Below are 71,786 nucleotides of genomic sequence, written 5' to 3'. Positions count from 1 at the left end.
AGGCAATAGGGAGGTGGTTAGACTAATAACGCCAAAGAGCGTCTGAGAAAATGAACATCGTGCAACTCAACTCAAAGACAACAACTCAGCAAGGCTGAGTGAGAAAAAAAAAAAAAAAAAAAAAAAAAAAAAAAAAAAAGAACTTGCAATCATTTATATTAGTGCTAGAAAGCTCAGTAACAACTGAGGCAGACAGGAAGTTATGTTACTTGTGAAGAAATTTGATGCAATTAATGCCTGTGAAGCCTGGTGAGATGACTTTCCCGATTACAGTAACAAAACTGCTGATAAGGAAGGGCCCCCTGGGTGGTGGTTCTCTATATCGTCACTATCAGCTTGTGAGTTTCTGTGAAGTCAGATTTACAGAGATGCTGAGCAAAAGAGGAAGAGTATCTGGAGAATGATCTGCTACAGACATCAGGCATAGTGAGGAAATCCAAAAGAGTTATTCCTTCACCCCTTATTCACTAAATCCTTGTCCAATTTGTGGAAATAGAAGTTCTGTATTCATGGAGAGCTTCAGAGTGGGCAAAATATGTTAGTGATGCATGCAGGCGAAAGAAAAACAGCACTGAGGTGGTACAGCAAGTGCTATTGCCAAGGTGAGATCCTTCATTACAGCAAACCATGGTGAAGTATTCACTGAATGGAAAGTTTGTCACTCTCTAAATACCAGCCATCATGATTGTGACATGATTAATGGAAGCATGTAGGTGCCCTAACCACTCTGCATTAAAAAGTTCTCTAACTTGAGAAAAGTAACTATCCAGATTCACCAGTAGAAAAAAAAAAATGTGGATAGAAAAATCTGAATGCAAGTTGAATCCTCTGATGAAGAATTTATCAGATAGACAAAAAGTCAGACAAGTGTACAAGCATAACATGCTAAAAATCTCATCCTGGTTCAGCGATGAGGCGAAGGAATTGATAGGAAATAGAAAAGCAATCTACCACAAAGGTGAAAGGGGGAAATAGCTACCAATCAATATAAAATAGAAGTAACAAGATGTGAGAAATGAGTCAGTGAAATTAAAACTATCCAGAAACAGCTCAGAGCAAAGAAAGATTGTGTATCATCATCTATTAAGACCACAAGAATCTTAACAATAGTGCAGGAATGTCACAAGGGAGAGGTAGTAAAATTAATAGTGATATAATAAAGGAGAGAATTTAATAAAAAGTTGTTATCTGTATTCAGAAAGAAGACAGGTCATGTACATGTGTAACATGGGGCTGATGATGGACTTTTCTGCTTGGTAGTATCTCGAGAGGTTGATACACAAGGTACTGGGCAATAATATTTTCAATGAGTAGTCTGATTGATTAGTGCGCTTAAAAGATATGATGTGATATCTTACCTGGTTCAGTGTGAAGAAATGCTTACACTGTGTCCACACTACTAAAAGGTAGAGATGATGAACTGGACAAGTACAGGAGAATAGAAGTGTCAGATGCAAACACCTGTGAGATAAGGGTGGGACCAAGGCAAATGCTCCCAAGCATCTTTCAAAGAACAGCAAGATTTATTTCCAAACTGAGTTCCAGCCTTTATGATTCTGGCCTAGATGTGGTGGATTCAGGGTTTTTAAAAGGCATTGGATGCTGCTCCATGAAATAAACTGGAGAAGTAAGAGATTTCGAATAGAAACAAATGACCACTCCTAGAACAGCACTACAATATGAGAAATTGCACCTGTGAGCATGTATGCATTGACAAATTTAGGCAGGGTTGTAGAGAAATTATTTTATCTTTGCACTTTCATGCATAGCATTGGAAAGATCAGTGCTGACACAGACTCTGACCCGCAGACCTGTGGGGTCAGGCAGAGGCTTTGGGGAGAGGATGCTGCCTCCATGATACTGCTTTTCCTGTGAGAGTGCATTTAGCCACTGCTGGAGACTGGATCTTGAGCTAGACAGACCGCTGGGCCCCAGTAAAGCCCCATAAAACATTCTTACTGTTTTATGTTACCTGCATGCCTCCCATGTGTGCATTCTTCAGAGCGATCTGAAAGGGAAATCAGGGACTACCTGCACCAACCCAGAGACCAGAGCAAACACCCGCCCGTGTGAGGCTCAGGGCTCACTCTGCTCTTCAGCCCTTTATTTGCTTTAGTCTTTATTCATCCCTGTTAAATCACCTCTCAGCTTTCCGTGACTGCATGCAGGCTAATTGCACAAATATTTGCACAGCAAAGACTCCTTTCTCGAGTCCCAGCTATCGCCACAGCTCGGCCTTTGGCGTGACCTTTGGTGGGCAGCAGTTGTGCTTCAGGCACTGCTGTCAGGGCTGGATCTTCATTAGATCTGACACAGCTGTCTGCTGAAGGACAAAAATAGCCCAGGGACTGGGACTTCCTTCTGGGCGCCAAGTTCCCCACTCACCGGGTCTGTTCCCCAGTCGCTTTTCTTCTGAAATGTAAATGTATTTCCCTTGTAGTTGTCCTGCTTTTGGTGGGAGAGATGCAGACCTCACCCTCTTCCATCCCCCACCTTTTTATCACACCTTTTCTCCAGAGCAACCAAAAGCTTTGTAGGAATCAGCAGGCACAGACAGGCACTCCCCAACAGCTGGGAATGACAAGAACTAAAGAAAAAGATGACAATAAAAAATCAAAAGTAAATCTCAGCTGCAGCAGCATTTTCTGGAAGGACCCGTTGATGTGAGCAGGATGGGTCTCCATCTGAGAGGCACTTAGGAAAGGTGACCGTGGTTTCTCCACGCACACCTTTGAATCCAAAGGTGTTTTGCTGCTCAGCGCTGGGCATGTGGGGAGACTCGGCTGAAGCTTTCTGGGAATCTCAGATGCTGAAAAGCATGACTTCTAAGTAAGGAAACAGATTGTGGGTAAGATGTGGGCTAAGCAGAAGGTGTGTTCATATTAGGTTTCAGTGTTTATGCTAAAAATGGGTTCCCAGAGTTATGCCCTTTTTCGTACCTTGAATTCGCATGCGAAGAAAATACCAGGAACTAAAGACTTGTTTACTTTAGGTGAGAAGGCTGAAATAGTCTTGTATGAAACAGGTGTACTCCTTACATATAAATGATGCACTGGCTTTGGTGGACCCCAGACAACCTGGGACTGGAATAAAGGAGGCACATTTGAGAGATGACAACCGAGACAAAACATCATGGGAAGTGACCAAACACACCGGGGGGCTGGTGGAGTCTCCATTCTTTGCACCTCTGAAGTGAGGCCACGCATCTCTCTGCAAGAGATGCTTCAACCCAGCACGGTATCTTTGAACTCAGCACAGAGTATTGGGGTGAAACAGCTTGTGAGGCCCAGAGGCCAGCAGAAACCTCCCCAGACAAGGACCCGGCCCATTTTCATGCGTACTGGAGTTCTAGGGAAGGTCTGGGGAGAAGGAGGTTGTTTGGGCTGGTTTTTCTTTTGAACCCTGTAATAACACTACTCATGTGTAGTTGCACATGCTCTTTAAAGAGCTGGGATTCCCCCTGCTGATAGAAGATATGGAGCACTCTCACTTCCTTTCATCTCCATCAAACTATTATTTCAACATACCACCTACACAGCCAGATGAAAAAGCATCAGTAGAAGGGAACTGTTGTTTTGGTTTTTCCTTCTTATATATTAAAAAAAAAAAAAAAAAAAAAAAAAAAGGAGAGAGAGATTAGCAGAAAAGCTCAGAGTCCAGCTTTATAAGTGCTAACTCCTCCTCTCCACCTGGAAATTCCCCTTAGTTATACAATAAACATACTCCCCTCAAATATGCTAAAATAAAGTGAACTGAAATTCAGTACCAGACACGGAACAGCCTATTAGAACCAGAGACAATTTGTAATCTGGTGGTTACAAAAAAAAAAAGATTGAGAACAGATAGAATCTGATTTTTCATTTAAAGCTATTTTAAATTACTTATTCGGTGAAGTAATAATTCACCTTATAAAGTTGCAGTTGAATCCAGCCTTTCATGTGATTTTGTGATTGAGGTTCATAAGGTTGTTAACTACAAGAGGTTGCTTCTCTTCATTCCCAAATAAAGGATTAAACTTTGAAAAGTAAATACCACCGTGCTAGTATTTTGCAAAAGGATTTTGGCAACATAAGATGATAACTTATTGTTTTGCGGTCCAGTAACACCCTCCTCTAACAGGGAGATAACAGGCATTATTCTAAGAGAAAACATATTTTGCTAAGATTTTTTTTTGTGCAAAAATTTTTGATCACCATGACACACTTAAAATTTTTTACAATACACCAGAGGATGCCTTTAATAATAAATAATATTCCAGCTTTTATTCTCTTTCCCTGCTTTTAAGCCTTTGGGTTGCGAAGAAGCTTTCTAGAGACATCAGCCAGGTATCCAGTCTGTATTAACATTTCAGAGCAACAAAATGAGTAGAAACATCCCAGGCTACCATTCAATCAACCAACAGATCGAGACTGCTTTTTTTTTTTTTTTTTTCAAGCTGCTGCCACGTGCTAATAGGAACAGACACTGGAGATCCTGATTTTGTTCCAGCAGAGGTCTGCTTACTGAAGTGGCTCAGATCTAACTGCATAGATTAGGTCTACAAATAAGACCTCAAGTCACAAAGCCTTTGAAGCACATTCTTCAGCCTGACATAAGCTGCAGGCAGCTGAGCCAGCAAAACAATTTGCTGCCAACCACCTTTGTACCATCTCTGGCATTTGTCAGACCAAATCCTTTCCACTAAAATGGCAGAAAACTATTCTATCTTTTATCCTATCCTATCCTATCCTATCCTATCCTATCCTATCCTATCCTATCCTATCCTATCCTTTATCCTATCCTATCCTATCCTACCCTATCTTATCCCCCCCCTTTAAAAATAAAATAAAAATAAAAATAAAATAAAAAAGGGTAGATTTAGATTAGATTAGATTTAGATTCCTATTACAATGAAGAAATTATTTACTATGAGGGCAGCAAGGTACTGGAACAGGTTGTCAAGAGAAGCTGTGGATGCTCCATCCCTGGAGGTGCTCAAGGCCAGGCTGGATGGGGCTTTGGGCAACCCAGTCTGGTGGGAGGTGTCCCTGCCCATGGCAGGGGGTTGAACCTGGATGATCTGCAAGGTCCTTCCAACCCAAACCACTCTGTGATTGCGAGCATCTTGAAAACAAGTACAGCAAAGCAGCTGCATCCTTTCTGGATTTTCCTTCTTCTTTTGTCCTCACAACCCTTTCCCACTGCTCCCAAAAGTGCTGTGATGTCACCCAAGGTGATGGGACACGAAGGGGCTGTTGTAGCAAAAAGGAAGTCAGGCTTTGTGGGTATGCTTGTAGTGGTGCTTTCCTGGGTATCTAGCACTGGGAGCCTGATGCTAGACACCCAATAAAGCCTGTGCTTTATTTTGACCTGCTTATCTGCAGCTGGACTGCAACCTGCCTTTCTCCTGCAAGAGGTTCTCTTCGGCTGGGATCTGAGTGGTGACACTCCTGTGATACCTTCATCCAGTCCAGTCAGCAGGAATCTGGGCATTGATTTCTGCAGAATTCTCTGAATTTCTTGCCTTTACACTTAGATCTCTCTCTATATATATATTAATTTGTACTAATTTCTAGGTCTCATATGGTGGGGTTTTGCCACCTCATCTCAAAATATCTTCAAAAGAAGCAGTCATCACAGCTGTCTCTCTAAATAGAGAAAACAAAGGTGCAAAGATGTGATTAATGGAAAGAGCCCACAAGATCAGTCCAGCACTGAGTTGCATCTGTTTCCTTCACATTTTTTTGTCCACATACTCTACCAAAGCTGGTGGAGAATAACCAGATATTTGCATTTCTCTGCATGCTGAGTCTTGCAAATTTGCCTGCACGAAAGTTTAATGCAAAAGGGCTCCGCATCTGAGCAACCTGGAGTGCGCAGAGCTTTGCTTCCTCTTTGCAAACTCACGTTAAGAAAGCTAACTCAGGTGTCGCTCCCACGCACCACAGACTGCAGGGCAGGCAGACTTCCCGTCTCCAGCCCCGTGTGCTAAAATACCTCTGTACCACACTAGCACCAGGTGAGGTTACACCATTTGTCTTTCTGCGAAAAACTCTGTTTACGAGGTGACTGAAGCTGCTACAGTCTTAGGAGAAAAGGCGAGGGAAGGGATCCTTGCAACGCTGCAAAGAATCCTTCTGTGTAACACGGTTGCTTCACAAATACAATTTCAAGAAATACAATCCCAGCACCAAGTAAGGTATGGAAACCATGTTAGGAAGATAAAGCTGTAAATTCATTGTTTAAGGGAATGGAAACTGCTGAACGCGAGCCAAAATCCCGAGTGTCTTCAGGGAGACAAATTTATAGGAAGATCTATTTATACTGAAAAAAATTGTGCCAGACTCCAGAAGTCAGCATTTTCAAGGGTGATTTCCAGTGGATTTTTCTGTTGACTGTTGTATCTTTATGATGGAGTAAAAGGAACTGAAAAACTGGTGGGAAAGGAAGGGGATAAAGGTTGGATTTTTTCCTCTTAGCATGTGATAACCAGAAATCTCAATGAAATACATGCTTATTATTTCCGACTCTATCAGAGAAAAAAGCTGAAGAAAATACTTCAAGATATGTGCTCCACTAAATCCCTCACTTTAACTGCATGTCAGATCTTAATTGGGCACTTTCCTTTCCCCAAAACAGTAAGTCACTCGTGACAATACAGCAGCAGAAGCTGAAAGGGGCGTCTCACACCTACCAGCATCCCTCGAGGCCGAGAGAAGATGCCTCAAGAGGAGCGTCATAGGTAGCTGTGTGCAGCTACCTACAGGTAGCTGTGTGCAGGAGGTGGTTTCAGGGCCTGGCCACAGCAGAGTGCTGTCAGCACCCAGATCATCACCACGCGTGAAGCTCAGTTTCCCCAGTGGAAGCCAGCAACACACAGAAGGTAGAGCGAAATGAATAAACAAGCAGAGCTTGTGCAAGCTCTGTGGGCTCCCCACTGGGGGTGCAGATGGATATGTGCAAAATGCCTGGCAAAGGCTAAAAAAAAAAAAAAAAAAAAAAAAGGTTGTGCAGAGAAGAAGTGTTGTGGCAGCTTCTTCTTGCATATACTTAGTTTTTGGGATGGCTGGGGCCTCCTCGACCATATCCATATGCCTTGCAGGGAGGTCATGGAGACCTCTGAGGTCTTCTTGCAAAAGGAGCTTTTAAGAAAGTCCAGAAACAGAGCAGGGGAGGGCAACTCCACCTTCACATGCCAGTTCTGAAACCACTTCAACCACTTCGACACAGAGGTGTCGAAGTTCAGATTTGTGACTCAGGGGCTGGTTTGCTGTAGATAAGGGCTATCATGCCCAGGGTGTTTCCAACCATATACACGAGGGAGTTTCTGGTGCAGTAGAACCCCAAGATGACGCTAGTTGCCCATCTTGGTAAATAAATACAGACATTTCCTTTCAAGCACAGGACTTGCATCCTTGGCATTCATATGTGATCACAGAGGTGCACAGTGCATCATGCTCAGGAGAAAACCCAGAACATGAAGTCCCGTGCCCGATTAAATCTGCCGACCCATTTTGTTGTCCTCATGCCCTTTTCCTCCCACTCCTCCTCCGTCCCATTTCCTTTTCCTGTGATGCTTACATGGCAGCTCCTGCACATACCAATCAGTAAATCAAACTGTTTGCCGACTACTATTTTCAGCGTTATCTCTGCTCTGCAAAACATTTCCTGCTTTCCTGTCTGCGGCATTTCTCTAAGGTGCCCCTCAGCAGTGAAGTCCTAGCACAGATGTGATGAGGTAAACCGCGGGCACTGGTCGGCTCTGTGGCAATTTCCCCTGGCAGAACATGAGCTTCCTAAAGCCCCTCACCCCCAGAGCACTTACTGCAGCTCCCCAAGGGGGTTTGATGGGGTCTTTGCCACAGAGAGCTGGCAGCAAGGCTCCCTGAGGGTGCAAGGAGGAGGTGATGTAGCATCAACACCAAAGCCTGTTGAACCTCTTGTTGAAGCTGGTTGCAGAGGAACAACAGGAGGAAAAAGCCCTTTGGATACAAGGCTGAGGTCTTTGAGTGGGGTTTGGCTGTGATTCTGTCATCCCAGGTTTGTCCAAGGCACCTGCTCCATGTGCTGATTCTCTGTCCTTGGGCCATTTACCTCCCTGGGGTTTCCAAGCCAGAGGACAAATTTTATGACACTGTTTCCATGATTGACACTTTTTTTCCATTAACCCCAGATATAGTAATGAAAAATAAAAAGCACCATGCAGCAGCACCAGGCTTTGGGTTGCCAGAAGATAAAGTCCAACCTACTCCTAAATCCCTTGATGCGTACTGAAATACTGCAAGTTCACCAGCTTTTGGCTCTTCCGTGGAAGGCTTCCAAGGAAAAAGCAAAATGAAGTGAGATTTGAAATTACAGTGCTGTGCACAGGAGGTGCAAAGCCAGCTTGAATTTCTCCATATTTACACCACAAGATAAATGTGGTTGCTCAGGAGTTCAGACCGTGTCGTAGACGTGCAGTTGGCTCTTCCCTCAGTGGCTGCTAAGGTTGACCAGAGTTCAGGTGCTGCCTCTTTGCCTCAGTAATAAAATCACACATGCATATTCTCTGAGCCACACCCTTTTCCTGCACACACTGACAAGTGTAACTTTCTTCACCCTGAGGGTGTTATAATTTCCTAGTATGAGGAGGTGTTTTCTTTAAAAAAAAAAAAAAAAAAAGCCAGCCATGTCTGTCAATTGGCTGCAGCCAGCAGCAGTGCTGAGCCTACGCTGCAGCTCGGTGGTCCAGGCTGTAGTCTTCTCCTGCTATCTGGATCTATTCATAGTTTTTGGCTGCTTTTTGTTGTGGCGGTTTGAGCCATATGAAATAATAATGTGAATGGGTGGTAAGGCCTGAGGATGAGGAGCCAAATCCATTCTTGCTACAGCACTCACTAATTTCAGCCTGGGCTGTGGGTGAGCCACCAGCAGTAGTACCTGTTGGGGAGGTTGCTGTATTTAAGGTAGTGATGTACCCCGCCTTGTCACAAGGACCTCCACAGGCAGACTGATGCTCTGATGATGCTCTGATGACAGAAAAAACTGTTATTGCCCTGGATAAATAAGTTAAAGGTCTCTAAAATGCACCACGAGACAATCAACTGCACAGTGACGGGGAGCTCTTGCCAGGGTAGATGTTAATCCCAGTGCCTGAAGGCACAGGACTGTGCAACCAAACAGGGCTTTGCTCCTCAGGGTGAGAGACTTCTGCTTGAAGAGGGCATGATCAGTCACACCTTTGACTTACAGATTGCCACCCCCTAGGCACACGGTGCATCACTGCGCCAGTGAAAGCTGTGGAAGGGCAAATTTATACGTGTCATTCACAAAAGCAGGTGAACCAAAATCAGGAGAGCTTTAAAGCACAGAAGCAGGGTGCAGTCATTATGCAGCCTGATAAACCAGAAGTGATCTGACTGGCATCCTGCCCTACAACAGCGCAGTGAAATGCTTAGAAAAGGCAGTGTGCCAAAAATCTCAGCAGCTGACACTTCTGCACTTCACTTCCAGCAGCATTACAAGAAGGTTTCTGTACTCCCTGCAGGATGTGTGCTGTGAGCTGGATGTGCATGGGAAGGCAGAAAGCCACGTTAGTTCTTTTGCCACTTACCTGGCCTGTTTGCAAAGGTGGGACGGAGCTGTCCCACATGTGCAAGGGGAAGACTGCATGCAGACAGTTGCTGGGAGGAAACTGAGCTGTGGTTTCATCACACTGCTCATCCCACGGTATCTCGTTTGAGGGATCCAACCTGCGGTCGATCCTGTTATCAACTGAAAAAACAAAAAACAAAAACAAAAACAAAAAACAGCACTGCTTCATTAGGCACAGTTGTGTATCATTCCTGTGCAAGGGGACTTGTTCACAGGCATTTCCACCCTGTTCTTGGTGAGAGGGCTACAGAGCTCAGCAGTCCTTCGTGCTCCTTCGCCTCACTCTGGCCACTGCTGTCCTGGGGAGTTTTGTGGGGAGGTAGGACAGACAGGAAATTTGAGGTTTCCTCCATTCATAGGTTCTCATTATTCTTTGTTTTGGTCATGAGCAGGGGAAGATAACACTAACACTGAGTATTTTCATGTGCTGTGGAGCAGAGAAATGCCAAATATTCTGCCAGCTTCTCTCAATAGTTTCCAAATGAAAAAGGGGAGTGAATAACTCAGGCTGAAAGTCCTTCAGAGACATTGGACCCCACCAGACTTCCATGGTTATTTCTGTTTTCTGGTCAATGGTGTACAATCATTTTCTCTAACATAGTGCTGCAAAAATCCCAAGAAAGATCTGTGTTATGCAGCTGTGAGCTAACACAAAGCTGGACTCTTTTCTCTTTAATTTTTTTGAAAGTCTGTGTACCCCAGTATGAAGATGATAAAGAGTGAAGACAGCTTATATGCAGTTCAACATGCTTAGACATGGTACCTGCCTTAATAGCATCCAGCAACTAAAAGGTAGGAAGAAACATGCTCAAAATGCCCTATTTAAACTCCCTGAGGTGCAAAGAAATGTTTCCATTTACTTCAATCAGATTTAGACAGAGGCCAGAGGGTTTCTGCCTTCTGCTACAAATGGTTCTTTATCTGATCTTTTTTCTGCCTGGCTATGGCATCGGTACAGTATAACTCAGGCCAAAATTTATATCGCCGTACTGCTTGTATTATCTCTACTGAATACAGACTAAACTTACTTGAAATGTTTGATTTGTTTTTGCCACACATGGAAGTGCTAGCTGTGTTTTCATCTCCAGTCACTGAAGATCCTGTCAAAAGCTTTTGAAAGCATCTTCCAAGTGTGAAATCTTGACATCTGACCCTAACTTGCTAGGGCAATAATCGTGGGTGATGTTGATTCGGGCCATGCACTGACAGAGGCATGAACCAGCAGTGACTCTAAATAGCAATGTTTTCAGGTTCATGTGGAAGATTGAGGGGCGCAGAGAGCTGTTATCTTCCATTTCTCTACGGAGGACCACACAACCTTTAATGTGTCTAGTTGGCAAATGCATATGTGCCTCTATTTGGGTATTCTCACTCCTGTGTCAATGTGAGCACATATACATAACAGGTAGCATAATCAGGCAGGTATCTGAGTGCACGTTTGACTGCTCTCTAATGCGAGCTGTGACCTGGTGCTCACAAATACCACAGAAGAGCCTACCAGTCCTCATGAAATTTCCAGTTCTTCAGGTCAGAGAGCACTCTCCTCTCTCCTGTCCCACATCTCTGAATGAGGAGTGGTCAGCTACACAGAGAAATCAGCTTTGGCCATCTCAGAATCACTATGCCCAGCCTTCTCCATGGCTTCCTTTGAGTTTGGCATCTGCACAGAGAAGGACAAGGTGGAAATCATGGGTGTGGAGCAATGCACAGACTGGATCCAGTGCCAACCAGTCTGAGCTGGTGCAGATACAGATTTCAGTGGTCTCCTCCACAGACAGAGGCTCCCAGGCTGGTTTCAGCCTCTTCTACCCCAGTTCCTCCTGGGCACTGGGAGTGAAGTGTTTTTTACAAGAAGACCCTTCCCCAGAAATCTTCTCTGACAGAAGTGAACCAAAGTTACTTTTTCACCCCAGAATGAAAGTACATAGCAAGCATTTCTTTTATTTTCCAGAGGAAATATGTCACTTTCGATACAGCTATAAAAAGCAAATTCAGTAATCTGCTCGCCCTTGGTTGTAACCCAGTTCCTCCCTGGCTTACCTTAGCCCTCAGCACCCTACAAACACCGACAGACCTCCAAGGGAGAGCTGCAAGCATCTCACCACAGCTGGAATTGGGGGAATTTGATCAGGAAGTTGCCTGAAAATCTAATAAATCTGGTTATAACTGCTCAGGGTCACACGATATCTGGCATGACACATGTGACAGGTGTCAGAAATGAGGTCTAAGCTGGCATTGTAACACTGATCTCTCCTTCCTCTGTCACTTAAAGCCTGACATAAGGCTTTTGCCCCTACAGTCCTTCTTATCAATGTTCTTCACTGTCCTGCAAATCTGTTTCTTCTTTAAGTTGCTCAAACCACCATCTCATCTTCTGAGTACTCTGTCTTTTCTAGCACCACTGGCACCAGAAAGGTCTTTCCCTGATATCACCACCCCCTTCTATTGGGCTGTAATACTGCTCCTCATCCACCTAAATGCCTAACCTAATACATATACAAGTGATTGTATGTGTAATGCCCAGGGTGGGTTTATCTCCATTATACAGATAAGAAATAAGCACCTATTGCAGACATCCCCTTCCTCTGCCAAAGCCTGGAAGCTCAAGCTGCTCCAGAAGACTTTTTAAAACCTTTGAATTTGCAGCAATGATGCAGAAACTCTGATAACATTTTGGGGCAGTTCATTGCTCTCCTGTCCCTCCATAGCACATTGGCACAATGACTACTGAACTCCAAAAGGTGAAACTCCTGGTCACAGATGCAGCTTGCAAGTTACAAGATCTGAACTTATATCTTCTCACCCCTCAACAAGTGACTGAACTTGAAAACAATTACTTCCTTTGTTAATTTTATTTTTTTTTTAGCTGCTCTCCTGACTGCACTGGTCAGTCTCTGCTTCCTTCATCAGCCAGCCCATTGTGCCCCAAATTTACCTCCTGCATCTCACAGCCTCTCTGACAGGGCAAGAAGGATGGATTAAATAGAGGCTGGAGGCAAAGGGCAACAGCTCAAACACCCCTAAAATGTGATGGGCTGCCTGGCTGGGCACGGGGGGACAGAAAGCAGGGCGTTTCTCACAAGCCCCGTCCTAAAATGCAGCTGTGGTTCCTTAGCTGCTAACTTGTGAAAGGCAGCAGCCATGCACGGCTTGTGTGTGCAAGAGTCCATGGTGCAAAAGCAGCGCTGTGTGCAGGCACCATGTAGTGTCTGAAGGCAATGTGGGGGACATCCATGAGAACAGACTGCTTCACAGGACTTTTTGAGACCTTTGAATTTGCAGCAATGTTGTAGAAACCCTGATAGGCTGTGTGCTCTGATCAGTGGAAATGTCATAGCCCTCAGTCCGGGGGCTGTGCTTACTCACAGGCCCACGAGCATAATGCTATTTATTCCTCTGTCTTCCTACTAACGCCACATTTTCCTGTCCTGACCATTTGTTTTTTCCCCTTTCTGAATATCCTCTACTTACAGTAATTAGTACACAGTTTCTTCTGCCTCTTCTCACTCTTTCAGCGTACTTTCAGGAGCGGGTCTTCCCAACGTGGTTAATAGAGATGCCTTTTTACAACGTCCTTCTCAAGTCATGACAGGACTACGATTTTCAAGGCTGGGGGATTCCAGTCACCCTCTTATCTATAACTGTGCACCTAGCTACAAGTGACACTGGTACCCTGAGGAAGTCACCAGCAGTGTATTTTCTTTCGGCTCATGACACTTACGACTACGTGGTGTTGCAGGCAACTTCCTGAAGTGCCTACAGAGCAGCCTGCGAGCACAGCACGAGTTGGAGTGCCTCCTTCATCTCCTCTGCAGCAGCCAGGGAGAAAAAGAAGTAAGTCGTTTCTAGCTCCGAGATAAGGCATTCGTTCTGCTTAGCAGTGTTTGGCTTCATTCAGCTTCAGTTGCTGCTTTTCCATGCTGCATGTTCATGCTTCAGTATCGTAGACTCTAGTGATGTTTCACCATCTAAAATGCCTTGTGATTGATGTAACAGGCATAAAGTGCTGTTGGGTTTGTGTTAGTTAGAGCTCGTGGCAGTTGAAGGAATCTTTGATTCATCCTTGAGGGTCTCTTTCAACTCGGGACATTCTATGACTATGATTCTTTGCTATCTGCTTTCTTTGCAAATTCCCTTTCCTATACAAAATATATTCTTTCCTTACGAAAGGATTTCAGTTCCAGTCAGACATCAGTGATTACTAAGACTGAAAGATTTTGGGAGAACCAGGTTGCTGTAAGGTTAGATCTGATGATCACTGCAAGCACGAGGCATGAACACTAAACTACTCTAAAAATGCCAATGCCGTTGGCATTGCCAGACTTCATTTGGTAGACCATTAGAGAATTCACACCCAGCCTTTCCTCTCATCCTTTCTCTGCTGGAAAAACTAGACAGACATTTTATCATGTTTGCCTGATGGTCTATAGTGCCTGTTTGGATATACAAACTTTATTTTTTTTTTCTTCATCTTCTGCTCACACAGTACTATTGATCACTGGCACACAAAAATACCAAGACTAAGTTGAGATTTTTTTTTTTTCCCACCAAATATCTTGGGATTTGCCTTGTTTTTCTGAGACACCAAAAATTCTGTGACCGTGCTCGGTGTTGTCCTCTGCAAACACAAGACCTTGCTTTTAAATAAAAGCTGATACACGTTTGCATTCAGCATAGCCGTTGCTCAGTGTAGTAGCTACAGTTTTAAGGAGACCGCACGTCTTCTGAGACAGTCACAGACTGGTAACAGCAGTTGCATCACACTGGCAGATGGGCAGAATGAATCAGTATGAGACTTTAAAGGATCCTAGTTTTGAGAAATTCTGAGAAATTCTGAGGTCAGAAAGGTTCTTTCTTACATCAAATGAAATTTAGCAAAGGGTAAACATCCCACCAGAGCTAGGCTCCCCTAATCAAACTGAACTTTGTTTCCCATATTTAGTTTCTCATAGGGTCTTAGTTGATTTTTACCTACCTGGTACCTTCCCCCATACTTATTTATTTATTTATTTTCAATTTATGTTGCAATAGAAAACACTACAGATTATAGATACTAACTCCCGTGGAACTTTTAAAACAAAGTTTGCTCTTCTGCCAAAGACTGATGTGCACCTGAGCTGTTTTAACCTGCTTTTCCTGTGATACTATTAAACCCATCTCTGCATTCAGACAAGTGGCTCTTCAACTTCTAGTAACCTCATTGCTCTGCTCTTTAACAGCCAATGGGTAGGCTTATTTTCTCCTGAGGAGCTCTCCATAGGTCTGTACACAGGACACTACGTTTAAACAAATAGTCAGAGTATGAATTGAGCACCTCTTCTGTAGAGGTTTCTGCCTGAAACTGCAGGCGGCTTTTTCAGGTTAAGCATTGCCCATGCCTCTTGGATGGACACTGAGTTTACAGCCTCATCATGATCACATAGATAGCACTGATTCAAGGACAATGTTTTGACTATCTCTGGGTGCCCTGACAAATCTCTTCTGAGCTGAAATGGAAATTTCACAGTTTTATTCAGAATGATTTTACATTCCTAGCCAGGTTCCTTTATTTTTGCATACAAGAGGCTATGAAAGTGCAGATAGGTCACTGGTTCCCAAAACAGACAGAGCTGGGAGTGGGGAAGCAGACAGCAGTACTGCTGCAGTGAGGGTCACAACAGGGCTTACATTAATAGTTGTGGTCCCAATGCAGCGGGAACGTGGCTGGAGTGGCGGCTGCAGCAACATGAGGACAGGTTTCTGTGGTTGCTCTCTGTGACTTAGTACCTGTACATCTGGCCTGAGCTCAGCACAAGCTCAGGTTTTGCTTGCCTTTTCTTGACATGCACTGTGTTCTCAGTGTGACATGGGGTGTATTTAGCTAAAGCAGCAAGCAGTTCAGTGCTAAAACTAATCTGTGTTGTCATTGTCCCATTTCCACCTGAGGCTGTTTTTCTTTTAGCCTTTTTCCTTGGCCAAAAGCATCTGGATATCTCCTCACCACCCCAGGGTTGCTGTGAATGTCTCATGCAGGTCTGGCTGGGGTTACCTGACATCTCTCTGCCAGATGCTCTTGCATCCTCAGTAGGCTGTGCCTCACTGTGTGAAAATCATTGCTTTAAATCAACTCCGTGGGGGCAATGTATACAAGGGACACTGGTTTTGCTTAGTGCTGCCTCCTGTGCTGGGGATATATTGGAGCACTAGAGGAGGAGGTAGTCAAGGATCCATTCATACTGGCAGAAATCCCATCAACTTTACAGATGCTTTTTGTAAGGCATGTCAGGCTCAACAGAATCTGGCTCTTAATTATTGTTACTTTGATTTTATCTCTCTTCATGTATCAAGGCTATTTTAAAATCAGGTTATTTAGTGCAGATGCACACCATCAAACACATCTATAGTTCACACCTGGTTGATGCTGTTGGTGGAAGGGAACATGCAACAAAAATATTCTCCAAGAATATCATGCAGTGGACCTGAAGTCTGTAAAGACAAAGGGTTGAGTACTCAGTCTCACATCTGGAAAGCGATGTGAGTTGCATCATTGCATAGGCAAGCAGGGTCTTAATGGAGTGGAAAGGGCTGAGAAGTGGGAAATTCAGAACAGGGTCCACTGAAATTAATGCATGGTTCTGATATCCCTAAGGAAGGATACTCTGAGGAATAGCTGGTAGCTGGGATTTTTACATATCTTTCAGTGTAAAGTCTAAGAGTCCCAACCACGAATTAGATACTCAGTGGTAGATGTACAAAGGGAGAAAGAGATGTCTGCTGAGGATATGGACAAGACATAACAGGAGATTTAGCAGACAGAGGAGTGGGCTCACAGACACGTCAGAGACACGTGGTTACCAAGAGGAATCTTTGAGCGTCACAGTTTTTACTGGCATAACTAAAGTCTTAAGGGGAAAACCCTGCTGCTGGTACATGAGTTAGTGCTATAGGAGGTGACCCGGCTGGGAAAAAAAGGAAAACAGTAGTTCTCCAATTAGTTGAGAGTGAATCACAGAACAAGAAGGAACAAAGAAAATGAGTTTCAGGGTAAATGGAAGAGGAAGAAATACTGATGTCTGAGTTCAGAGCACTCAAAACTACCATCTTTAACTGTTCTGTTAAAAATAGGATTGCTTCAAGAATAGAAGGCAATGTGGTTTTCACAAGGCTTTGCAGATCCCACCTGCTGAGCCGCATTCACTTCAGCCAGAGTAAAACAATTTTCAATGAAAACTAACTAGAGTTATCAGCAACAAGCAATTTGTCAGTGAGCCTAAGTCTGGAAGGTTGCAAAATTATTTGGGACTTATTTTGCTTTGTTCTTTCTCTGCAGCCTCTTAGTAATGATGACGCTACCAGCAGCAGTGCAGCTCCCACATTGCAGTGGTTGCTGCACAAATCCACAAGGGCAGTGCCAAGACCAGTAAATTGCCCACAGCAGAGAGAAAATATAATGTCACGAGGACAAAGCTCAACAGCATCTTTGCGTTTTCCTATTGCTGGCAGAGAGTATTTCCTATTACTGACATCCTCTCTGCGCTGACTCTTTTCAGCACTGTTACACCACACTTAGTCTGTGGAATTTCAGTGGGATGAGAGGGACAGCTGTATTTTCAGGTTGCAGGGAACACCTGTGATTCCTGTGCCTGTCACTGTTGCAATAGAGGTGTCAGTGCAGGAAGGGGGGAAGCTTGTGAATTTCTGTTTGACCAGGAGATGTGTTTGGTTATGAATAAATATTCCCTGCAAGCGTCACTGCCTGATGGCAGTGGACATTGTTGTCCCCTGAGCAAGCATCTTCTAGCTTCCATGGGAACTTGAGCAGCAAAGGAGGTACAAGTTAACAGATGCAGTTCTCCTGGGTCAGCAGTGGATTGCAAACCACTGATTGTATTGGGATAGATGGGGGGAAAGCAACCACAGGATGGCAAAAGACAAGAGCAAACCATGGCAATGCACAGGCCACATATGGAGACAGACACAACCAGGTGATGACAAGCTGGCAGGATGTGACATGATCTGTAATAGAGAACAGAGTCTGGCCAGGGCTCAGTGGTGACGCCAAGAGCACACAAGACCAAGCTGTGGTCAGACAAAACCCTTGGCCATTAATAAAAAAAGAACAACTGATACAGGGAAACAAATTGAGCCATCAGTGAGCCGCAGTCCACAGCCATCTTACAAAAAAAGCAAAGAAGCTTGCCACAAGGTAGGATAAATACACGTCACTAAAACATGTACTATCTACCTGTCTGTTACAACAGCATCACTTTGTTTATGTGTGTCATCAGCAGAGCCCAAGGGGCCACATAGCTTCTGTGGGTCCAGGAGCATAGCTGGGTGCCTGCTGCAGGCTACCACAAGCCATAGGCATGGCTATGCCATTCCCACACTGATCGCCCTGCCTGAGAGTTGATGGGACTGAATGTTCACATCTCTGGACAGGATCCAACCCAGATGCTCCTAGCTGGGACAAGTGTCTCTCTTGGCTGCAGGGTCACTGTTGTTGTCCTTCGCCTTCTCTGCCACAGACTTAAAAGACTTTATATAGGCTTTGTGTTGGTCCAGGTGTCACATATGGCTACCTGCCTGCACTTACTGAACGGTGAAAATATACATGGCCTCATTCCAGAAATCTCCAGCAGCTTCAGAACAGTTGCTGCCTCAGAGATGATTTAGAGTCTTGGTGGTCTGAGGTGAAAATGGCTCTAGCACAGGCCTTTCTGTGTCTTGGTATGCTTCTTGATGACTGGAGTTGTTGGAGGTTTGGCAGGAGTCTGCTGTTTGAAGGCCTGGATGACTGAGGCCCGGAAGAAGGAGGAAGGTGTCTTTAAGGAGCTCCTTGGGAGAAACCTAAGGGCAAGAGGGTGGTGGCATAGCAAGCTGTTGGCATTATTCTTGTGGCATCTCTTGGGTACCCACCCAAGAAATGTGAAGGAGGCCCAGATCTGTCAGTAGACAAGGATGAACAAAGAAGAGATCACTGAAGAGCTATGAGGAAAGAGCCAAGATTTGTCTCCACCTTTGTGCCAAGGATTGGAAAGTGGGCCCCACGAGCCACCTGGGCCACAAGATAGAGCAGTGGGGTGATCCCAAATCCCCAGTGCCTGCAACTGTTAACGCAGCAGTAGGAAGGCTCAGGCCTGTGGGCTGAAGGCAGGCTGCAGCAGTCACAATCTGCCTCACATGGCCATCACACTACCAGGGAGGGCCAACTCCCTGATATCCCCCAGTTCTTTTGGGAACCCAGAGCTGCATTCATTTTCATGTTAACCCTCTGTGACAAATTTTCTGGTGATTGGTTGTTTTGAACATCTGGGAGCACCCCAGGGGGTTCCAGAGATGCTGTGCATGGGAATCCCCCTCTCAACTCTTTCTTCCAAGACTCGATGATTTCGGCATGAACTAAGCAGAAAGTCTGGCCAGTTAATTTTTTAGATAAGCCACTCGAGTAACAGAAGCCTTATTTAAATAGCCTTCACTCCTAAGGCTGTCAGTTATAGCTGTGCTAGCTTTATGGAGGCATCAAGCATGACTGCCTACTGGTTTTATGTCTGGGGAAAAAGTGGGTGTGAAACAGCAGCACAAAACTTGCCAGTCTCAGGGCTGTTCTCAGCTCTTCACTTTCACCACATCTGCTCCAAAATCTATGCTTCCCTCAACCTTTTGACATCGCTGGCTTTGTAGTTTGACCTCAAATTTATGACTGCATTTCTGAGGCTCCTGATGGCTCTCCTGATTATGAATCAATTCCTCTGACCATGGTACATTTTCTAGAAAATCTGATAGGTATAATAAAATAAATCTGGTTGGCAACATCATTTCTCTGATGTTTTCAAGGAGAACTTTTCTCAGTCACCAGCACCAAAAGTCCCAAAATCATGAATCATGGACTCAGAGTCATGAGACTGGGGAAAAATAGTCGACTGATATGGGGGACTTGGGAGTCTGTTTTTCAGCTGTGAATTTCCCCTATCTACTCTCTCATCCTTTACCATGTATGACATGTATATAGTTTTACCTACCACCTTGACTGAGGTAGTTTTAAACCCTGTAGCTGAAGCTTTCATTTTTACATTTCTCTCTTATCTGCCTGGCATTGTTTTTTCATCTACAGTCCCTCACCAGCCAGTGTAATAGGAACATAAGATGCCCGTTTTATGGAAGGATTGCAGTTTTGAGCCACGTCATTCATCAACCCTGAATTACGTGACAGTTCACCTCATTGTCCCCACAGCTGCTTATTTTAGCACAATAGTATGTTTAAGGAAGTGGATGTGCGGATCTAGGCAAATGACCACACACACGTATTTAAAACCTCTGGTTACTAAGAGTTCACATCTATGAACATTGTATCACGAAATAAATCAAACGCTTTCTTCTTATCAGAAATGGTTGCTCCTCCTGAATGCCAGATGATGAATATCTTCTCTCTTCTGACAAATATGTTCCTTTAATATATATATATATATTATTATTTTTTAATGACCACTTATATATGCAGTATAAAGTTATTTATTGAAACTGTATAACTGATCTCAAGGTTCAGCTGCTTCCTCACAGCAGCTATTTGTGGTTCCTGGCAGTGGTCTGCAAATGCTCCATAGCTGCTTTAACCAGCAATAGTGAACAGAGAGATTATCTGCTTTCACCACAATGCTCTCTGTCTGGTGTCTCACAGTTGGAGATTGTTGCAACCACTGATGTAGGAGTGCTTACTTCTCACAAAAAAACTACCTAAACTTCAGATGACTACATTTGATTATCAAAACAAAGCCTATGCCTTGCGTTGGTTCAGCAGAAGGATGCATAGAGATATTTCTTGTTTCATAAGAGTCTTCTCCGTGGCCACAACAGCCAGAGAATGCTCAAAAGAGGGCAAAACTCAAATAGAAATCTAACAAATGGACAAAAATTGCCAGTTTCATATTTCAGGAATCACATGGAAGGCTTTTGTATGGTTTTGGTTTTCATGAGTTGGTATTAAAAATGCCTCATACAGTTTTTATTTATCTCTGCATTCAAATCCCATGAATGCTTTCCCCTTCATTAAGCTAGGATGGAGGCAGCCGTTGTAAGATGGAGCTGCGCTCAGCCTGGATTCCTCATATAGTCCTCTAGCTTTGAAGTACCTTTTTTTTTTTTATTATTTTTTTTATTTTTTATTTTTTTTTTTTTCCTCTCTCTCTCTATACAGAATTTTGAAACAATATGGTGTCAAATCCCATTGCCTTGTGTATGTCATTAAAAATGGTCAGTCTGCTGGGTAAATAAGTGGAGCTGCTGCTGCCTTTCCTTTACATGCTGAGCCTGCCTGAAAGGAATGACTTTATGTATTAGTCTCTTTATTACTAATGAAGGGAATAATAAAAAAAAATAATAATAATAATAAAAAAATCACTGACTTGATGGGCTAATAGGTCATAATCTTTTTTTATCCACAGAAATAGCAAAAACATTGTTTACTTTCAAGAACAGCAGAGCAACTAATCCACAACAATTTCTTACTTTCTATTAAGGTTAACAGACACAAAAGCTAGTGGCTGGAAACTCAAGAGACAGGTAACATAGTTTCTGCGTGAGAAAGAGAAGCCTAGATTCAGAATGGGAGTGATGTGGCTGGTGATGAGTATTGTAGGTGGTACATCTGCCATATTTAGGAACTGATGACTCACGATACTAGATTTGAGCGGTCAGACCAACATTATCTTTGTAATACTGTGTCAAATATTTATGGTACCACATACTACTAAGAAAAGCACACAAAACAAAGAGAAACTCAGGTCCTGTTTCATTAAAGGCTGATTTACACTTTAAAATATGAGTGAGGGCTGATATCCTTCACAAATACTGGGGGCAGGAAGGGAGGTGTGAAGGGCTGGTTTGTTTTTATCTTAATCATTACAAGGATAGCTTTATTTTATTATTATTATCATTACTAATCTCCAAATAAGCCCCTCAAAATTCTCATCTCTACCAATAATTCTTGGCATAGAAGGATGATTGGAAAATGATTTGAAAATGAAAAATATATAAATAATGTGCTCTGCTGATATACTTGTATTCATGTATTCATGTTACGGCTTTCAGTGTGTCTTTTTTCTTTTCTGCCCTTCTGTATCTCAGGTGAATTAATCAAAAGGCTTTCAACCAGTGCTGTGTTCAACTATTGTGTTTTTTTCTACCTCCCCTGAATTGTATCTGAAAATTTCTTTTTATGCCTTTCCTAATGGTGGTTATTTTATTGCTCTAACTTCTTTGTTGGAAATCAAAAGTTTTACATGAGCAGCTAATAACAACAGACAACTGCAAAATAAAGCCTTTTGCTTTCCCCCTCATTTTCACTTCCCTCTTTACACCTAGCGTTAGCAAAAGCACTTCAGAATCTTCAGGGAAGATCACATATTAATGCAACTGGCCTGGATATGCAGCAGCAGCACTCAGTGAAGCTTGTCAAGTCTCCACACTTCTCAGGACCCTTCTCAGGACCCTGTTCTGCTTCATGCAGGACCAGACTCCAGTGAGGATCTTTAAATCTGAAACAATAAGCTCTAAGTTAACAGGCTCACAGAAGCTCACGTGTTCTTCAGGACTTAGCAGTTAAGTTTTCAAAGTAAAACCAAAAAAAAAAAAGTGATGTGGTTGGAGTGGCTGTCCATCTGCTATGTGGCTCAAATGACCACAAGCACTGCTTACCCAAGGTGTTTTACTTAGGACTTGCAGCATCCACACAGGTGCCTGGTGGAGTACTTTTGGTGCAAAGGCCCCTAAATAGTCAGGAGAGACCAGCAGCACCTCCGGAGGTTGGTGGAGGGTGCAGTTCACATTCAGGCTAAGCTGCTCTCAATACAGCCTCTCCCTCCATCTGCTTCTGGCTGCTCTGCTCCTGGCCACATGCTACTGCTAATCCCCTTGTGCCTGCCCAGCTGCTGCTGTGACCCTGGAAGGCCAATTCAAAAAGGCAAACTGATGGACAACTGACCCAGATAGAAAAGGAGACGCATTTTCTGCTAGCTTACCACTCTGCATGAGTTCACTGCAGGGTCAGGCAATGAACTGGTCAGGGAGAAGGCAGAGAAAAGATCGGTGACAGTCAGGCTGTTATTCTGATGTGGCTGTGATGTGAAACCACATTCTCACAGCATCCCAGGTTCATGGTCTCATGTCCCACGAGCTGTGTGGGACATCTCTGCAGGATAGTTCAATGCTCTCTCATGCCGGGCAAGCGAGAGGACAGAAGACCACCACACAGGCTCTCCTGTGCAATAGCACTGTGCTTTGGCCCCGAGCCACAATATGGGACATCTGATTCCTAGATCAAACATCAGTGCAGTGTTTGAATTCAGATCTGCCACTGTCTAGGAAAGCCCAAGAACTCTTCCTTTCCATTCCTCCCAGTAAAGCTGGGCTGCCAGCCATAAGAGATGCTAAGTGCAGTGGATCAAGGACAGAGGGAGAAAAGGGCAGGCAATTTCAAGAAGCTTTTATGGACCCATTTGGTAGGCCATCAGCAAGACAGAATCACAAAATCACAGAATCATCCAGGTTGGAAGAGACCTCCAAGATCACCTAGTCCAACCTCTGACCTAACACTAACAAGTCCTCCACTAAACTTCATCATTAAGCTCTAAATCTAAACGCCTTTTAAAGACTTCCAGGGCATTTCTGCTGCTTTTTTACCACACATCAAGAAAATTGGATTTCACATCCAACTTGCCTCTTCCATCCACACCCTTTTTACTTGAGCATCTCAACATGCCCTGACCTCTTCTAGGATTTTCTCTGTGTAAGATCTCAATACATTAGAGCAGGTAGGCACTCCATTTTAGGAGCAAGAAATGTAATTACCTATTTGTCTAACAAGTGGGAACATAACACAGTGAGATTAGAAGCCCTACCAGAGATCTACCTTCCCCAATATTGTGAGTATAACCCAGGCCAAGAGCAGATGTCCAAGGAAGAGGGTAAATATAGAGTAGGCTCACAGCAAATATTCTGCAGTAGATTATCCCATCTTACTGTGATTTGTGCTCAGGTGCTTACCAGAGGTGTTGTCTCTGTTCTGTCAACAAACCAGGAAGATGAGATATTTTATAGGTGATAAACATGCATGTGCTGACTGAGGTTTGAGTCTTACTCGGTGAGCCTCGGGGAACAAGAAGCTCCTGCATGCTGCTAAGTATGTGTTGAGCTGTTGAAGCAAAACACAACCAGCATCTGATGTTAACACCTAACAGTAGCTGGTAAGCCCTAGCAGAAACAGAACTGTCACAGAAAGGAGGGGACAGCTACTTTGGACAGGCTGTGCTCAACAGATTAGCCTGCTGCCTCCAGTGAGGTGTCCACGGGTTACCAGATGCTCCTTTAGACAAAGCAGTAGGATCGTGAATGCTGCATTAGGGAGATGTGGGGATTCAGCTATCGCAGCCCAGCCACCACAGAGGAAGACAGGACTTCGAGTCCTCTGGGATGAGCAGGGCATGAAAACAGCAGACTCTAAAGGCCTGCATAATAACATGCATTCAGTTCCAGTGAGTCAGTATTACAAGGAGAATTTTCATGAATTGCCTGTTCAGTGCTGCTTTCTGATCTGCAGTTTGAGGGCAAAAACCCTCTCCAGTCCTGGTGAGCTGAGCAGAAATTGTCAAGCTCAGGGCCAGAAGACTGCTCTGGATAGGGCCCAGAGCCAGGAGAAAGGCAGGGGGCGAGGGGAGCAAACGGATGCCCTCCCCTCCTCCTTCCTGGAACAGGGCTGCTAACGGGAGCATTATTGCTGGGAAGGATCCAGGCTCCTGAGCTGACAGGCCAGACCTTTGCAAAAGGCACCAGGCACGTGTTTTTTTCTTCCTGAGTGTAAATTCATGCCTGTGACTGCTCTTTGTTGGTTGAGACTTTGCGGCTGGCAGCTGGCAAGGGTCTCCTGAGCCCAGCATCGTCCCTGTGGTTGAGGCGCTGCACTGACAGACAAGAAAAAAAAAAAAAAAAAAAAAAAAAAAAGCCTGGTGCAGGCAGATTAAAAAGTCACATGCATCTCCTTCCTGAGGCTCTCACCGGTGCCAGACACACAGGAAGGAGACATGGCCTTGAGGCAGGGCCTTGCCTCTCCCTCATCACTTGGCTGATGCAGAGAGGAGGCACCGGGACAGGCTCCATGCCTCTCCCTGCCCCCCCAGCACCCGCAGACCTTCCTGAGGAAGAGCACGGTGCAGAGAGGAAGAAGCAGGCTGGGAGCAGTGGCAGTGCACAGCAGAGCCCTGCTGATGGGCCTGTGCTGCTCCGTCCCCTCCTTTCTTGTGCTGCACACATGCACAGACATCATGGGGGACACGGGAGGAGGCAAGAGGCCCAAAAGCCCTGAAGAGCTGGGCCTGGAGAAACTGAGGAGCAGAGCAGGAAGGGAGGAGGCAAAGGAAGGTGGCAAGCAAAAGAAACATTGGGAACTGTGTGTCTACAGAATAAGTCCTCTTTGGGAACATGTGTCTAAAGAATGGCTTCTACCACTTCCTTCCTGCTCTGCACCATTGCTGGCTGCTTGCTGGTGAGGCAGGTACCTCAGGGGGAAGCATGCCTTCGCACAACGAGTGGCGAGCAACAGGCGTAGGCAGTGCAAAAAGAAGAATTCGCAGACAAACAGGGCCAAGAAGCACATGAAGCCCTGGGGGAGGGGAGGAGAGTGCACCTTCAACCACTCGGAGAGGTTTTGTGTGCTACAGTGTTGTTGCTCATGGCTGAGACAGCATGCGACTGTGCCACGTCCCCACCTCGGCTGCCGCTGCCTCCATCACCTCCATCACCTGGTTCATTCACCTGCTGTGCTTCACAGCTCTGTTTTCAAGGCACCTTTGTGTTACACAGGTTCCTGGTGGTCTCACATCGCTCAGATGCAAGGAGAGGACGAGCTCTCCTATGCCATGCTCTGGGTGAGGTCTGGCACAGAATCTCTGCTGACCCAGAAATCAAACGCTGCCTTTATCTCCCCTCCACCACTGTTTGGTTGGTGGCCTGCAGAAGGCCTCATCTCATTGACCCAAGGTGGCAGGTGCCCAGAGGCAGAAAGAAATGAATGTCACTCCTTATCACAACTATCACATTTCTAAATAAATACCAGCTATGACTACACTTTCACTGCTAGGAAAAAAAAAAAAAAAAAAAAAAAAAAAAAAAAAGGAAGCAAATTCGAAAACGTTGCAACAGCCCTGCTGAGTCCTGTGCCGTCTTCCCCCCACACAGTAGTGAGGATCCTCTTCTTCAGTCATCCTGAAGCTGGGACATATGAAACTAAAGGAAGCTTCAGATCCTCCTAGAGAGGACCTGAACATATCCATTGGACACCAGATGGTCCAGCTCTCAGATGAGGAGACGTGTCCCTCTGGCACTTGTCTGGATCGAGGTATTGTGGTCTGACTAACACAGTGGCCACTGCCTGCTAACCTCTAAAGGTTTCAGCATGCAAGCGGAGCATGGTTTGCCGCAGAGGGAAGTAGAAGGTAGACACTGAGCAGGTCACACCCTACAGTGTACTTCTTCCACACCAGCAGCACTTTCTCAGTTCCTGTGTCTACAGAGTCCCCATTCCAAGTGTCACCCTGAGGAACAGCTTTCTGTGCCACCAGTGCTGGGGATGGCAGGTACTGCTGCCATTGCCCCACCTGCTTGCTTACCAAGACTGGAAATGCATCTTCAATCCGAAGCTGCTGTCACTGGGGCTCTGACTGTGTTTGTGTACTTGCTGCACATGAACACATTTTGGCATAGGCCAGGAGGACTTGGTCTTTATGGCTGTGGCTAGCACATCACTGCTGTGAGGATTTTGCAGCCTAAGGCAGCCTGCATCCATTTCCTCATACCATCCTTATCTGCATTAACTGAACTAGCTCAGGGGACTGAATGTCCCTCAGGCTATCTTGAATGATAGGTGCTCTGTTAGGCATTCAGGTGGAGCTGCTTATGCAGCCCCAGGGAGGGGCTACCTCCCTGAGGTAGCCTACCCTCCCAGAGATGTAGGAGACAATGCAGGTCCTCACTGTCCTGGGAGCAGACTGCTTCCCCCTATGTCTCCTTGAGATTGGCCCAAACCAACAAAAAATAAATGTTCATAGGCTGACACAAGCTACTTTCTCCTCTGCATGAACACAAGGTTAAAGAAATTGCTCGTTCACAGTGAGGACGAAGGCTCATACCCCACCTCTGTGTGAAGGGACTCAACACTACCAACACATCTCCCCTTGGCAGTTAGCTGACTGTACCCTGGAGCAGGTGTCCACCTGAGTGCCCAAAAATCAGGCCAGACTAGATCTCTTCTTATTAAGTGTCTTGCACCGCAGGCAACTTCAACTCATAAATACAGGAAAGTACAAGTTCTAAGAGAATACAACACCATTACAGCACATTCACCTCCATGTTCCTCTCTTCACTTGGTAGGAGATTTCCTTATGGAAGTCGTGTGACGTTGCAAGAAATGCTTCTCCTAGCACTACATAACACTAACCAAATGCCAAGTCTGCTCTTGTGTATGGTTGCCTTGGAAAGGTGTTTTTGTAACCACTCCTTTTCAAGGAGCATTAATTTTCTTCACCACCATTTCTTAAAAGCATACATATTCTTCTCTTCGATCTTGTTTACTTCCTTTCATTACACATTTCCTGTTGTTTCCCAGAGGTATCAAACAGATGTGGTAGGCAGTTTTGCTGACTTGCTATGGTGAATGTTACATAGCACTACAAGTTTTTGCTCCTCATCTACAGTTATTCATTGAGAGAGGTGTGAATTATCTAGATCTGAACCACTGTGCTTTATTACAGTGTGGAAGTGCATGCCAGTATCCAGATTCTAGTTCCTGTATGCTGGGTAGTCTCTGATACATTAAGTGCCCCCAACCAATTGAGATAATTGTCCCATTTGACCAGAAATGATAGCTTCTTCTACCAGCCTCCATCTGAAATCTCAGCAGTTTGCAATTTTTGTTACTGAGTTTGAAAAAAAAAAAAAAAAAAAAAAAAAAAAATGGAGATTTATGCCCTTAATGCTGTTAATTTCCTCTGCAAAGCGACTTTAGTATTTGGTCAGCAGCTCGATTCTTATGTCTTATTTATGAGGCAGCCTGGTTTAAGGTCAGTCCCCAGCCCCTGTTTTAGTGACTAGGCGTGCTATAGTCAAGAAATTCCTTGTGAGGAAAGGCACTTCTTCCTGGAACTAAATCAAACCTGGCTTCCAGGGGATACTACAGAAGAGTAGCAGGTCTTGGAAAGCTCACCTGTCCTAGATGGTTTCCCAAGACAAGCATCCCATTTGTTCCCCTGCGATGCCCTTACACTTATGGGACTTTAACCTTTACTGGCACATCTCTAAGTGATACAAATGTTAACTTTCTATTTTGCCTTTTCTGATTCTCAGGAAAAAAAAAAAAAAACAGCTGGAAAGAAATCATGGCAAATTCTACAGACTGTCTCACAACTGTAAAGGATAATGTCACCATTTGCAAAGGCATTTCCTACAAAGACAGCAAGACACTTCTCATTGCTGTTTACAGCTTTGTTTTTGCAGTCGGCCTTCCAGCAAATTGCATAACTTCCCTGCTTACATTTATGCAAATCCAAAGGAACAAAGTAGTTGCCATCTACATTTTCAGTTTATCTTTGTGTGAGCTGATGTATTTAAGTACCTTGCCTCTCTGGATTATCTATGTACAAAATGAGCACAAATGGTACATGGGTGAACAGATTTGCAAAATAACAGGATTCATTTTTTTCTGCAACATATACATCAGCATTCTGCTTTTGTGCTGTATTTCTGTGGATCGCTATGTGGCATTGGTGTACGCTCTGGAATCAAGGGGAAGAAGAGAACGGAAAAAGGCAATCATAATAGTATGCTTTCTCGTTGCTGTGGTTACAATAATCCACAGTCCAGTATTTCACATGAAGAGTATACATAACGATACCTGCTTTGAGACTTTACCCCTTGACAAAACACTGGCTTCTTTCGGCTTTGCCAGATTCCTATTTGGATTCGCCATACCTTTCATGATCCTCATTTTCACAAACTACAAAATTTTCCAAAGTACAAAAACAAGTACCAGCTTGACTTGTCGCCAGAAGACCAAAGTGAAGTATCTGGCAATTGCCATTATTGTAATTTTCCTGATCTGCTTTTCTCCCTACCATGTGGTACTCTTAATAAGGTCTGTATACTTTCTGCTTCATACAGATTGCTCATGTCCATTTGAAAAAGACATATACCCAGTTTTTACAGTGTTTCTGTGTTTATCCACTGCAAACAGTGTTGCCGATCCAATTATTTACGTGCTGGTTAGTGAAAACGTCAGAAAAGACATTTTAAGGACTCTGAGAAGATGGAGGTCGAACTCATCCAGGTTCAACTCATCTCTTAGTCATAAGAGTGAGAGCAACAGACAGAAAACATCAAAAGAATTGCAGGAAGGAGTACAAAGAGAAGAAAACAAAGAAATAGCAAATTCATCCCCCATTGAAAAGACCTGTCATACCAGCAAAGACCCAGAAGGTGGTAGCTAGCAGTTCGCTGCTGCACCTAGCTGCTGACAGCACGTAAGAAGTTCCAAACTTGAGCTGCAGGCTGCTTGCTGCAGCACACAAGTATTTACATGCTGACGTCTGAAGGAAGGTTTTTTTACATTACGTGGGCCAGCAACTCCTAGAGGACTCTACAGGAATGATGCTTCTTATTTATGTTTCTCTCCTACGATAAAGTTTGCCCACCGCTATCATCAATGCAAACCTTGCTTTGTGAAGGACATGTGGAATAAACTATGAAATTTACTGTGACTCAGACTGAAGTCTTAAAATCTCATTTTTTTTGGAACTACTCTTCTCCTTTCACAAACTGAGAGACGGTTTTATCTTCGGAGTTGGACAAAAAAGAAACACCATACCTAGGAAAACAATGTAAGGCCCATTCTTCTGGTTGAAATTACTAGTCCTCAAGAAGGTACATGTTAGATTCTCATACACATGCACCGTTGTTAACGTTTGCGGTTAACCAGTGGAAAATATTAAAAATGAGGAAGTCTTTCAATAAGAGCCTTGAAAATGTTCCTAATACAGAAGTATGCAGCTTAATCTACCTTGCACATTCTGAATATAATTGAGGGCAAAATAGTGTCCTGAAAACACATAGCAACAGTACTACAGTGTTACTTGAGAAACAGCACAGTCCTGATATTTTTAAAAATGTACATTTCTAATGCTTAATATTTTAGAATTAGTAGATTTTACGTGTTTTGCTGCAAATTCTGGAATGCACTGAAGTATATAGAAAATGTATAAATTTCCAAGTGGAATTGGGGACTGTTTTTATGCTATCTCTGAACATTTGTTGAAGTTGTGTTTCATTTCTGACTAAGATAACATTTCCCTCCCAGTATTGATCTGTTGTTTTTCTCAGTGTGTAGGAGTCTATACAAGAGGTAAGAGCCTTACAGAAAAATGAAGGGTGGCAGCATGGAGAATGTAGTCCCTTTTGCACGTAGAGAGAGACTGCCTTGGACATGCTGGTGGTGCATAATGAGACTATGCTGGACAGATTTCGTTGTTACTGCCACTGCTTTTGTTGTGAATAAATTACTGATGGCAGTATCCTGTGCCTTCAAACCAGAAATTACAACATAAGAATCGTATAAACCTGCCACCTGGCAAGATTTAACTGAACACTTTCTTCATATTTGTATGTGATCAAAATAAAACAGGAAAAGATCATGAACCAATTGCATGTTTATTTGAGTACAAGTTTCTAAAGTGTTCCATGGTGTCATTCTGCTTTATCTGCAATGTTGTATTTCAGTAATATTTTTTAAATGCCATTAATGTCCACATTGCTGAATTGAACTAATATTAGACAAGGTTAATGTAAATATTTGTTAATGTTTTTAAATTGTCATAGATATTTCTGTACTTTATGCTTGATACTTACACAGTTTTGGAAAGAAGCATTGTGCCAAAATGGCATTTCCTCAAGTTATTGTATTTATGATGTATTTAATTTTTGTATTATTTAACGACTCCTCTGGCATCTTTCTATGAAATGTTTGTGTCCTCAAAAATTGTTCACATGGTACTGAATGGACTAGAATATTGTTTCTAGGAAAAATGTGAAATTCTGTTGTGATGTTAATTAACAAATAGTGTTTTTCTATTTCCATATGCTTCCTAGAGATCAAACTCTCTAAGGTGTAAAGGAGAAATTTGTGAAGTGCTGAATACCCGCAACTTTGCTGCAAATCAGACTTTCCATTACTAAAAAAAATCAGTAGCAGGCGTTGCTCGTAACAGCCCCAGTGGTGTTGGTTTATCGCTGAAGATGTGTATGCAAACTGCACCAACCTCAGGATTTTCGTAGTCTGACCGTAAAACTTTGATGAATAACAGCAGTGAATTTGGAAGAAACCAAAGAGACAGACTTCTGAACTGGCTGAAATGGATGCAAATTAGATATTCACCCTGATGAATTTAGAAATCTCTCTTTGATGTTTTTTCTCTGATAAAAAGTGAGTGTATTTAGAGCAAACAATATTGGAGTCCAGGGGCACAGAAGCAGGGGACAGGAATTAGGGTCTGATGCAACAACAGTAATTCTTTTTCCTTGCCTAATTTACCTGCTTTTCCAAATTACTTTATCATTGTGCATCTTAATGAAAATCCTTGGAGCACCTGTGTCCAGCCAGGCTCTGAAATAAACCCCTCTGCAGCCTAATCTAACTTCAGAGATGACCTACACAATCTCCAGCGGTGCTTTCTAACCTAAATTATTCTGTGACAGAATGCTGAAGGGATTACAGAGGCCAGGTACCAAGCAACGTATCCATACGGGAAAACTGCAAAATCCTAACTTCTTTAGAAGTTATAAGTAGAACAACAGTTTTGTGGCTAAGTGAAGACACCAAGAAATGTTATTTCCATGTTGTTAAAATATCCCATCAGGTACTGACTGTTCCCATGTGATAAATTGAAGCTTGTGATGTCAGTGTTTTGTCACACAGCATCTGATTATGCTACAGGGCAAAGGAAGAATCTCAGTACTGGGACGCTGGCTGGAGACCCAGCAAAGGACACTATTAGGATCAGAACAGATCTGAAAGGTTGCCTGAATGTGTGGATCTTTCCATCATTCCTCCCTGGAAGGCAAACACCAGTGAGCCTGCAGGGATCACTTCACTCTGTGAAGAACAATTCACCTACTACATCTTACCTGCAGTTCTCAACCCAGCTGTCTGCATCTGCCCCTGGTAACCTGCCAGCTTTCTCAACTCATCTTAAGCTATAAGATGACTTGGAGAGAGTACAGAACCAAACCTAGGCTGTGCTTCCTAACTTGATCTTTAGACGGACAGGTTTCCACAGAGATGTAGGACCATAGAATCACAGAATCACAGAACATCCAGAGTTGGAAGAGACCCATGAGGATCGTCAAGTCCAACTCCTGGCTCCACACAGTACCACACAAAAAATAACCATGTCTGAGAGCGGTGTCCAAGTGCTTCTTGAGCTCAGTCAGGCTCGGTGCTGTGACCACCACCCTGGGGAGCCTGTCCCAGTTCGCAACCACCCTCTGGGTGCAGAACCTTTCCCTAACCCCCAGCCTGACCCTTCCCTGTCCCAGCTCCATGCCGTTCCTTCAGGTCCTGTCACTTTCACCAGAGATAATAAAAAAAAAAAAAAAGATTATTTTATTTTTACATGTGTCTCAGCCATTCTTAGAGTACCTAGGAGATAAGTGGATTGCTGATCATTTTAAGTATGACGGTGAAGCATAAAGTGAATAATTTCTGACTATCAACTAGAGCTGGCCAAACTAGTTTTTGCAGATGATAGTACATATTTTTGTTTATTCATCATTTTAAACTATTTGCAAATACTGCACTTTTAAGTCTTTGCTTGTGGTAACACTCAGAAATCTCCACTCCTGTCTAAGAAGCAATCAGAATGCTCAGTAGCAAATTTTGCCTCAAGAGGACAGTTAAACTTCCTCTACAAAACATGCAAACCCAGCTATGAATAAACCCAGACTCTCTGAGCGTGACAAAGTTTCATCTGCAGCTGGTGATCCTGTAGCTGCTCTGATTCAGTCCCTGCTACCATGTATAACTCAATGCTGAATTTCTGTTTGATGCTGAGTGTTGACACATAACTCAGAACCAAGCTTTCAAAGAATCTTAGTTTTCCTTTTTGAGCATATTGTCTTCCTACAGGTCATGCTGTGGCATAGGTCTTTTAGGAAACATCCTCTAGAGAGCAAAATGAAGGCAAGTTTTCCTCCTAAGTTAGAATATTTGTCTTGTTTTCAAGCCAGTCCAAAATCATGGAACATATAAGGGTGGGGGATTGCACCAGAGAGCTGTAATCATTTTTTGAACACCTTTGGTGTGCAGGGGAAGCATTCAGGTGTCAGCATCCCCAGAGCTGGATCTCCCAGCATGTTCTCGGAGACTAGTGTCTAGAGATGAGGATATCACACCTACCAGTCCTCTCCATCTCTTCTACTCTCTTTTGGGATCTTTGCATCCTGCTGCACTTCGCCTTGTTCCCTGCACAACAAAGCTTTGCACAGGAGAGGGCGCTCCTCGTGTTCCGTTTGCACTAGGAATGCAGCAGGGCCTCCTGATGTGTGGATTTCAAGTAAAAGGAGAATGAAGAATAAAGAGAAATCTGTTATCCCAAATTAGACTAATACTAATATCCTGAGAATAGTTGCTAGTTGCTGTTCTCATAAGCAATTAGTAAGAAAAAGTAGGACTCTAAACTCAGTGTAATTTGGATTACTGATAACTTCTAGGGTTTTACTCTTACTCCATCCTGTAAGAAATGCTCACAGATAATGAAGCAAAAACCAGCCGTTCAGGCAGATGAAAAGTCTGCTGAGGAGGGACGATAAGCTATGTGGTAAGAATTTCACAGAACATCATATTAATATCATCTACGCAAGCAACCGCAGGATAAGACTTCTTAGTACACCATGAAATGATCCATCCTGTTTGGCAGCTTCAGTCTGTAACAGGGCCCATACATGATCACAAAGCATCCCCTGCATGTTCAAAGGTCTGTCTTGAAATACTTTCTTGAGGGAGGTGAAGAATCAAAGAGAAGAGATACTGTGGGAGAAGAGTGTTGTATGATATACAAAGTCCTGAAAAGCTTCCTAACCCTAGAGTCACAGATGTTCTGAACGAGTATGCAAATACCTGGGTGTTCAGAAAGTTACTTATAAATTCTTCAGTCTGAATCACAGTTCCCCATCTGTAAAATGGAACACTTCTTCCCTTGAGCATTGTCTGTCTTCTCTGTTTAAAGCACGGCCCCTTGCAGGGGATGCTAGAAGGAGCGAGCAGGTGTGCGTGGTGTGTGTGTTCCGTGTGTACTGCAGCGGGGCAGTGAACTGCGTGGAGGCGAATTTCAGCTACTGAAACACAAATTGTACTGAGTCAGCACTTTCAGGGGCAGCTTCAAAGCACTTTATTTGTTTCTATTTATTCCGGTCTCTAGGGGGAAAAAAAAAAAAAAAAAAAAAAAAAAAAAGCAGAATTTCGTTTAACTTATTTAATTTTGGCCCTTCTGCTAGTGACAAGGTTATTAGATCCTTGGGGATTTCACTGGGATTGGTCCTCAATGAGATATTTTAGGGTTTGGAGGAGTTTTGTTGCCTCCAGAGTGTAAGATTAAGTTAACAAAACAGATCCAGAGAATTGACTTCTAGACTGGAAACACTTAAGGCCAAGTGCTTGCAAGGCTCATGGTTGCTGTGGTGTTACAAGACTGAAATCAGCCAGTAATGCTAAGAGCATTTGCGGTTGCAGCTTTTGCACATAGCAGGCTGCTGCTGATAATCTTTCAAATCCTCGGTGCTTAGAGACTGTCCGTGTGGACACTGCTTCTCAAGCTCTTCTTTTCCTGGCAAAGAATTTGCAGGTTGGGAAGCACTTCCTTGATGCCAGATTTCTGGAGTAGGTGAGCCTCTGACAGCCTGAAACACTTGAGGCAACAGCACGGTCATTTACCTATTTGATTAATTTAGGGTAGCTTTCTCCCTTTCTTAATTACTGTTGAGGACAAGACTGGGCTCACACTACCCACTACAGGTAGTTTTTATTATTGTATGTTTGACATTTATCAGTGACTTGACAATATGTTGGATAAAGGACATTGGATAGGGTATTAAAGAAAATGCTGTAATTTTCCATTTAGCTGCATTTATGGTTCCTGTATATCTCTAAATCTTTTTTTTTTTTTTTTTTTTTTCAAAATTTTCCTAGACAAAATAGGGTTTATAAAAATTGATTGTCCACAGCTCTTGATGGAGTGGTGTGCTTACCTGCACCACTTGCAGTAATAGCTCCACAAAAGCAGAATTCAGAGAAGTGTGATCCCAGAGCTCAGCAAGGGGCCTTCTCTAATGAGAGGCTGTGGGCCCTGTGTGCTTTATCCAAGGACCAGTCACTCCAGAAACATTAAATCTTTGTATTTTTGTTTTCTTATCATTCAGTTTCAGATACCAGAACCTCTTCTTAGTCAAATTCCATGACGGGAAATAACACTGTACAAGGAAAAATCCCAGAAAACCATCATTTTCTCTGGAGATACTGAAAACCATTAAAAATAACTCCACACAAAGTAAAACCAAAGCTCTGAAACCAGTCCTCTTGCCCTGAAGGTTGTGGATAACAGAATGTGCATCTGAAGTTTTTTTGACTTTAAACTTCCAGGATTTGAAGGAAACATTTTCTGATGTAGAAAAGTAGCTTGTGTGTATGCTTACATCATGTGAAACAATATTAACATATAATCCTGATTTGTCTGCGTTTCAGTATCGTATGTCTAATTGACTAATATGAAGAAAAGCTTTTACGAAAGCAATGTATCGCTCAAATTGTCAACCTATAGTCACATACAGATCGTGAGTGCACTGCCTCTATTATGAACCATGCAACAGAAGTTTCTGAGTTCAGAAATGGCACAGAGAGGTTAATTCTCCTTTTTTTTTCCTATACTTCCAGGCTCTGTTCTGGATAAATATAATGTGTTTTCCAGTGTAATTCAAGCCCTGATCCTTTTAAGGCACGGGATTCCCGGAGTTTAAAGTAGGCACAAGAGGGCACCAGACTCTAGCCTATCTGTCCTCCTGCCGTCCTGGACTTCACGGTGGGAGGAAAAAAACATTCTCTCAAGCTCGCAGCCTGTAATCATAAATTTTTAAGACTTCGTGCTGCTAGGTAAACCACTCCGTACACATGAGTGTCTGTGCCTGTGTGCTTTCAGGCTCGTCACGCAGATAGCTGTTGAAGCAGACGCAAGGTTGGGTTACGATGTTTACCCAGCTACGGCAGAAACACACAACCTTTTTCAAATGGTGCCTGTGAGAAGAAAGAAAACCAAGTAGCATAAAACAGAACTGAAAACAAATAAGAAAAGTCATGCAGAGGAAAGGACAGAGCCAGTTCCCTTGTGTCACGCAATAAAACGTTGAGGGTGCCGGAGCTCGCCAGGATCTGCCCGTGATTTCCTGGAGAGGATGTCAGTGACGGGGAAACCACCCCAGGCATTCAGTTGAGCCAGGCAGTGCAGCATCTAAACACCACACAAATACTACATAATTCTTCCAGGAGCCCCTCTCAGCCTCCCTACCCGGGCAAACCCCTCTCACACTGTCCTGCTTCTACTCGCTGCAGCTCCCGTGACTTTATCACAAGTCCATTGGCCCTCGGTGCTATTTGTTAGTCACATTAAGTAAGGCCAATTAAACAGTTATTCTTCTGCTAACATCAGGCATTTTGAAATGATTGCTGGGAAACCGCTGGCCACCGGTAGAGCAGCAGGCGACACGAGTTAACATTCCTTCATTGCCACAGAAGCCAAGGCTGTCATCCCATCAAGGCACAGGACCCAGAGCAGAGAATGAGGCTCGCTCACAGCCTGTTATCTATGTTCATGCTCACGCTCCTAATTGGGTTAACCCTTTAACCGGATAAGTCAGACAGGCATTAACAATCCTTCCCTTAAGGGGAAAAAATATATATTACTTTTTAATAGCACATTTCATGCCCTAGTTTATCTACTTTTTATGCTTATTTTCAGATACCCTCCCTGAACTATAATTGCTGTCTTTGGACACATATATTTACAACATATTTTTTCTTATGGACTGTAATTCGGATAAGTCACCATCAAATCAACATCAGCAATAGCTTGTGGATATGGCATCTTTTACAGTTTAACCTATCAATTCATCAGACTCTAAAACAAAATTTGGAAACAATCCAAGCACTCCAATGTGCTACCACTGCCTTCATTTACTCTTCCAGGGAGCACACAGGGCCAATTTCACTTGCAGATAAACTGTTATTTCCACACCAGCTTATCCACTGTTCTCTTACCTATGCCAAATTCTATTTTCCTTATCAGAAGTGGTGGGTCAGAGGAAAATCCCGTTTCTGTTTTGGAAAATGTAAAACAACTAATGCTGTCAACAGTTTGTTGCTGAAGTCTCAGTTGGCACAATTAAGTGACTGTGGAAGAAAGTCAGTGTTTTGATTTTTTTTTCTACTTCCCTCCCCTAGTTTTCATGGTCCAAATTATTCACAGCTATAAAGAAAAATTAGAAACAAACAACTGGCCTAGATATTCTAAAAGAAATGTGTTAGCTTTATCCATGCTTTCAAATTATAACTCCCCAGTTTGCCACTACTGCAGAAATTCGTTTCCAGTTGATATTGTAATTTTCAGGGACACAACTTCTTGAAATAGCACAATGCCTTCCAAAAGGCTGATTTCAGGACAAAAACACTGCGAAATCAAAAGATGCAGAACAGCAAAGGTATAAGCCTCACATACAGACCAAAAGATCTCAAAGCTATACTCTAACGTATGTTCAAGGATATACGAAAAAGGAATTATTCATTAACTTCTTCAGCTTGCAACCGCTTCAGGCTATTTTGTTCTTACAGTATCTGCAGTTTTCAAAGGGAGGTAGAGCTGGTGAAGAAGAAAAGATCTTCGTATGCACAGCACAAACACATCATCAGAAGCAGACTAACTCCCGAGAAGAAAATATGGTACTTAGCTTGCTGCAAAGACAGGAATACCTTGTGTAGTGACAGGCTGCACATGTTTTATGAGCTTGTGGGTGCTATTTAATAGTAGATGCTTAGTTGCTATAGCAACTGTCATACCCTATGGTATTTATGCTTAGGTATGGAACACATATTTAAGCGGCACCAGACAACATGGCATTCAGGTGTCCAAGCTGTGTGTTTAAAAGAAAATCCCCGTTATGAAGCAAATAGGTGTGTTCCTTCAGTTGTTGGAAAATCTTTCTAACGTAACACTTGTACAACAAGAAAACTAGATTGTCCCTTATAAACACAGCACAGAGCTCCCACGATGATTTAGAAGAGGGCTTAGACACTTAAAGTAAAACCCCAAACAATGTTCAGCACTTTAAAACCCATCTTTGCAGACTGCCCCTGCGTATCTCGGAGACTTCTGCCGTTTGGTACAGAGCACTGAGCTTTGCCACTAGAGTTTCCTATCGCAGTATTACTGATCCTGTAGGTATTGCTTTACAAGTCCGAACTAAATTTTGTATCGTCTGCACTTTGTTCCTACCACAGATGTCCTACCACCACCACGAAGCCTCATACTGGTTTCTGTCCCCCGCCTGCCAGTGCACATATGCATTATTTATGTTTTCATGGCTGGGGTTTCTCAAGCACAGTTTGTAGTCCCTTCAGCTTTTGTAGTTTTGCGTATCACCCACCACTGAGAACACTTCCTCTGAATCCGCTGACAGATGCAAATCTTGCTTGGAAACATTATTTATATTTTTATTTTGTCACATCCTGGTGGCTGAGGACCACTGGCGGATACTGTAATACGAAGGCACTTGTTCTTTCAGGCCTTTTTGACCATCAGAGGAAATTGATGGTCTGTAACTTCTACAGTTGTGTCTGAAGGGTCCTTGACTCCAACACAAGTTAGCAAGGCAGGCTAAAAGGGTCTGCAGACTAGTACAAGCCCATCTGCTTTCCTGTGTCCTGTATCTACTACACTTCCTGCAGTCTAAACATATTAATACCTCTTCTTACCAGTTTATTATCAGTTCCATAAAGCTACTACCTGATAAACTGTAGCGGTGGTTTTAGCACATGGGGTTTCTCAGCTAGAACATGTTCATTCTCTGCTCACTTCTTAGTGAGTAGTCACCCCTAATCCCTAGTGGCCTCCTAGCAGATAGATCTGATACCTACAGCCCTAAAACCAAAGGCCTGAAGCTGGTGACCTGAGGCAAACTTCTGCCTCGGGATGGCTTTCGCTAGCACTGCCAGCCGTGCACCCTCCCTCCTGTCACCTGCCTACTCCAGCTCTTCAGTTGCTCAACAGCTGAGCCAACGCTGTCAGAAAACTGCTGCCACATTCAGACGTTCACGAGCTGGTGTGTGCATCAGCGGGTGTGATGAGTGCTGACTGCTCTTCTCATTTGTGAGCCGCTAACACTTGAAGCCAGTGTCCCTGCCACCCAGCATGAAGCTACATTTAGCCCACAAATGCACAGCTCAGGAATATTCTCCTCCTCCTCCTCTTCCTCACTCCATATGAACGCGGTGGTTTGTTTTACAGGCACCAGATGCCTGCTGTCCTTTGTTCTACCCCCCCTTCAACTAGGGCTAACAGCCTTCCCAGGCTCAGAGCCCTGAAGAAGCTTGCCCTTGCTGAACTTTCAGCGACATTTTGTGGTCTGCACGTTAACACGTTGCATTAATACAAAAACACTTTCTCCTAAATTCCGTGTGCTGTGACTGCAGGCTGCGTGCGACGAGGTTGCATCCTGTCTCTGGCTTGCAGGGCCCAGCTGAGCTGCTACAACAGGCTTACTTCTTAGGGAGCAGCCACACTTAATTACCTCCTTTAGCCTTCCTTCCATCTGCTCCTGGATTTTTAGGCAGTGCTCTGCTGCAGGAATGTGCTCGTCTGCAGAAGCACTCAGGACTGTTTCATAACGCTGCTCATTTCAAAGGTGGACAGAATCTGCCAGGTTGGACTTAAAGGAAACGGCACATTACAGCTGGGCCTCCTGCCCTGCTCCCGAGCCAAATTAAAAAGACAAACATAACTTAGGTGCTTTAATCAAACGCTAATTACGAGAAAAACAATACAGGCTCGGGGCACGTCCACATCGTCTTCAGCAGGCAGAGGCAAGCAGGCGCCGTCCCTGCTCTGAAGCAGCCGGATCACAGCCAAAACTCTCCCCAAACACGCGGCCGTGCCGGTACAGCACGGAGCTTGAGCTCACACACCTTGCCTCCCCACAGCACTCGCTAGCCGGAGCACAGCGCTGCTCTGACGACAGCCACGCGGCTTCCAGGCCAGGGCTGACTCACGTCTGCTTGGCTCACAGCAGTGGCAGCGCAGCGCGAGCACACATTTTCCTGCTCTAAACTATTCGCCCAGCTTCAGAGCCCCCGGGGCCCTCGAAGAGAGACAGAAAACGCCGCAGACACGCAGCAGAGCGTAGTGGAAAATGCCTTGTTGTCAGCGCAGAATCGGTGCTGAGGCAGGGCTCAGTCCTATCTCTCTGAAACTATTTGTTTCAGAGCTTAAGCAACCTCCTGACTAATTTTCCTAACCTCTTTATCTGAGGGCTTGCAACCCGCTGGTTGAGAAACCCGGTGCTAAGCCTCGTACAAACACCTAGTGAGGGACAGTGCCTATCAGAGCAGATGAAACGCTCCCTCGGGGGGGCCTTTCCATGGGCTAGAAATAATGCTGGTGCGGTGACCCAACAGCCAGCGAGGACCTTCACCCTACATATATTTCTGTTTCTTAATCACCTACATAATTGTTAACTGCATCAGCCCTTTAAAACTCTTTTAAAACCACCTTTTTTATATGTGTTTGTGATGTGGAAATATCATGGACTGAGATCCTTTACACAGCTCAAAACTGCACAAATAAGCTGGAAATCAAGCCTTTTTTTTTTTTTTTTTTTTTTTTTTTTTTTTTTTTTGTCTTTGAAAAGCACAGTTTCAGCCCTGCTCTCAGCCATGGAGTTCCTATTAATTTCTGCGGTTTTATAAACACTGTCCAACCCTAAACCAGCCTTCCCGTCACCGCCGACGTGTGAAAGTCTGGCCAGCTCAGCAGGGGCTGGGCGGCTCTCAGAAAGGAGCAGCAGAGCTCAGAGGCATCAAGCGCAGCCCAGCACAGGCTTGCTCCAGGAGGGGAGGAAGGAAGGGGGCTGGGAGGGAGGCAGCGGGTAGCGGCTGCCTCCAGACGAGCGAGCGTGGCACGCAGGTCACGCCACCCGGTACCAGCCAGCGCCAGAGGAAGAGGCAGGCTGGCGGCTCCCGGGAGAGCCGGCTCTCCGACAGAGCTGGCAGGCTGGGGAGAGCCAGGGCCAGTTGCCAGCAGGGCTCTCTGGCAGCCGCAGCTGCTCGGCCACGGGGGCAGAGGCATGGCTGGAGCCTGTGCACGCACGCAGCTCACGCAGAGGGAAGCCGGGTCTGTCCTCCAGACATGCCGAGCACAACTACCCAGTGCCCAGCCAAGGGAAGGGGGTCAGGGTAGCAGCTCCTCTTCAGCCAGCCCTCCTGATCTCAGGCAGGCAATCCCAAAGTAAAAAACCCCAGCCACGCTAAGGCCAGATCTGCACCTAGGCCCTGCTGGGAGAGTCTGAGGCGATGCCTGCTCCTGTCAAACCTGCTGCTTTCACACAAAAAGAGCACCCTCCCCGTTCCATCATTTCCTCGGTGGTGGTTACACTTCCATTAGTCTGCCAGTGCTTTTACACCCCCCCACGATGACCACTCTGAAGTTTTTGCCGGCTGCCAATCCACCTTCCTAGGAGAGATCTGCTGAGCTGGTTTGCATCATTTTCCTCCCTGTCGTCTGTGTTAGTCATCACACCAGCAAGCAGGTCGCTCTGCAGCCTCTCACCAGGTGCAACGTCTCTCATTTCTCCAGCAGCTTCGAGCACATATGCTAAATACCTTTTGATTTTAAAGTCTCCTGCCATTCCAGACCAGTAAAATAACCCCCCCTCCTTTTTTTTTTTTTTTTTTTTTTAATGCAGTTGTTGTTCTAATTCCAGTTTCCCCTACCAGATTGCTCTGCAGACATTTCTCTTCTGGTTTTGCTCTGTGCTTTGTCTCCAGAACTCATAACTTAGGCATCAGTTCTGCTTTTGCTTGCAGATTACCTTATCTGCAAAGGTTTCATGTGCTGGGATAAATTTCTCAAGATATAAATGCCTGTTTAGGAAACTAACATCTTTTCACCTGTTCTTTTTCAGCCTGGTGTTAACATTTCATTTTCTGAAAACAGTAGGTGGATGAAAAACCTTAGCATGTAGTTAAAATTTGATCATTCCCTTTATCACATTGCGGTTACAATTCAATTATTTTCTTTATAACGTTATTTAAGCCCCATCAGAGATTGTTTGCTTTCTAGTAAATACTTTGGGCTGTGTTGTTTTACATCAGTTTGTCCAGATTTTTCAATTTTGACTTGTCAAGTTTTGTTTCTCACATACATGAAATGTGAGAGTTGTTTTTTTTTTTCTCCTGAGAATAATCAAGTCTTGTCATACCCCGACTAAGAACTCAGTTTTCTCATTTTTTCAAAGATTTTTTTTTTCAAAGACAGTGTTGAGAACCCTTAACAATTTTCTGATTAAACGGGTCAATCAGAAACTGTAATGATTGTAGCGTTTCTGAGCAATCTCATTTCATTTCACTGGTTCTTCATGTGTTTCACTGAGTAGTTTATGGGGGAAAAGAATGTCAAGACTGTAGCTAAGAGGGAAAAATAAAGTAAGGAGAGGGGACTTGTGGACCTTACTTATATAGATGATGCTATTGCCTCTGTACTTTCCTAGCACTGATCCTGCACAGGATTTGCTGTGAGATTACCTATTTGAATTCATTGCAGCTAATCTAGAAAAAGTCAGTGTCAAGCTGAAGAACGCAGAACATTGTTTTTGTGGTGTTGTTCTTTCAAAGCCTTTATTTGCAATTTATACTTTTGCACCGCGATGCCACGAGGAGCACCATGCAAGAAACCATAAAAAAGGGGGCAACACTGCGCTTCATAACCTACTTGTCTCACCCCAAAACCTGATCTCACTTCGCTATGCAGATGCTATTTGCTGTTGCTGTCTTATACGCGGCTCCAGCCCTCTGTTGTCTCCCAGCCTTGCCCTCCGGGCTCAGTTTGCGCTCCCCCCCCGCTCTCCTGCTTCCACCCCGGGGCCAGCAGGGGCTGTGTGTGTGCCGGAGGCAGCAGCTGGAGCCGGGACCAGCCGGCCTCCCCCCCGCCGGCCGCCCCGCAGCGCTGGGGACACGCTAAGTGCTTGCAGCTGTGCGGCAGCGCCGAGCTGAGGCGGCCAAGCCCGGCGGGCTCGGGGCGGAGGCCGCAGCTTTTGGGGGCAGCGGGGACTTTTTATCCCCCTCCTTAAACCCCAAAGGAAGCGGCCTCACAGCCCGGGCAGGAAATGCCACGAGCCTTGCTCACGGAGCCAGCGGGCTCGGGGCACCCCCGACGACCCTGAGGGGGGCTCCTCCGCCGCCGCCCCTCTGAGGGCCGGCCGCCATGGCAACGGGGGTGGAGGGGGGGGGGTAGGGGCAGTCCCGCCCCGGGCGCCTTTGTGGGCTCCGACACTAAGATGGCGGGCGGGAGGGGGGCGGGGCCGGGCGCCGCGCTGGGCTCCGCCCGCTCCCTCCAGCGCGGAGCCGTGGCTGAGGCGGGAGCCGGGCTTCCTGCGCTGGGAAGGCGGCGGTCACGGCACCGGCGGCGGGGTGGTGAGTGTGGGGAGGGAACCGAGCTGAACCGGGCTTGTGGGGCCGTAGGGCTGCCTGAGTTTCCCTCAGGGGGCTCCGCTGGGGGCCGAGCCCCGTGCGCGGAGCCGCTGTGGGCGGGAGGCGGCGGGGGACGGAGCCGCTTCAAAATGGCGGCTGCGCGGGGCGGGCGGGAACGGCCGTTGGCGGTGACGGGCGGGGAGCGAAGCGGGACCGGGACCGGGACCGGGCCCTGAGGAGCCGCGCGGTGCCCGCTTCCCCCCTCCTCCGCCCGGCCCCTGCCTCAGCCCGGGGCTCGCTCCCCGCCCCGCCGGTCCCGCCTCTCGCCGCCGGTGCCAGCCCCCTGCCTCCTCCTTCCCTCCCTCCTTCCCTCCCTCAGCCTCCTGGCTTCTCCTCGCCTCCCTTCCCGCAGCCCCCCCGGGGGCTGGCGAGCTGCCCCCCGAGCCCTCCGGGGGCTGCCGTGCTCGGGTCTTTGTCCCCGGTGCTGGCCCTGGCAGCCCCCGCGGTGCCCGCAGCCCTCCCTCAGAGCCAGGCGCCGCCATCTGCGCCCCGGGGAGGCCGGAGCTTGGCTTTTCTTCTGCTCCTCAGCTTTATGCGCGGTTTTGGTGCCTTGCCACGGTTGTTGGCGAAGGGCGGTTTTGAATTCGGGGGACTGAATCCTAAAATTTGGTGCCAAGGGGAAGGTACAATGCCTATCTTCATATTAGTAAAAAAAAAAGGAAAAAAAAAAAAAACCTGCCTTGCTTAATCAAACCTCCAGCACTTGGCTTAGCTAGTCCTAGTCTGCTTCCACCCACGGACAAGCAGCGCTAGGATCTCCTTCCTATCTTCTCTGTGAGCCCAACTGTTAGCAAACGCCTTTTTTTTTTAACCAAATGCCTTGTTTTTAACCACCTGAATATGTGTTTTGCAGCATTTGCTACCTGAATTTGAATAGAATGTGGATCTGGAGTATGTAAGCTGATGCTCTAGTAGGAGCTGGATCAAATTTCAGGCACCTTATTTGTAAAACAGACCAGGAATTTGTCATAATCTCCGAAGCAACATTTTTAGTGAATTGCATAATACCGTGCTACTATTCCAAAAAAGAAAAAGAATCCCATGCAAATCCCCTTGTTTTCGGACTGTTATTTTATGGATAGCTGTTGTCTCCTTGACAACTTCTTTCATACAGCTGTTTCAAACAACAGTTAAGGTTTGGACACGCTAGGTTTGGGCTCGTGGCACTCGGTTAGCAGCAGCAGAAGGGAGACGATACAGCTAGTCCAGGTACTGCCTCATGGACAGAGGCAAACGCTGCTTGAAATTACTGGGGGATTTTGAATGCTTTGCCTCAAAAGCAGCAGCAATCTTGCAGTCACGTACCAAGAAGTTTTACACAGCAGCTTGAACCTTTTGAGTACGTTAATAAATAAATTAACAGAGAGAAACATACTTAACATTTTTATTAATTAGGTTTTAAAGTTAGCGTACTCAAGAGATGAGTAGTTATTGGTGATTGCCCAGAGAAGTCTGGGAGAGGTCGTTTATTTGTAACGTTTTAATTGAATCTGATAATGGCTGTAAAAGTATTTTTTTATTTTATTGTTCTGAGACACACTGATATGACAAGTTAATAGAATCTGAAGAAACAGTTGCTATGATGGCCAAATTCGTTAATATTTTTATGCTAACAGAAGTTCCACGTGGTTTGTTTATTGCTCTAGGGAAGAACCTAGAATCACACACGGCACGTCTTACACACTCACGTTGCATGGGAAAACTCCTTCCTTCTTCAGTATGTTAATAGATTACAGACTGGACTGGTCTGCCAGCGTCTCCCGTGTCTTTTAGTTTGTGGATATGAAGATAATGTTTTTTTTACTTGTGTGCTCCCATCAGCAGTCTCCCCCTGTGTCAGTCTACTATTCTGAGAGGCAAACGGAGAAAGGTGCTTCCTTAAAAATTGTCACGTATCCAAAATAGCTCTGGAAAACCTCCTTTGTTTATTGTTCCCATGACTGCATCATCTTTACCTGCACATTTGTTGTTCTGTAAGAAAGTTTACAGCCATGTCACCTACCCTGAGCCAAAAGTGTGTCTGGCAGGGGTTTAGGGATTCAAATGCTCACAGGCTCTTAGTGTACTTCTTTTATAGAATGGGCTGAGAGTATACCCCGGGAGCAAAAACTTCAGAACTTTAATAGCATAATCAGGTGTTTGGTAGAAATAAGGAATACTTACTCAATCTCTGTCACTGGAGTGGTAGTTGAGATGCCTCATGACCCTGTCTTGGATGTTGGTGTGAGCTCAGTCTGTGAAAGAGAATTAGTTGGTTGAAATACAGTTCGTATGGCAGGACAGCATTTTAGTCTGAATATTTTGGGATTGAGTCAAAAGGTTTTGGCTCGAGAGTGTTTAAGGTGGCTTTTTTGATGTGGTGTTTTAATAAGTATGCTGTTTCTGGAGAAAAATGAATGCTTTTTTTCTGCGAGAAAAAAGGCCTTTGTCAACTATCTACCCCCTCCCCAATTTTCAGAGCAAGTGGTTTTCCAAAACCTTTAATTACCAACCACAACAGAAAACAAAGAAAGACGTGCATATGCGTCCAGTTAACTTATTTTTTTTCTAGGTATGTACTTCAGCTGCAGACACAGAAGTGTCTTGTGCAGTACAGACATGCCTAGAAGAGTATCTGAGTTGTATTCATATTTTGTCTTACAGGGTTTTTGTAGCCGATTAAAACAACATTCTTTTTGGCTTTAGTAATTAAAGGAATTATTGCACGTACTTGATAGTTGTATTTGATATATCGGAATCTGTTTTGCCTTGGATGTCTTTTGAAAACTCAGCCTTTATACCTCAAATAATTTCATTACTGTAATTGCTTTCATTATTGTCATCTTACAAAGTAAATCTGAGTCATAAAGTTTCTGTGTTACTGCTAAAGGAAAATCCTACCTGTCTTTGCTGTGTTTCAGTTTTATGTTTGTGCTCACATACTCTTTTTCTGTAGCTGCTAAAGGGATGTATGGTTTTCTACAACAAATGTGTAAACTGTATGCTTTTGTTATAAACTTTCTTCCAGTTTTTCTGAACGCTTAAGCTTTTAGATGATGGCTGAAGATATTGTTTGCTCTTTAAATGGCATCGGTACAGGGATAAGGGTGAGGCTGGTCCAAAGGTCAGGATGATAGCCTAGGACTTGGACTTAAATTGGCAGCTTCCTTCTCCTGTCGCAGATTTTGCATGTATTGTTCACAGATCACCTTTGTACTCTGGCTGTAAATTGCATTTAATCCAAATTTCTAGAAATACCGTGAGGATAGAGATACTGAAGCAATTGAAAGATAGGGGTGTATAAGTTTCTGACATGGGGAACTGTTTGGCTGTGCATCTCCTGTACTTGCCTGACGCCTTGCTTCCTGGTACTTGGTAGGTGCTGCCCTAACTGTTACTGTATGGACTCTTGCTCAGTAGCATGGGAGAAGAGGAAGGACTACATCAAGCACAATTACTGGTACGTAGCTTTTTGCTCCTTAACGTGAAACAGTAATCCTCTAGTATTCTGAGTGGACTCAAAAATAGGGTGACAAAGAACCTGGTTTTTATGGTGTAAGATACTGACTAGAAGTAAATACTTTATTTATTTATTTATTTATTTATTAAAAAAGGAACGTTACAGTGAAATCTGTGAAATATTTAAGAATCCATATAAGGTTTTTTTTCTTTTTGCTTTGTCTTCTCCACTTGAGTGTGTGTGTGATGTATCTATGTTTTCAAGTTTTGTGATATATTCAGTTATTCCATTGAATAGCCATAGAATTGCCTTAGAAGGTATCTAAATGCCAAACAGTAAATGGTTGAAAACCAGGTTAATATTCCATTGAAGTTCTAATTATTCTTTCCAAGAGAAGAAGTTCAAATAAAAAGAAGCTTTAAACTCTGCACAGAATGTGTAAAGCTTAATAACATAATTAACGCTGTATGAACATCGGTCCCAAAAGATGTCTCCTGGAGGTTGTTCCACATAGGGTGTGTATGTGTACATACAAATGTGTATGAAAAATTAAATGGTGTATCCCCAGCTGTGAAGTTTGAAGGAATATCTAAAAGTCTAAAGGTTTGAAGGAATATCTAAAAGTAGAAACTTGGGTTGTTTTTAATGGGAATAATGCAGCTATGTTAAGTTACAGGAAACATTTTTGCAAAGAACTTCAAAAACATTTAATGTATTGATAGTCCTCTAATAGCTTTTAAGAAATCAGTTAAACATGGCCTTAAGATGAAGTTCCTGTATTCTGTATTATAGTCTCTGTATTATGATTTCTCCAGAATTTTGTACCTTCAGTGGAAAGAAGTCTCTCAGAGTCAGCAAATCCAACACAAGGTTAATTCACAGATACAGACAGCAGTGTAAGAAGTGTGATACAGGGTCAGTGTTTATGTAGCTACAATGTTATTCCCAGGTTTTCAGGGCAGATAACTTTGTAATGTAGGATGAAAGGAATAATGTAGTTGCACTTCGGTGGATTTTTACTGACTCTGAAAGAGATCTCTCTGAAAATATGGGGATCATTCAGTAGCAACCAAAAAAAGTGAGGCAGAGGTTTGGGCTTACCAAGAGAAGTGGAATAAAAGACATTGCGATACTAATTGGGCTTTATCGGCTTTGAACTGAAAAACGTCATTTTGATCAGGTCACTACATTAAAAATCCCCAAAAAGAGGAACCATAAGGGCAGAAGACTTGGAAAGGACATAAAATGTGCATAAATGTAAAGATTAGGTATTAGCTTTCATTTGCATCCTAGCTTTTATAAGAATAAAAGAAACAACATCCATTGTATTTACAAAAAAAAAAAAGGTATTTCAAGAGATCAGCTGTAATACTTCACTCATGTGGGGCACTATTGTAAAAGTGAATGCAATTCAGATGAAAATCTGGAGGCTAGTGCTTGAGATTCATACCTTGGCTAATTCAGCAAGTGATTTTTTTGGGTGGAAATAATCTGAAGCCTTCATGCACCCCACTTACTTTTAGCTGGTGAACCTAAACTAGGAATACAGGAGTTTTGTTTCCTGTTAGTCAGCTGGGAAAGAAGTACATCCCATATGGAGGATGACTCTGCCTGTCCTTACTGGAATTGCACAATTCGTATTGGAATTGCACTGTTCAGTTACTCACTCAAGTAAGGGAACCTGAAAGACTGCTATAGACACCTCAGTTGAATGTCTGAAGTTATATGGAACAAATGGAGATGTTACACTCCAAGTAGCCAAAGTAATCTAACCTTTTCAAATATACTGTTGATGATATATGTTTTTTATTTTTTTTTAAATGTTGCTCTGTTAGGCATGTTGGTGTTCTCCAGGGGTCAAATCTTTCAAAGATGGTGTGCCAGGTTGTATTTTTATTTCCAAAATTAGAGGCTAATCATGCCAGTAGAAACTCATGAGGAGCGAGGAGAAACTGCCTCTCTGCTAGGTGAAAAACAGCCGTTGAGATGTTCGCTTCTGTGCGAAGCAGTGGCTCCTGACTTCCATCAAGTTTGGAACTTAATGGGAACCAGGAGCTGGGAGCCTCTGCCTCTCTCAGATGCCACTCTCCGAAGCCATGACTCGTGGACCTGCTCACCCCTGGTTCCCGAATATCGTCTTTGGGATCCAGTCCATATGTTCCTGACCCCTGTTGTACCACACTGGCCATTCTATAACCTGGTATGACAATTCTGATGTTTATATCTTCAAAGAACTTGCTGTTCAAATTTAAGTTTTCTGTTTTAAGTCTCTTTTTCCTCCTTTTGAGCTGTTTATGTTGTACAACAGGTTTTTTATTTATTTATTTTAACAGGACACAATGTTTGTGCGAGGATTAAAGAGAAAATGTTTCGATGGCGAAGAAGATATTGAAGGAACTCTGGCTGGTATTAAGGCTATTCCTTCATACAATCTTCAGCGACAGTCACTTTTAGATATGTCCTTGGTTAAACTTCAGCTGTGTCACATGCTGGTTGAACCTAACCTTTGTCGTTCGGTACTTATAGCCAACACGGTACGCCAGATCCAAGAGGAAATGACCCAAGATGGGACTTGGCAGATGATAAATACACAGAGCACAGGCCAGGCATCTGTGGATCGTCTTGTTTCAACAGATATCCTCTGTCGCTCATCTAGGGAACAAGCTGAGGGAAAGCATGTTCCAGGTTACAGTACTTTCAGTAAAGACTTTGAGGGCGACCAGGCACAAGATAGTTCAGAAACGATGTCAACAGCCTCTTCAGTGCAAGCTCCGAGAAACCTGCCAAGTAATGTGTGGGAAATGGAGAATCCACAGGAAAACAAAGGAAACTTTCAAAAATCATTAGATCAAATATTTGAGACACTGGAGAACAAAACTCCTAATTCAGTGGAAGACCTCTTTTCAGAAGTTGACAACTCTTACTACGATCTTGATACTATGTTAACAGGCATGATGAGCAACACGAAAATGGGACACTGTGATGGGCTAGAATCATTTTCTTCTCCAACAACTACAACTTCTAGCTCTAATTGTAAATCTGATCTTAACGAGCTTGATCATATTGTGGAAATCCTTGTTGAATCCTGAAACTCCTTGTGTAGGAGAGAAAAATGTGTTAATGGAAAAAAGACTCAAGGAAAGCTATTTCCACAGTTTGCTCTATCAAATCTGCACGTGTATTTTACAAATATCTATATATTATATAGATATATATATTAAAAAAAGCACTTCATATTGCAAAATAGAGTTAACTCTTAAAGTTAACCTGCAACTTGTAGTGTAATAATCCAATTTCTTGTCCACTGAACTGTAAGAACATACGGTAAATGGTTAAGTATGGGGTCCAAGGCTTTCAAAATTGGGTTCCTTTTACCAATTTGCTTTAGCCTTTGATGGAGGACATGCTCACTGAAAGGAGGGGTGAGAGAATCCCTCCTTCTTACCCTTCTCCCAGTGAAAATGGTAATAAATAGAGAGAGAAGTTGGTCAGCTGTTTTCCTATTCTCCTCTAGTTTCTACTTTGTTACAGGACATAACTCCTACTATATCTGCTGCTTCTGATCTAAGTTGCTACATGGCTCTTAAAGAGCAGTATGCAATGGTTCTTGTTACTCTAGCTAGCTTATTCTGGGTTTTGCTACAATTTTTACTTTAAAAATAGTTTTAAAGTGTTTATTGGTGTTTAGATTTTTCCAGGTATTTTCCTAAAATATATTTTTACTACAGATGTTATGTCAGCTGCTAACTTAGCAACTTTTGATCATAACTGCAGTTGATGTATTTTTTAAAAGGTTTTCAAAAAGGGATGCTTTTTTACTGTGAGCTACCCAATGTAGTTCAGTAAAGTGTATGTAAATGTAAATATACGATTTTATACTTTACATTAAAATGTAAGAGCTGTTTTCATGAATCTGTTTTATAGAGTAGTACTTTACTAAATTGAGAATTGTACAATTATGCTTTTTATACCCCATATACTTGAGTATCATTAGAGGAAGAGCTCTGATCCAACTAGATACAATTAAATTTAATTCATTTCAGACCGTATTTTTTGTTAACTGCAAACCTAAATTACCTAGGTTTTTATTTATGTGTATTTATATGTAAATGTCATCAAGTGAATTGTTTATCACTGAAGTCTACCATCAAATATTTGTTTATATGGGATAACTATCTTGCACTAATTACTACAAAAAGTGTTACTAGCGGCCTTCAAATCTCAACTGGTATGTCTTGATGTCTTGTCATAATTAGTATGCTCCACTCTTACCAAGGGTTTCCTCTTGCCTTTTTTTTTTAATAACAAAAGATAATACAACATGGGATGGTGTTCTTTTCTTCAAGTACTCACATTTATTCTGGAGTGTGTATAATTAAGTGTATTCCTATGAGACTTCTTTTTTTTGGGGGGGGGGAGGGGGAGGGGAGGGTAGAAGAAGTACAGTGTATGATGATGTTACGCCCCCCCCAAAAATGTACCTCCAAGCTCGTGCTGGGGAAGAGGCCTGAGCTAGCAGGGAGGTAGGCAGGGGGAAGATTGCTTGGTTTCTGGAATGTTTTAGTGTTGGCTGCGTGAGGGGAAGATAGCCTCCAGTAACTTAGTTGTTTTCCATAGACTTGAATCAAGCAAGTCACTGAACATGAAAAGAGTACATTTCTGTGTCCGACAGACCGTGCTTTCCTTCAAGTGACCTTAATTACTACACACCATCTCTTCCAGGTTCTCAAACCCTCCTCCCCTTCTGGGGAGATGTTAAGGATGTTCAAGCATCACCTCCACAAAAGGCAAACGCTGAGCTTATGATTTCAAAAGTGCTTCAGAAGCATCTGATCTGGGGAAAAGCAACATTATTTTGATAAATTACTCAAACTTGATAGTTGAATACATGTTAATCCATATTTGCTGTAGTAGTTAAGCATTGCTTCCTCTATAGTTGATTAATAACTGTATTAGAGTGTGAAACACTATATAGACATTTGCAATTTCAGTCCTTATAATATGGCTAGACCAAAGAAACACAAAGTATTACTGGAAAACAATAGGACATCACCGATTGCTGGAAGGTGTGCTAGTACTCTATCATAATTCAGGAGGATGCAAACTGTCATACCTCATGGTGAAATAATAGTCTGTTTTCTTTGGCAGTGTTAGTGTCAGAGATTCCTTCCGAAGTTATAAGTCAGCAGGAAAATTTGCCTGATGCTTCTTTGTGTGTGGATAGATGTATTGAAATGGACAGCAGCTGCCTTAGGGTAAAGTAGCCAGGCAGTTTCCAAGTCTTCTAAATGGAACATTAGTGGTGAGTGGAACAAATACCTTCTGTACCTCTGGGAAATTGCCCAAAAGCTGCTCTGAACTGTGATGGTTCAAAACCCCTAGGTTTGAACAACTGAGTGTTCCCCTTCCCCCTCACATTTTTGTTAAATGTGAAGCTTCAAGTGTAAATATTTAAAATGCTCACCCCTTCCTCCTCAGTGTGCTTCAGCCTTCCTGTTAAAGGTAGGAGTTACTATAATTCGTTCATAACTCTTGCACTGTTGCACTGTGTATGTGTGTCCATGATCACACCAAACATCTAGACAGGAACATTCCTTTACTGGGGAAGCCATGCCCAGCTCAGAATAATTTGTAGAGACTACTTGGCTTAACTGGAAGGGTATTAGGCAAGCATGCATTTATGTAGTTAAGTATTTAAACAGGAATATATATCCTGTTTTATTATGTTCTTAAAACTTGTGCCAAAATGTATGTGCTCTTACACGTCTGATGTCTTGGCTCAAGTGTTCAGCAGGTATAAGAATTTGTATTGCTGAAACTTGCACAGTCACTCTGCAGATGTGTACTCGGAGCTGCTCTGACTGCAAGTCAGCGTACAACCTGCATGTCTCCCTGCTGCTCTTTTGCAGTGCCTCACACAAATTCTGCTGCTCATTTGGGGTAGCTTCACTTCTATAAAAAATAACCTTCTAGCTTGTATTGTCGTTTCTTTGCTAGTTCAAAGAGGTCGTAGTTGAATATGCATCAGTTAAAGGTTAATACAATATTATTCCCTTCTGCGTTCCTCTGATACAGAGAGAGATTAGAAATGATAGTGCCTGTAAGGTGTTGATTTTTTTTGTGTGTGTGAATTGTGAAACGGGGATGTATGGTATTTGCTGATGGCGATTTTCTGAATTTCTGCATGTAAAGGGAAAAAAAATTAACCTCTGTTACAGCTTCTGTAAGGTTCTGCTACCATTTCTTGTGGCCTCTTTTATGTGTTCCTGGGGAAGAGAGTCACAGAACTTGTACAGCAGTCAGCACTGCGTCTGAAACTAAGCTGTTGGTCTGAATGACATAACTCATCTTTAGACTTGCACAAAAGAAAGTACCTTCAAACACAGCTAACCCCCAGTCTGCTTCCTTCTCAGGTAACCTTGAATATCTGTCCTTTCTGCCTCTGTGCCTGTGGTTTTGTTTCTCTTCTTTTGCAGTAAAGTCCAGAACACGTGGATGGGGTCTCTGGAGTTTGGGCATCCAGCAAAGGCAAAAGTGTGAATCCAGGCTGAGTTAAGGATGGCTTGTGTACTTGAAGGCATGTCTGCTTATTGCTTTCCTTTTAATATATTGATTTTTATTTGAACCCTTTTCTCATCCACAGTGCTATGTGAGTTTTTCTAGCGCAAGATGTTGCCTAGCGCTATGAATGTAGCCGTATTTGCATAAAGGATAAATCTGTTAAACAAGGAGGGAATCATTTATTTGGATGAAAAGCACCTTTCCAAACTGTCTCAAAGGTACCGCAATGAGAGGTTGTGACTAGCTTTCATCCTTTAGCAGGTTGGGGATTCTCACAGGAGTCTGCTTTTTACCTGTGCTTGAGGCTGTCCTTGGTCGATTTTTGAAGTCTCAGGTATGTCTGGACTGGCGTAGCAGACATTTTAAAAAACATTATTGTAAATTGACTGATGATACAGTTTCATACTGTAATTATCAGTCCATTACGGATGTCTCGTGTCTCAGGGTATTGATTGGAGTGTATGACTGCTTTACAGTTTTGCAGCTTAATTTATATTCCCATATAACCAAACAACCTTTGCAAAAGCCAGGGTGAAAAAAAAAAAAAATCCTTTTATTTGCTGACAACAGCATGAGACAGAAACACTTTCAAAAGTGAGTTTTGTTCAAAGTGAAAGTATGTTTATGGCTCAGGACTAGGATGTATAGTCCCATATGCAAAAAAAACATTACCGATGATGACAACTTTTGATTACTCATCAATTCCTAAATGAGTGTGATTTCGCACTATGTGAAACATGATTAATACTAAAAGTACAAAAACAAATTAGCTTTAAGACTCCATAGCAAAGAAATATATACATTTTATACAGCAGATAAAATGTATTTTTGTCATTTTCGTTCATTCAACAACAAGGTCTCGCAAGGATTATCCCAACTCCTTTTGGTGTCTCTTGCAAAACTGACAGTTAAAATAATTTTTTGTTATTTTGTCAAGAAAGTTCCATGAAGAGGTGAAATTCATTAATAATTCAAGTTGTCAAAGAAGATATACTTAAGTTGCATGCAGTGACTTGTCTCTTTTTTATGGATGGTGAAAAATACTAAAATTTCATTATTTGACATGATTTTCTTAAGTCCGTACGGTAGCTTTTTTTAAAAAAAAAATAAAAAAATACAGCTACTCCTTTACTTAACTAAGATTCTCCTAAAAATGAGTGTTTTACGATCTGAAGAATTATTGTGGTAAATGTTGATGCAAGACCAACTTGTCAACAAGAAAATATATAGCTAGGGGCAACTTTCCACTGCAGGGAAAACATTCAGTAATTTCAACTGTCATCTTTTTAGGGAAGAATAATTGAAGATACAGGTGATTACATGACTTCTTGCAAAAACAGAATTAAAAAGAAATTGTATCCACATGTCTGCTCTATTTGGAAGTCCCCTAGGAGCATGTGAGAAGTGGCAAGTAAGTACTGCAGTAGTAAAGTGTTACGAGAAGGGAACCGTGCATCGTAATTCTCATGTGCCCCTGACAGACAAGTCTTGGAGATCAAGAAAATGTAATTTTGGTCTCCGGTTGTGCAAATTTCCAAAACAAGACTCTAAGGAAGAGTAGGTTATCTTGTTTGAAGAAACACCAAAAGAGTTTAACACTCAGAGGAGAAAAGCAGTGCTTACAACAAATTCACTTCTGTGTGTTTGAGAGAAATGTGAGATGAGTACCAGGTGGATTTATTTATTTATTTATTTACTGTGGGTTGACTGAAGTTTAGGATTAAATTTTTGAATGGATATGTTTTTAATTGAAGCCCAGTAATGTGGTTTGCTTCTGTGCCTCTGCTTGCTTTGAAAGGTATGGAGAGAAAGCACCTTTTGTTGTTAATCAGGCTTCTTGTGGCAAAACAGAATAATGGTTAACTTAAAACTCAGACAAATTTTCAATAATGTGTTTTCAAACAAAAATTTCTATGTGGGATCATGGCTTTTTTTTTTTTTTTTTTAATTTTGAGTAAGTCTAGGATTAGTTACTAGTTCATAGAGGCTTCAAAGGAGGTGGTAAAACTAACAAGGCACTCTTCTTCCTCATTTCCCTGTGGGAGTGTGACATAGCATGATTGTTCTGCCGTTCAGCTTCAGAATAGCTAATTAAACTGGATTTTGCTGTATGTTTAGAAAACTATTTTTTACAAGTGCGCAGGTGAAAGAGCACAAGAAATCGTGTACTATACTGACATCCAGTAATCCAGATAAGGCAGAGAGACATTTTTTAAGTACCTTAGACACAGAGTCAATTAATCACAGACATAAATCCATAGGAAAACAGTCTTCATTAGTTCCTGTGTTCCTGGAACTGTTGTCTTGACTAGCTGCCTGGTGCTAAGGTAAGTAGAAGCAGCAGACCCCCCAGTAGTCCTTTCGGATGAGTTATATAGAGACCCTGGGTGTGGTTTTTCTGGTTCATGCGAAATTCGCTGCAAAAGCAAAAACGCTGTGTGTGAGGATGGTATCCTGGCGTGCGATGGTGACTGCGAGTCAGACTGAAAGACCGTGTTTTAATCATAAAAAATTCATATTGCTGGGTGTCCTGTTTGCCTTTAGGTTAGTTTAAAGCAAAATGGGAGAGCATTTAGGACTGTTAGAACATGTGGGAGAGCATTAAGGACTGGTAGAACATGGTATCTCTTGAGGAAGTAAGGGTTTTCTCAAGCAAGCTCTGCAATTTGAGGCAAAAGCTCTGGTTTCTGGGAGCCCGTGAGGCAGCACCGTGCTCTGGCTCGGGGCACAAATTGTGTGGGATGGAGCAGTCCCCGAGCTGGGTTCCAGTTCTCTTGCGTGAATCCTCCTGTTGACATTTCACACAAGCGGAAAAAGTGACAGAAACCTCTGCCAGCAACCGCTGTCGCTTCTGTGAAGGCTGGGGGCTGTAAACCCAGAGCGCGGCAGCGGGCACTGGACCGAGGCCATGTCAGCCTCCTCAGGGCGCCTACGAGACCGACCTTCCCCAAAAAACACAGCTGGAGCCGGCACGAGTGCCCTTTTCTGGTGAAAAAAAACCGAAATGGGTGACAAAACTGACCCCACAGGGCCGAGAGCTTCAGGGGGAGCGGGGGCAGCAGGGCACGAAGGGGGGGGGGTGAAGAAAAAGGGGTAAAAGTGCGCATTTCGGGGAGCGTTTCGCAATGTTTGCCCTCGTGTTATCGCTGGGCAGAGACGTGCGCGCCTCGCTTGCCAGCCGCGCGGGCAGCGGGAGGTGTGGGAGCGCTGCTTTGGGGTTAAATCGGGCGGGTTTGGGACAAGGCGCTGTGAGGCGTAGGGGGGGGGGAGGGGGGGGTCTGTCCTGTCCCGGGCCGCGCCGTGAGGGAGGGGCCGCGGCCCGGAGGGGAGGGGGGGGAGACGGGGTGGACTCAGTGGCGCCCGCCTTCTGATTGGGCGACGCCTCGCGCTGTCCCCGCCCACCCCCGCTCTCCTCCCTTTCCCATTGGGCGGCGGCGCGGGGCCAGCCGCAGCCCTTCCCCTCCTTCCTCGCGGACCAGTCAGAAAATGGTTGCCGGGCAGATTGCGAGGGCCGCCGGCCAATGGGAGCGCGGCCAGCTGGCGGCGTGCGCGGCCCCCTCACCCCCCCTTCATTCCCCACCCCGCCGCCGCTGTGGTGCCTTGGGCGGGCGGGCGGAGGGAGAGAGGGAGGGAGGGGACGGCAGGGGCGGAGGCTGCCGGGGCCCGGCGGGGGTGGCGCCCGCCTCCGCCTCCCGGAGCCCCAGCCCCGCCGCAGGGAGCCCGGCCGGCTGCCTTGGCACGGCGCGGAGCGGCTCGCAGGTGAGGCGGCGGCGCCCTGAGGGGGGCAACGGCTGAAAAAAAGGGGGGGGTGGGGGGGCGCTGAGGGGAGCCCCTGAGGGGAGCGGGACCGTTAGGGAGGGGGTGGGGGGAGGGGGTGGGGAGGGGGAAGAGGGGGTGAAGAGGGGGTGGGGGGGGGCTGGAAGTTGTTAGCGCGGTTATAATTAGCGCCGGGGGGCAGGGAGGGGGAGGAGCGCAACTTTTCGCCGCCCGGGATGGCCGCGGGGACCTGAGGGCGGGGGGGGTGCAGGAAGGGCCGGCCCCGAGCCTGGCGGCACGGCCGGGCCGGGCCCTGCATGGGGTGGGGTGGGGGGGGCACCGCCCGGCACGGCCCTGACCGGGGGGGGGGCGCCTAACTTTGAGGGGACCCCACCGGAATTATGAGGGGGGAGCTGAACTCTCGGTGCCCGCCGCCCGGAGCCCGTCCTGCCCGCTTTAGGCCCCGGGTGCCCCGTTGGGAAGTGCCCCGAAAATAAAGGCAGGGGGCTCGGCTCGCTGAAGGGACCCCAAGACAGGTAGCTGAGGAGCGCGAGGGAAGGCGGAGGACGAAAATGAAAGGGGAAAAAAAATTATCTGCTGCGTGTATTATTCATAGTGATTTACAGCTACCGTGTGTCTTGTATAAGTTTTTTTTTTTTTTTTTTTTATAACAGATTGTAAAGTCTAAATCTAATAACCTTACCTCTGTGCTCCTTGCTGTCACTTGTTCCCCTATGAAAAAAAAGTAGGGGAAAAATCACAACCCCCACAGTTAATTCTGAACAATTTCTGTGCATTATATAATGAAGGAGTCAAATTTAATAACTCTTTGGACTCCACCTTCTTCTATTAAAAGGTCAGACTTTTAAAATACAGGGGACGGCATTCATTTTTGTATCAAAGACTTTTGGACTTTTTCTTAACTAAGGTGCTGGAGTCAAAAACTTTTAAATGTTCTGATGCACTTGTCAGCCTTTTTTTTCTTTTTTTTTTTGAGAGTTCTTTAATGCTCAAAAGATTTCACACTTGAAAACGAAAGGACAAATGTTTTAAGTGCAGAGAAAATGCAGTCACTGAGTGTTCTCCTCCCCCCTGTGACTTAGCAAGTACACTTTAATAAACCTCAGTATTGACCTTTTAAGCTCTTGCTGTTTCAAGCCAAAAAAGATAATGAATTTTCATTTCTCTGTTTTTTTTTTTCCTTATTTTTTTAACCACATATAATATGGATCATCTTATGATAGGAAAGAAGCCAGTTTTTGAGAGGAGGAATGGGCTACTGCTGTATTTATTACCGTGGGTTAGATTTAGCACTGTTAGGTCAGGGGCATCTTGCTGCTGTTTTACTGCATCTTTTCAGCTCCAAGAATCTGTAAACGGAGGAGCCCTTTGGTAGCACCAGGCAATGAGTCGCTGTGTAAAATGAACTGTATTCATTTACTGCTCCATCTGCCTAAATACAAGACTAGCTTTCACTAAAGAGTTGTAAAATAACATGAATTCTTGTTTCTTAAATGCAGTCTTTCACAATCATCTGGCTAACTATTGATCTTTGCTCTTGTGGTAACTTTGTAAAGTGATTGGAGCACTGCAGCTGGGGGGTGGGTCTCTGTGTGTACCTGTCTTACGCTGCACGCACACAAACGTGTCAGATGCAATACAGACAGAGGGCTGCTAGCCTGCATAAGGGCTTTTATCCTTGGAACTGAGGAACGTAGATTCTCCAGGTAGAGGTGAGACCTCAAGGGCATGGATTGTACAGTTCCTTCTGTGTCTTCTAGCCTCCTTCGTAGTTTACTGTCACTTCACCCTTTTTATGTGTCCCACAGTTTCCAGTGCCTTGGTCTAATCCATGATTTAATCTGTGTACTCTGTTGGCAAATTGCAAATGCTGCTTTATCAGGGTTTTGATGAAAATGATGATATGCTGAATATAGCTTGCAATTAAAGAGTATCCTGCAGTTATCTTCTTGTAGGGGTTTTGTGGGTGATGAAAATGAGGAAATCTGGGGAATTTCATAACAACTGAACTCCTTTTACAGTCTGTAAACATTAGGGGCTAATTCTGAAATGTACTTATTTATAGTTCGTGGTATAGGCTCTCCTGATTCATGATTTCGTAAACTATTACAAATTCCAGTAGTGTTCAGGAACCTGAAGGGGTGTCAGTGCAAGTTTTCACTCCAAAGCCTAACATTTGGAGGATCAGCATTCTCTTCTGTAGTATTAATTTATGAACACATTTCATGTGCTCATAGGTGAAACTACGAGGTCCTCTTACTTCAGTTCATTAATGAACTTCAGTTTTTCGTATTTCAGTTTGACTGCTTTAGTGGGATTTAGCAGAAATAATTTTTAAAGTTGTACTGAATTGTTTGTTCAATAATTCTGATTTAAAAAAAAATCATAGTAATGAAATATTCCTTTTTTTTCTTTGTTTTTCTCCTTAAGTCACATCCTCCTACCTCTGTGGATGGCTTGGACTTGTGCATAGTTCAAGACTCTTGGATGACCACACTTTATGCAAAATCTGGAATCTTCCTGCCTGGACTCCTTTCAATTTTCTGAGGGTAACTACTTGTGTACTGTTATTGAATCATATCTTACGTGGATAGCCCATGTTCTGATAATCAGCTGTAGATGTTATTTTTGTGGGTTGGAATGATAAACTGAATAATAATGTTTAAAATTGCGGTATATAATCTGAAGTGAAGTGCTTTAGGCTTGTTGAATAGTATAAGCTCTTTGGTTTGAATATTCTGAATTTGAATTTTTAATTTGTTTTTTCCTTTATAATGAGACAGTGCTATAACGTAACAAAAATTAGTAAAAATGATCTTAATAAAGATCATTGCATTGGATCCTTGTTAACAAAGGCCCCAATCTTATAGTGAGGCCCACTGTGCAGCTGTTGAAGCTGATGCAGTTTTTCTACCACGTGCCCGTGGACTTTGCACAGTATTACAGGCTTCTTGTGAGAGAAGGCACTTTGGATACTGGAGAAAGGTTGCTGTAGGCAGCTCTGTTAGGGAAAATGGAAGTGATTTCTGAGCTGGCTATTCAAAGTTACGTGAATATCCCATACAGAGAGCTAAAGATTAATGTTTTTGTTTGTTTGTTTGTTTGTTTGTTTTTCTATCAGGAAAAGGTATTTTTTTTGGTTTCGTTTACTGTTAATGGTCTGATCTTGTATTTCTAAGTATGGGCATGCAGATTTGACATTGTTAATAAGCTATGACTTTTGTTCTTAATGGACCTTTATTTAGGTCACCGTAACCCTAAAATATATGCCAGTATTAATTAGGTGAATGCATTCAGTATCTCTCTATTTGAAGTAAATAGAGAATTGTTCAGTTGATTAGAACAAACTCTGAAGAGGTTTGTCATCACATTTATAGTTCTCTTCAGTAAGATATTGCTTAGGTGGAACCATGCTTGTTTGGATTCCTGTAGGTACTCATTTAATTATGATCTTGTTTTATTTGGGAAGTTTTCAAATTTGGTAACTCTTGATCAGGTGGTAGCTTTGCTACCTGTTATTGATCCTTGGATTAAATGATTCCAGACCATTCTTTCTGCTTAAAAAAAAAAAAAAAAAAAAGAATTAGAAAAAAAATATATCAGTTTCCTGAAAAATACCTGCTAAACACACACGTATTAAAAACATACATTTGTGAGCTTTGTTGGTGTGGAACTACAGTCACAAGTGGAGAGGAGTGACACTGTTTCTGTGTTTGTGTAAGTATGAAAGTTTTTCTCTGCCTAACACTGATACTGCCTCAGTACATTTATACATCAGCCTCTAGTGACAGATATCAGCTGCTAAGAATATGTTTCATTTACTGTTGTAAATGGCCCAGAGCCACTTGTTTTTAACTCGTGGAAAGTACACATCGTAACAGAGGAGCTTCTTGTCCAGAGTGAAATGTTGTGACCTGAAACTAAGATAGTCATGGTAGTTTATAAAGCAATTCTCTTACCAGTGCTGTATGAAAAAAATGAGAGTAAGGAACTTAGAAAGATGACCTTTAAATGCAGGAATTTTCAAAATTAATTAGACATGATACAAATAGCTGGGGGGGGCGGTTCCATCTAACTTCTAAATCAAGGTAAAACTCACTCAGAAGTGCTTGGTAAACAGTATTTCAGTCCCTGAAATATTGTTGTATGATACATATTTGTTCACTTCTTCCAAAAATAGTGAAGTGACAGTGGGAAGGTTATGAATTCCAGGCTGTAATGCTGGCCTTGGCTTACTCTTCCTCTCATTTCTTTCCTGTTCTAAATGAATACTCTTCCGCATATTTTTATTTGCAAAATGTGGGAAGGGATGTTAGGTGCATCCATAGGTATGTTTTCTATTTTTGTTGGTGGTAGTTTTCTTACTCTTTTTAAAGTCTGAACAGTAGCATGTCTTGGTTCTGTGTTCTAGCTGCTTTAGCAGTAACAGAAAGACCTAGGTGTGTTACAGGTTGGGATTTTGTGACCAGAAGTTGACATCAGCTCTCCCTTCTCTGAGCAGCTCTTTTCTGGTTGTTTCTAACTCCTGTGGAGACGTGGTTACATAGGAGCTTAGGTATGGGAGTAAGCTGGTAGGACTGCACTCCTCCCCATATGTACATTTTTAGCCACCTCCAGCAGTTACTCATCTTGGCTAAAATGGGGCAGGGCGGGGAGGGGGAGACTTAAATACATCTTTGTGGATTTAAAAATGTATTCTGGTCCAGGTTACTTTTTCCTTTCATGTCTTTTAAAGGTGTTTTCCTTCCCTTCCTTCCTCTTGATTTCTGCTCACAGCCAAGGAGTGGTGGTGTGGGGATCTCCAACGTTTGCTGAGGACACCAGATCAGATAGGCTGTTCTGTGTAGTCTGACGGCTTACAGGGTTACGTAAGTCATGTTTAAGCGATCAGTGTTAAGTCCGGATGGGAGGAAAGGATTTATGCTGTGTCTGCTAACTGTACCTTTAGCCTCACCTTTCTTCTGGGCAGCTTCTGATACAGGCAGTACTAGTCAAGACCCATCCCACCACTTAATTAAAGCTTAATGAAGTTGTCACCTATGCTAAAACCTATGGGGGATAGGGGAAGGATACCATTAAAACCAGTCTCCAGCATCTGTTGAATAATTCTGAGAAATATCCATTAGCTGTGGGGATGTTTGTCTTCCTTCACGTTCCCTGCAGATAGATGCGTGCTTGTGAAATGTGTCCATGGAAGAGAGGAGAGCAGCAAATCAGGTTATCAATCAGCTTCAGTCAGTCACTAACATGAGCCTCTGATCCGAGGAGACTTCTAGCAGGCTTTACTGTTAGTTATTTTCCGTGGTTATGAGCCAAAGGAGACTCTGAAAGAGAATTACCTAAATTACAATAGCAAGGAGTCTCTAATTTTGATGTGAATACAAGTTAGCAGTTACTGAAGTTACAAGTTACTGAAAACTGGACAGACAGTTTTCACTCCTGGGGTGCTTGTGCCTATTCAAATCTAACACTTGCATCTCGTGAGGAACAGTCGTTTATCACTCGAGACAATTTTAGGCTGAAAAATGCAATGCTGTCTGTATGACAAGAAATAGCAAATTTGAATTTAATAACTTTGGAAGAGAAGCCAGAAGGGACCGCTATTGATGAAATAATTTTGACCTCCCGCCTAGTGCAGGCCAAGTACTCTGTTGGTGATCTTGCCACTTAAACAGTCTTTAATGGAAAATGAGTAATTCTTGTGTAGTTAGCTGGAGTGCTTGTTTTATGCCTGAAAAGTATGTGTTTAGACAACTTTAACTGTGCCAGTCATGTTTTATATGCTCATGGTTTTTGAAGCTTTTCTGTGCTAAAAATGAAAAGCTCTGTGCAGTTCCAGATTCTAAATGTTGTTAAACTTGTTCTTAAAATGTTTTTGGACGGTGAGGAAGAAGAAATTTAGTAGTTTGCCCAAGTAGAAGTAATTAAGAGTTTTCACGTGCTGTGTTCTTCTTTGTGACTGTTTCCAGCTGCACTTCCTAACCATGTGTCAGTGGCAGCTGCACTGCACTATCAGACCCCGTGACAGATGGAGCTGTGTTTTTCCTCTGAAATGGTGGCACGAGTCCTGTATTGTCCACAACACGTCGCAATGTGAATTTTTCTTGGTAGGCTGGAATGTTTCTTCTGAGTAGCTGCAAGCTCTGACCAGGCCTGTTTGTTTGGTATTCCGTGCGGATCTGCCAGCCAGTGACGTGCCTCTTCCCTCCAAGTTTTTTCCAGCTCGGGTACAGTGTAGGATTACAGAGCATGGAGGCTTCTTCTCATCTTAGCAGGGAGGAGTTTCTATGAAATGGACTCCATGGAACTGGAAGTAAATGAGGAACGTGCTGTCAGGGGCAGAATTTTATGTATAGACTCCTTCATAGTTCATTGACATAAGTCGAGAGTTTGGCACTTCTAAATGTTGAATTCACTTTGCTTCATTTTCCACAGAATAACTTAAAATAAAAAAGCATTTTGCTATAAATGGCCCGTGGCTCAGTTTGCATTACTACAATGAGAGAAGATGAGAAAAATCAGAAAAAGTTTCTGAGATCTTACATTCCTTATTGTTTTTGTTTTTTAATTATTATTTTTTTCCATGACAAAAGATTCTAAAAATATGGTCGTTTAACTTTTTCTTAATGGTCAAGGAAAGAATTACAATTTGCCTCATTTATTGTTGAACAGCTACACATAGACTTCACATTAGAACTTGGCATAAAGTTTAATTTTTTTCAGTTTATTTTCTTACAAATTACAGAGTTATCAGATTGGCGTGTGCCAAAATCCTGTCACCAGATGCAATGTTCTGAGATCTCAGTAGGTTCCTAGAATTGGACAGGAGTAAGGAAAGTGATTTCTAGGTGCCCTCTTTGTACTTTACCGTGCCGAACTTGTGCTTCTTGAAGTAGGCTGTGTGGTTCTGGTAGGACTGACAGCTGCACCCAGCAAGCAGCAATATGCATCGACATGGAAACGTAGTTTTTGTTGTGTGGATTCAGTTGTTTTTACTAGTAATAAAAATTGAAACGAGGGGAACACTGCATAATTAATTAATGTGATTGATATGTCACAAAGTAGCACTGCCAAAAGAGAGTATTTGACTGACTTAGGAGTTCTGGTTTTGGGGTTTGTGTTTTAACACACAATGCTACAAAAGGGCAAATTGCTTATAAAGTATGAGGTAGTTTAAGAATATGACCCTGTCAGAAATTCTTATGCTAAAAAGTAAAGCAAAAGGCCTGATAAAATGTAGATTAGCTGGTAACAAAGGGGCTTTGTATCTTTTGTAGGTCAGCAGCTGAGTGTGTTTGACAAGAACTGAAATTTAATGTCTCCTGTAGCAACCATGACACTAGTCATTTTCAAGCCCACTGTACCAGTGGTACTCCAGTTTTATTAGCTCTTTTCAAATTTTTATGTAACCTCTGAAATCACCTCCCTCCTGGAGGGGAGACTTGAAGTTAGGGGAAAGTCATAGTAAACAGGCAGAATTTATGAAACGTAAAATAGGAGCATGTTTGTAAAACACCTTCTCAGACATCTGGGGAATCTGTTAACTAGAAACAGTTGAAGTTGGAGCAAATAAAGTTTCTTGAATTTAATTTTTATAGTTCAGGATACTGTGACACTCAAACTTTGTTATGTATTTCTAGAATGCTCAAGGACAATTTTTTATGAGGGAAATTTGAGGAAGGGAAAAGGTGTCTGTGTATATAAGCGTTAAATATTTAGTCTAATTAGACTACTGTATGACTTTAAAAGTTAAACATTTGATTTTAAGTTGTTCTTGTGAAATTATATATCCTCGCTTATGCAAGTTTGCTTGCTCTTAAGCTTGTGTACAGAAAGTAAAGACCACATTTTTGATATGTTAGAAATTAACTATTCATATAATTCAAACAGATAAGTCTAGTTTTCCCTGTGTGTACAATATAGTGTAAATATATACTTTACAATGTATTAAAAGCAGTAAAGTGGCAAAAACAAGTCTTCTGAATATATAAAATGACAGAATTAGTCTTCCGTGTCTGGTCTTCATTTACTTGCCTTATGAGCATGAACTTTGGTCTGTGTTAGTGGAGAGAAAAGGAAAACAGCTAATATGGGAAGGATGGTGCACAGAGAGCACGTAACTGTTTTGATGTGTGGTTTTATTCTCTATTCATACAGAGTCTGGGCATGCCTTAGGTAGCACGGCATTTAAGTGCTACTTAAAATGGAGAATTAATAATTTTCTGGATTTTTTTTCCAATTATTTGCAGACACTATTTATTTCCATGATACGTCACGAGTTAGTATATTTAGTAACAGTCTTATTGCAAAGGCCTGTATAACTTGTAGTTTTCCTTAGATTGTGTCTGACGTTACCAGTTGCTGGCAGCATTGTTGATAGCTTTGCCGGGGATACCTGGCGCACGCACACACACACGCAGCCCCCCCAGAGTCCTTCCAATTATTGTATTTGGTGCTGATCTTGTTCTGAGTCCTCAGCGCTGCCTGGCTCTGTTGGTTCTAGATGGGGTGGGAGGGAGGATCACCGACATGAAGAGGCAGCCACATTCAGAAAACTTTTTTTATTTTATTTATTTATATATATATTTTTTTTAAGAGATTCAGCTGCTGCTGTGGAGGTTCAGCAGAAAACTTTGGAGTAAAGCACACTTTCAAACTTACAAAATGTAAACTTACATTTTGAACTTCAAAAGTTTGCAACTTCGGCAGAATTGTTCCTCCAGAGGAGCTGAGTTCTCCACCAGCCTAGTCCAGGCAGATGAATGTAGCCATGGAGCCCTGCAGTGCTTCCTGCAAATCTGGAGAAATCCCAAAAGTAAAAGAAGCTTTATCCTGCTGCCATCTCCTTGTCCCCAAAAGTCTGGCAGCTGGCAGCTGCAGCAATCAGCTGAGCTGTTGCTGGCAGTGTGCAGTGCTCACATGAAAAGGAAGTTGGGAGGCCCTCTGCAGCATGCAGCGTCTGGATCGTTGTGTATGAAGGATCTGCCCTAAATCTGCCACGGGGTGTCTAATTTATGATTGCTTAATTTTTGTTAATTGTGTGGGAGTGAGGTCTCTGTGTTCCATGGGAACATGATGTGTATAATCAAGATTTTGCCAGTGTTCCCTGCTCATGGTATACTTCTTTTCCTTGTGTGCACAAGTGGTTGCTTAGTGTGCGTTGTCCCTACTAAATAAAACACTTTGTATTTCGATGCTGGGTAGTTGTCATTCAAGCATGTATTTTGCTTGGATCACCTGTATTTTAGGTGTGCATGCCCACAATTAGTTTTGGTGTCACTGTTACAGACCTGCCTGTATTTCAGTGCAGAAGCACATAGAGCAGGTGGGAACCAACAAAGTTCTACTTCTTTTCTGTATCTATTTAGCAGTATTGGTTGCTTCTAAAATTCTGTTTAATAACCTCCTGCTGGATGTTCTTAGAGTTAAGTCAGTAGCAGGTTGTGAACCAGTAGCCATGAGCAGTGATGATAATCCTTGGAGTTTGCAGCCCAGCCAGGTTTACTCTCAGCCATGAATTGGGCAGAAGGATCCCCTAAGAGGCCCTGTTACTGGTCTTGCTGTGTGGTTTTACTGTAGTAAAACAATTTTAGGTCACCCAAGAAGTGAATTCTATAAAAGAGACACTGAGCAAGACATTAAGAATACCTTAATGAGATTAAAAATGGGCATTAAAACTAGTTTTACATTCTAAGCTACTGTGCCTAGTAACAAATGAATGTTAAATTAAAAATGTTTAAATATAAGCATCTATTTCATTTCATATGGACATAAGACTTTCATCACTAATGAATTTTGTATTCCATATAATTTAAATGGGTAAGGTTAAAAAACACAGTTAACCTAGCATATTTTTAATTAAGTATGTTCATATCCTCATAGCAGAGTTAAAAGTAAACCTTCAAAAGCAGTCTAAGAACTTCTAAATACTGTTTTTCAGACAGCAGTTACTGTGTTTGTTATGTTTTCTCTTGAAGAAAATCCTGTGAAGCAATAGAGTTGGAAAGTGCACCTTCTCAATGAGAGTGTTACGTAGGATTTTACTGTCTTTCAGTGCTCTATGGCATTAGAATCTAAGTCAACCAATAAATTGTGGACTTTTGAAAGTGCCTGTTGAGATCTTGCAGAAGTCTTGCCCAAGGTTAATTCAGAGTGTTTCTCTTTCAGGTTCATGTTGGGGAGAGGTCTAAAACGCAAGCTGAGTGACTATGAGGAGAACATGGCTGGTCTCTCTAGTGCCTTCGATTCCAGTCGAAATCTGCCATATCCGCTTAAGAGGCAGCTGGTGCTTAACATGTGCCTCACCAAGTTACAGACGTACAAAATGCTGGTGGAACCGAACTTGCACCGCTCTGTCCTCATAGCCAACACCGTGCGGCAAATTCAAGAGGAAATGAGACAAGAGAGTAATCAGCAGCCAGTTAATGTCTGCGCTGGCATTACTCCTAGTACTCACAGCTACACAGGGATGGAGTCATCTGGGATTTCCCTACAGTTGCCTTCAGGTATTAGTCAGCAAGAGTCTAACTGTTGTGACTTGCGGTCTGCAGAAGACCAGATAGAAAATAGCCTGCTGATAGTTTCAGACGATGATATGTCGTCTGCTATTTCATCAATTCTGAAGGATTTAGACTTTGTAGAAGACATAAGCCCACCTACTTGTCTGGTTCCTACTGGAGATGACCAGCCAAAGTTTCCAGAAAATGCCGGTCTAAAGCTAGAAGATGATAGACAGGATTTGAAGGGAGCCGAATGCGTGTTTGGTTCCTTTGAGATTTCGAATTCAACTAGCTACTTGAAGGATTTGGCAATAGATGACATTTTTGAAGATATTGACACTTCAATGTATGATTCAGACTTCTGTTGCCCTCCGCTAACGCCACCCAGACCACCACCTCTTGCTACAGAAGAACCATTGAAAACCTTCCCATCATGTAATTCTTCTTCAGCAAACAACATTCAAATATGCAGAACAGATCTGAGTGAGCTGGACCACATCATGGAAATTCTCGTTGGATCCTGATACTTGTTTTACCCAAAGATACTTTTTGTCTGCCACTTTCATTTGGTTTCAGGATAAAAGCCACTGGAAAAGTTGTAAAGAATTATTTAAAACACAAAGTAAAAAATAATCTGTCCATAGTGGGGTTCTCTAAATAATTCCAAAACTTATAAACCAGAAAAGTGGCAGTCCTTTTCTTTTTCTTTTTTCTTTTTTTTTTTTTTTTTTTTTAAAGAAATATTTATTTATCAGAACTGTGCAATCATCTTTTTCCTTCCAGGGTGTATGTGGAACTATAGGCACATACCCTTATCACCCCTCATGCCTCTTTCAATAAACTTTTTTATGTGCAATTTTTAATTTGTCAGAAGAATTTACATGCAAAACAAATTTCATATGAAATGATCTTTTACAAAGCCTCCACTTTATTTTTAATATCAGAGTCTATGCCAGGTTGGCATATGTCAAGTTGCATAGTTGGATTGCCTGGATGCAGACACATTACTAGAGATGGGTATATTTTAAAAATGAGACACGCTTTGCTTTCTTTTCGTCGGAAAAGCAGATCAAGACACTTGTCAACAAAGTCTCTTGCATTTTCTAAAGCATTCAGAACTATTTATTTTTGTAAATTTTATAGTCTTTCTACATTTTACTACGTTATTTCATCATAGTTCAAATATAATGAACTTCTAGTTGGATGTGTTTAGCACTACCTCTGAGCTGAAATGCTTTAACTCTTTCCAGTGCTTCGTCTAAGACTGCAGATCTTTTTGTTTCTATTTTTTTCTGGGGGAAAGTACTTCTAACTCATTAAGCTGATCCTTTGACAGTGACCTAGCTGATTTGTGAAATCAAGGGTATTCAATGTTTAAAAACTTTTAAGTATTTACAAATGTAATTTATATGTAGATTGTGCAATTTAACAATTTTCCGTCAGTATTATGTGCTTAGATTTTGAATAATCTTGGCGTTCTTTAAATTAAAACTTTACTATGTACAGGTAGCTTTTTAATCTGTTTTGGAAAACACTGTCCTTCAGCCCTGCTTTCACTACAAAGTTTGAGATGATTTTTATGTGCAATATTATTTAAAAAGATACACATTTGTATACCTGGCATTGTAGAAAGAAACGCTTCAAACTTAAAACTTCTAGCACCTTGGGAGGATACTCGCAGAGTCACCGTTTCCGTATCCTTTAAGAGACGAAGTTGAGAAGGCTTCCTGCTGCACCCACCAGTGCTCGCTGTTCTGAATGCTCCTGAAATACTCGCTGGTAGGCGGTGAGTCAGTGCCGATGACTAAGAACCTTCCTGCAGCTGTGTCTGTGGGAGCTCAGGGGTCTGACTTCTCGGATGCAGCGTCAGGACTGGGGCCTGCCCGTGCTTCGGAAGTGTTCTGGTGGTGGCTGGTGGCTCTGCTGCAGGCTGTGCCGAAGGAGGGTTCGTGTGTGTGGCAGGTGTGTATATAAGTATATATAAGCGCACTCGTTAACTGAAGATGAGATTTGCAGTGAGAACTATTTTTTCTGTAAGACAGTTTGGATACTGTTTCAGCTTGAATTGAGGTCTGTATTGATCCTTGCTATTGTCTTCTGAAGTACACACTTGCACACTAGTTATTTTTTAGGGGTTTTTGATTGTTTTTTTTTTTAACTATAAAACTTTTACTTTGGTCTTGAAAGCTGCAGCATCTGTCTCATAAGAAAATCTGTAGTTGTAAAAGCTTTGCTTTGGTTTGTTTTCTGTTTTTGTTCTGCTGGGACTTTACAAGAATGGGGCATCTGCAGAGAAAGAAAACATTTACTGTGTGTTGCATCTCACAGACATTGGAGTCCTGGCCCTATTGATGGTGCCAGGGTATCACCTACTATTTCTAGTCTTAACTGATGCTGTAGCACACTTACCTTGTGCAAAGATCTTTTTATTTTTATTATCTTTTTTTTTTTTTTTTACTGTGACTCTTTTGGTTAACAGTTAGCTGCCAATACAGTTTGGTTTCCCAGACCAGTGGAGAACCAGTTCAGGTCACATCCTTGCAGCCATCTGGGTTGTTTAGCAACCGAAGGGTATAAATGTATTTATATGCATATAATGTATTGATTCTAATATAAAACTTCTGATCTAAAGTATTTTGAATTGCTGGATAAAGGGATTTGTTTGAAGAGTGTATAAGTAGTTCTTGAAGAGGTACAGCTTCAGAATGTACACAGATTGTGCATTGTGTATAGACTACTCTGGCTTTTCCTCGGCCTCTACTTTTGTATTAAAGATATGCCTGAATAAATCCTTGAAATATTAAGGGCCTTCTGCACTGTGATGAAGCAGAGTTGTGGTTAAAAATGTCTTTAAATTCTGTGATGAGGAATAAAGTAAAAAAAAGACTGCATTTAATTTCTTCTTGCATTTGAAAATATGGAATGTTACTATGCAGTAAAGATATTTTGGTATTAAAATTATATCGTGTAGCAAATAGTGAACAGTTAATTAATCCACTTACCTTGCAGCCCCAACTGGGAGAAGACTTCCTTTTCAGCATTTACATGCTGAACTCTTTTGTACACTTCAGAAATAGATGAAATTGTTGGTACATTTTATCAACAATACAAAATGTGATTTTGCTTGCCACAAAGCTCTGTTTCTAATTGCTTGCTTGCATCACAGTGCCAAGACCATAAAGCTGGTATGTAATGCAGTTCGGTAATGTATGGAATTATGTGCAAAGGGAAGATTAATTTTTAAATATGCACAAACTAATTTTAAAATCCTTCCATGTAAAATGAAGTTAGAGGCTAGTTGTGGTGGACCTATTTATTGTATGTTTGGAAATAAAAGCCACAGTTTTGCAGTTTAACCATTTATATTTGAAGCCTCTAGTATTTGTTTTAAAAACAAACAATTACCTTGCCACCTTTCTTTCATCCTTTCATTTACGAAGATGAAACATTTTCCCCCAGGTGGTTGCTTTTATACATTTTTTTGGAAATACAAAACACCGGTGTTTCATCCCGTTTGCACGTGAGTCTCGTCCCCACAGAACAAGGGATGTTGCACAGTTTTTCCAGCTGGTGGGTGCGGTGGGGGGGATTCCTGCTGTGAACAGCTGATGTTTGTTAGCCTTCAGCTGCCCTCAGACTTCTGTCTTGGCTACCCTGTGGAGTCTTACTGGCCCACACAGTTGTTAGCGCTGCTTCTGGAGCTGCCATGCTCGAAAGTAAGTGGGAAACCCAAGTTTTCTTGATGCACACACTTTGGTCACAGCAGGCCTGTGTACTGCCAGGCTGGGTGCCGGTGAAAAACTGTTGGTTATGCCATGAATAGACTGATTTGCTAATGCAAATTACACCGGTGACTTCATGTTTAAAGTTTTCCATTCTCTTCCTGTTGTGGATCTTCAAAATGAGAGATCCTGACTCTTCTGCAATTAACTTCATTTTATTGGTTAGACTGTACTGACTGCTGCGTCTAGATGAGGCATTCTTCCTGCCTTTTGCCCTGGAGCCTGCTGACCACAGCTGGAAGAACACGGATCGAGAAACAACTCCA

At 43.0% G+C, this 71,786-nt stretch overlaps 2 protein-coding genes across 11 annotated transcripts; both read left to right on the top strand.

Annotated features, from left to right (window-relative positions):
* The first annotated feature begins 27,988 nt into the window (after nt 1-27,988).
* GPR132 (G protein-coupled receptor 132) lies at nt 27,989-32,296 on the top strand. The gene is made up of 2 exons (XM_084520140.1): nt 27,989-29,510; nt 30,775-32,296. Exon 1 carries the CDS (start codon nt 28,014-28,016, stop codon nt 29,118-29,120), a length of 1,107 nt encoding a protein of 368 aa, XP_084376266.1. The 5' UTR covers nt 27,989-28,013; the 3' UTR covers nt 29,121-29,510; nt 30,775-32,296.
* Nucleotides 32,297-43,299: 11,003 nt separating this feature from the next.
* CDCA4 (cell division cycle associated 4) lies at nt 43,300-71,099 on the top strand. 10 transcript variants are annotated; one of them, XR_014693350.1, is made up of 8 exons: nt 43,300-43,405; nt 46,821-46,901; nt 48,811-49,101; nt 49,235-52,156; nt 53,378-53,796; nt 54,753-54,873; nt 59,670-59,788; nt 67,407-71,099. XR_014693350.1 is itself a non-coding variant. In XM_084520141.1 (3 exons), the coding sequence occupies exon 3, from the start codon at nt 67,411-67,413 to the stop codon at nt 68,260-68,262; it is 852 nt and encodes a 283-aa protein (XP_084376267.1). In that variant the 5' UTR covers nt 57,129-57,221; nt 59,670-59,788; nt 67,407-67,410; the 3' UTR covers nt 68,263-71,099. The 10 variants fall into 10 exon arrangements, 2 of the variants coding, with proteins under 2 accessions (XP_084376267.1, XP_084376268.1); XR_014693351.1 differs by having other exon boundaries at nt 49,235-53,452; nt 53,721-53,796; XR_014693352.1 differs by having other exon boundaries at nt 49,235-53,796.
* The last annotated feature ends 687 nt before the right edge of the window (nt 71,100-71,786 follow it).

This window comes from Aythya ferina (genome assembly GCF_964211825.1).
Source record: "Aythya ferina genome assembly, chromosome: 5".
Taxonomy (NCBI): Eukaryota; Metazoa; Chordata; class Aves; order Anseriformes; family Anatidae; genus Aythya; species Aythya ferina.
The sequence above is the reverse complement of the archived record's forward strand: the minus strand, read 5'-3'. Positions and strand labels throughout refer to the sequence as shown.

Excerpts from the sequence above, each read along its gene's own strand:
- CDCA4 (XM_084520141.1), top strand. The coding sequence starts at position 67,411 with ATGTTGGGGAGAGGTCTAAAACGCAAGCTGAGTGACTATGAGGAGAAC.
- GPR132 (XM_084520140.1), top strand. The coding sequence starts at position 28,014 with ATGGCAAATTCTACAGACTGTCTCACAACTGTAAAGGATAATGTCACC.